Source organism: Nicotiana tabacum, chromosome 13 (assembly GCF_000715075.1).
Source record: "Nicotiana tabacum cultivar K326 chromosome 13, ASM71507v2, whole genome shotgun sequence".
In the NCBI taxonomy this organism is placed as follows: domain Eukaryota; kingdom Viridiplantae; phylum Streptophyta; class Magnoliopsida; order Solanales; family Solanaceae; genus Nicotiana; species Nicotiana tabacum.
This window is the reverse complement of record NC_134092.1, coordinates 28,912,496-28,984,584: the sequence shown is the minus strand read 5'-3', so window position 1 is coordinate 28,984,584 and position 72,089 is coordinate 28,912,496. Positions and strand designations below refer to the sequence as shown.

At 37.8% G+C, this 72,089-nt stretch overlaps 5 protein-coding genes across 5 annotated transcripts; 3 read left to right on the top strand and 2 right to left on the bottom strand.

The window, feature by feature from the left end:
* The first annotated feature begins 20,056 nt into the window (after positions 1–20,056).
* On the top strand, positions 20,057–30,243 carry LOC107765651 (uncharacterized). The gene is made up of 8 exons (XM_075227859.1): positions 20,057–20,536; positions 24,633–24,844; positions 26,293–26,574; positions 26,812–26,934; positions 27,848–27,998; positions 28,122–28,351; positions 29,494–29,530; positions 29,816–30,243. Exons 1-8 carry the CDS (start codon positions 20,173–20,175, stop codon positions 29,932–29,934), a joined length of 1,518 nt encoding a protein of 505 aa, XP_075083960.1. The 5' UTR covers positions 20,057–20,172; the 3' UTR covers positions 29,935–30,243.
* A 5,430-nt stretch (positions 30,244–35,673) lies between these two features.
* LOC107808497 (phenylalanine--tRNA ligase, chloroplastic/mitochondrial) lies at positions 35,674–44,267 on the top strand. The gene is made up of 10 exons (XM_016633028.2): positions 35,674–36,000; positions 38,503–38,693; positions 39,688–39,894; positions 39,982–40,099; positions 40,762–40,838; positions 41,996–42,175; positions 42,311–42,355; positions 42,556–42,660; positions 43,685–43,798; positions 43,901–44,267. Exons 1-10 carry the CDS (start codon positions 35,814–35,816, stop codon positions 43,949–43,951), a joined length of 1,275 nt encoding a protein of 424 aa, XP_016488514.1. The 5' UTR covers positions 35,674–35,813; the 3' UTR covers positions 43,952–44,267.
* Positions 44,268–45,786: 1,519 nt separating this feature from the next.
* LOC107808498 (uncharacterized) lies at positions 45,787–50,331 on the top strand. Its single transcript, XM_016633029.2, has 8 exons — positions 45,787–46,188; positions 46,273–46,366; positions 46,461–46,586; positions 46,686–46,844; positions 48,392–48,510; positions 48,611–48,802; positions 49,007–49,097; positions 50,130–50,331. The coding sequence occupies exons 1-8, from the start codon at positions 46,034–46,036 to the stop codon at positions 50,220–50,222; spliced, it is 1,029 nt and encodes a 342-aa protein (XP_016488515.1). The 5' UTR covers positions 45,787–46,033; the 3' UTR covers positions 50,223–50,331.
* Positions 50,332–59,797: 9,466 nt separating this feature from the next.
* LOC107769284 (uncharacterized) lies at positions 59,798–60,875 on the bottom strand. Its single transcript, XM_016588489.2, has 2 exons — positions 60,173–60,875; positions 59,798–60,069 (listed from the first exon to the last, which is right to left on the bottom strand). The coding sequence occupies exons 1-2, from the start codon at positions 60,873–60,875 to the stop codon at positions 59,798–59,800; spliced, it is 975 nt and encodes a 324-aa protein (XP_016443975.2).
* A 386-nt stretch (positions 60,876–61,261) lies between these two features.
* On the bottom strand, positions 61,262–61,699 carry LOC142168051 (uncharacterized). The gene has a single exon (XM_075228705.1). The coding sequence runs from the start codon at positions 61,697–61,699 to the stop codon at positions 61,262–61,264; it is 438 nt and encodes a 145-aa protein (XP_075084806.1).
* Between the last annotated feature and the right edge of the window lie 10,390 nt (positions 61,700–72,089).

The following is a 72,089-nucleotide window of genomic DNA, read 5'->3' as shown; positions in this document are numbered from 1 at the left end:
ATTGCATAATGAAAAGATGAAGATGATGCACGATAAGCACATTCTAGATATGAACTTCAAACCTGGAGATCTGGTATTGCTATACAACTCGATATTGAGATTATTTTCGGGTAAGCTAAAATCTAGATGGTCAGGACTATTTAGAGTTGTGCAAGTGTTCCCAAGTAAAATTGTAGAAATTGAGTCCGAAGATGGGACTAATAAGTTTAAAGGGAATGGACAAAGGTTGAAACACTACCTTGGAATGTTTCAAGAAAAAGGAGAGAAAATGTGATGTACTTGAAAGAGTCCCAATATGTGAGCAAAGCGTAATCCTGAAAGCATGTGTCGTGTCACGACGTTAAATAAGGTGTTACTTGGGAGGCAGCCCATGAATTTAAGTCATTTTTATTCATTTTTTTCCTTAAATTAATTTTAGTTGATTTATTTGTCTTACAGGATTAATACACAATTGCGAAGTTCGTGGAGCAAATAAGGTCACCCGAGAATGGATTAGCTTGAACTTTTCATGAATTGTTGTAACTGGTAAAAAATATTCTCTGCTTAATAGTGTGCTAAGAGAGTATAGCACAGGAATAACACAACAATGCAGAATATTTTTACCCTTAATAGTGTGCTAAATGACTATAGCACAGATATAGCACAATAAGGCGGATTGTTTTCTCTCCTTAACAGTGTGCTAAAGGATTATAGCAAAGGTATAGCACAATAAATAAGTGAATCGTTTTTTCTCTATGTCTAAAAATGCAGCCTTTCTCTCAAATAAACCCTTCTTCTTATTTTTCATCCTCACTAATTCGAAAACCCCACCCCTCTCTACATACTCTCTCCCCCTCTCTCCCTGATACTCTCCCCCACCGCCGTTGCTCCGATCAACGACCACCACCCTCCAACGACTGGTAAGTTTTCTCTCTTATCTTCTCTTCTCTTTTCTTTCTCTCTCCTCACTTTATTCCCCTTTCCCGCCCGCCGCACAATACCCCTAAACCCGTCGGCCCTAAAAATTCTAGGGTTCGCCGTTATTGGTCGTACCCTAGACTATTTTCTTCTATCCCCATTCCACCATCACATATTGATAGTTTGGTGTAATATTTTCTAGCCCCTGCTCGATGCATATGTATAGTCCAACTTGGGATTGAAGTTGAATTGTGTTGCATAATTATCGATGAGATCCTTGTTGCTTTGGGAGGGAAATACCCCCCATCAATTGCACAAGGTGCAAGTTCTGAGTTAAGCGCACCAACTTTTTGATAATTCCTCAATAATAAATGGTAGTTTTTGTTAAGTTTGAGTAGCGAGCCATCTTTTTGAGGTTGTTATACGTTAATTGGACTGGGTGGAACTCTTTTTAGATTTTGTTAGCATTAGACTAATGTGCGGTATTGTTAACTCGTTTGAGGTTGAGTGAAGTTTGAGTACTAAAATTACTTGATTGATTTTTAATGCTACGACGTTGCCTTGGCTTGTTCGTAGATTGTTCTTAATGATGAAACACCTTAGTGTGCTCACCTTGAGTTTGCTTCTTTTGGTAAGACAATATTGTCATAGACCCAAACACTAAGAGCGGAATGGGTAGGTCTGTTCAATTTTGTTTTAGGGGAAGTCTGAGTACCCATTTGATTGTCTCTGTTAATAGAAGATATGTGTGCAGGAGAAGCTACTAGTCACTATTCTATATTGAAAGCTTTGTTAAATTAAGGAAGTCTGAGTACTTAATTCTTAGCTTACGGTCGTCGCAACTATTAAATTGAATAAAGCAATGTGTGACTTTTGGAATATTCAGTTGAGACTCTAATTCTTATAATTTGCTTATGCAGCTAACAATAGATATTGCTCGCTTTGCATCATCTCGGGCTGCACCTAAGTCTGAGAAAAAGAATCAGATGTCTACGGAGAAAGAGGTAGTTGGACAGAGATAAGCAAAAAAATAGAAGGTTCCTGCGCCATCACGATTTGTCAATGACGAGGCAACAAAGATCTTTGAATGGTTAAAAGGAATAAGTACTTGGCAGAACGACCCGTAGATGAAGAAAAATTGAAGAAGAAGTACAAGGGGATTTGGAAGGATTTAATAGAAAAGCGCTAGTGGGGTCCATTATTTAATCCAATAGGTGATGCCAACGTTTTAATGGTTCAGGAACTTTATGTCAATTGGGTAGATTGGAAGAGCGGGCATTTTAGGTAAGAAGGGTGGACATTTACATAACTCCGACGAACTTTAATGAATTTTAGGATTCCCCAATCCAGATGATGATTTCAGATGGAAGATGCAATGTGACTACGCTAGAATCAGAGAAGTTCTATGTGATGTCAATAAGCAAGCTAAGTGGAAGAGAAAGGGTCGAAGTTGACACCATGTGCCGCTTTACAGGTAATTGAACTAGAAAGCTAGTGTTTATCTGAACTTTATCTGCTATATATGCTAGCTTGAAAGGTATGGCTACTTTCTTGTTTTCTACTGAACCTCCTTCCTAATACAAGCTTCGCAGCTATCCCTGCTTGTATTTTTGAAAATATTTTGGTAGGGGCTGCCAAGCTAACAAGATCTTTCCATGCAAGCATATCAGTTCTGTGAGGCGCACACGTGTGTTGTTGACCTATGCCCTTATGACGAGTGTCACGGTCAATGTGGGTGCCCTTATGTGCTTAGATATACAACAAACATTGAGGTGGCCAAGGTGTCATTTGTTTTATGCAAACACCCTCACCAAATACATGAAAGATAAATTTAAAACGTCCAACCAAGGAGGCGATGTGAAGTATCCAGTTGAGACTAAATTGGACAACTACTCTACGGACAGAGGCCCCAAAAAAATCTATGAAGCTGAGTACTGACTAGAAATTCGATGTGATCATTGATAACTTCAAACAACTGTGGTATGTTATTGTCTCTAAAGTTAAGAAGCCAATGGAAACTAATAGAGAATTCATGAAGTCTATACCATTTAGTGCTGAATCAAAGTTCATACTAAACATTGATGAGGGTAGTGATGTTCATCCATCTGAAGACGAGGTCACCCTACCCATGTTAGCAGAAGAGGATGATGAAAGCGATGATGAGTCTGAGGAGGAGTAGGCACCTCATGCTCGTACTTCTACTCTTGTTTTGCCCGCCCCAAACTCTGTTGCTGGACCTTCTCAGAGTGGTCCAGTCACTGCTATCTATGATAGTGAGGGTGATGCAGAAGTGGAGGACGCCAGTCAATCTGATGCTGGCGACTCCGACTATGATACTTAGAGGGAGTATTTCTTCTCCCATGTTCTTTATTTTGTTGCATTGGGGACATTGCAAATTCTTAAGTGTGGGGTGGGGGAATATCTTATTTGTAGTGTAATTTAATTTTTTTTTATAGTAATCTCATTGGGTTTTCTTGGACTTGGTTCTTTCCCTCTGAGTTTTTCTTTTGAACCAAGCATTTTTTTTTCTTTCTTTCTATTTATAAAAAAAATTAGAAAGATCTTGAAGCAAAGAGAATTCACTCATTTAAAAGTTGTGTTTTGTGAGAGTCGCCTAAGTTGTTCTTGAACCTCCTTTCTGAGCTCATGTTTATACATTGACGTTTGAAACTGACTGACTTGTAAATTCCATGTATATTGTGTGGGGAGTTTTTGTTGTACATGTCTGTGTATGCATGTCAGTCTAAAACTTGCCCTGTTTGTTGTTTGAGGCGAAATCCTAGGAAGTTTTGATCTTAGAGTGATAGTAGGTAATCTTTGATATAAACCACTTGTGCCTAAATTAGCCTACCAAATGAATGAATATCCCTAGCGTCCCAATTTGCGCCTATTAACCTTTTATTTGGAAACCCATGTTACAAGCCATGTTCATTTTGCATTAATCTCTCTTGTTGACCCATCTTCCCCTTAACTACTTTAGGTTGCGTGATTGGCAGAAGATGTGGTTATGAGAAAATATTATGTGCTTGAAAACTCAAAGTTGCACCAAAGAACGAAAGTAATGAAAGTTAAGTCCCTTGATACTCCCTTTTTGAAGCTCCATTATCATTAAAAAATATGTAGTTGGGAAAAATAAGAGGGAGATAAGAGAAAATAATAAGTTGGACTTCTGTGCTTAAGCTGTGAAAAAAAAATGTGGAAAGTGTTTACAAAGAAAAGAGTGGGAAACATAGAAGTTGGTGATACTTAAAGTGTTTAGGGGAAGATTTAGTCACTATATAACCAAAAGTGTCCATACCTTACCCCAAGCCAATATTTCACGCTTTGAAAAATACTACTTGACTGTGGATTGAGACTCCTACATAAGTGGATAGTGACATAATGGGCAAGTGTCATGCCCCGACCTCAGGGAGCGTGACAGGCGCTCAACCGAGATACCCCTGTTAAGCAAGCCTACTAGATACCTTCTACCCAACCTTGCCCATTAACAATATAAGGATCAGTACATGTGATAGATATGAGAAAAGTCAAGTGTTCCACATTCTTTTTCTATTACTCAAAGGATATTCATTTATGATTTCCAAAATATTATAAGTTTATAGATATAATGAAAAACATGTTTGCCAAATACCAACACTTCTAGTTCAATTCCCAATATCAAACACCACCCACAACCTGTCTACGGAACCTCTAAGTACAATAGAAGTGTCGGTGACAAGGCACCAGCTATACCTCAAAACACAAAATACAACGTCAAATGACATAAAGCCCAAAACAGAGTAAGGCTCACCAAAACCTGCTGAATATGGAGTAACTACTAACGAGGGTCAAAGTTGCCGACTGACGAACCACCTGCATCCATTAAAGATGCAGTGGCCCCGACAAAAGTGACATTAGTACTATTATGGGCGGCTTTCCATCCATGCCCCATGACCCATTGGACGCACCCCGTGGCATCATGGTAAGCCTCCCAACGCCCATTGCCACGGTCGGCCCCATGGTCTCGACAGCTCCAAGTGACAAGTGCGCATGTGCCTCTGTCGCCCCACCGATAGCCATCGCCAGCGTCCAGCCACAGGCAGATGCCAACAGCGCCGCGCGCGCAGACCCTCATGCTAAAGACAAAGTTGCTACCAACGGACTTGTTTCTGCTTTGTAGAAGACTAAGTCCTTTTCATTGTAAATATCGAGTAGTTTTACTGCATTTTTTTTAAGTGTGATTTTCCAGCTTTCATAGGTCTAGTCATGTAACTTTGGTTTATTTTTTTTAAGCATTATTAAGGGGGACCAAACAATCAAACTTTCAAGCAAGCAAATAATTCTCTGCACTGGTGTCTCTCCCCCCGACACCGTGTTATTTTTCTATAATAGCTTTCATTTAATGCAATCAAGTTTTCTTTCAGTCTCAATTCTCTTTTTTGCTCTCTCTCTCTCTCTCTCTCTCTCTCTCTCTCAATTGATCACGACATTAGTTTTCTCGAACGGAACTGACAATCTAGTCTAGCGTACGGAGGAGACCTCAGTTGGCGGACATCAATCGCACTGACATCGATTTCTTAGCCTTACGTCGCCCTTCCAAGGAACTTCAGGAAGGCGTCGCATAACAGTTGGTATCAGAGCCTAGGCTCGACATCGGACGAGGGATTACATTCTAATTACCACCATTTCTGACCATGGTGAATTATGGGGATCACATCGTGACCCTTGAGGGAACGGTTGACGCATTACGTCCCATTGTGGAAATGGTGCCTGACCTAAAGACCAACCTAGTGCAAAGGTTGGACGACCTGGACCACAGACTAATCCAGGTCGAAGTTGACATAGAAAACATCAATCGCGACTCTGAAGGAGACCGGAAAATGGCAGCCATAGAGGCAGCCGAATTATTTGGTAAATTCGAGGTCCTCCAATAGGAGCGCGCCAAGGATTAACCAACAGGGCACAAGAGGCAGACATGGTGACTGCCATGCAACAAACTATAGACAACTTGACAGGCCAGCTCAACATTGTCAATGCTGCTTTACAAGGCCTGCTTCGAGGAGGTGGAAACCAAATCGGGGGTATTGTGAACCTCGCCCCTATGGCCCAAAAACTGAAAATTCCTGAGCCAGAGCCATATAGTGGAGCTCGAAATGCAAAAGAAGTGGAAAACTTCATCTTCGACATCGAACAATACTTCGATGCCGTGAGGGGCCTAGAAGAAGCTAAGAAGGTAGAAACAGTTGCCATGTATCTTCAAGGTGATGCCAAACTCTGGTGGCGGGTGAAATACGAAGCCATCAAGGCTCGTGAAGATGCCCTCGAGACATGGGAGGAACTGAAGGCAACCATACGCCTACAGTTCTTCCCCGAAAATGTTGAGTACAATGCTAGGAGAAAGCTACAAGAGCTCCGCCAGGCCAAATCAGTGCAGGATTACGTGCGGGAATTCTATGCGCTCATGCTGAACATCCGCGACATGGGGGACAAATACAAACTCTTCACCTTCCTGGAAGGGTTGAAACCTTATGCCCGTATGGAGTTGCAAAGACAAAGGGTAGGCATGTTACCTAAGGCAATCCAAGCAGCAGAGTGCCTTGGGGATTATCAAGTGGAAGCCCGGAAGGACAAGCCTCAACAGCATGTCCGAGGAGGATACAAAGAAAGTCCAGCCGAACACTGGTGGCCCTAGCAAAAGTGGAGGAGATCGGAGTGCAACCAAATCTAAGGCTCCTTTCTCAGGCAGTACTAGCGCTACATCTAACAACAATGATCGGGGGAGGAAACCCCCCTCAGGATGCCGTCATTGCGGCGAACCACATTAGAATAATGAATGCCCACATACACAGATGAATGCCCATCAAGCTTTTGAGGATGGGACAGATGGCGATGCCGATGATGCGGACCAAACCGAACCAGTAGGTGCATTCAATGCCATTGTTGGCTCTATTTCTGAACCCCTAGCGGGAACCAGTGCTGGTATCCGTAAGAAGAAGGACCCCTGTCTAATCGCCAAGAAAGGGAAAAAGAAGGCGAACGAGAGGACTCTTCCTCATCAAGAGAGGACCTTAATATTCGTTGACATGAAGGTAAATGGCAAGCCCATTCGGGCGATGATAGACACGGGTGCTACCCATAACTACTTAGCCTCGACTCAGGTGGAGCGCCTTGGCCTAGTTGTAGGAAAGGGCAAAGGTCGTGTCAAGGCTATAAACTCACCACCTCAGCCAGTGGGTGGAATAGCCAAAGAAGTACCGGTGAAACTTGGCCCTTATGAAGGAAAGTTCAACCTACGCGTGGTGATCATAGATGACTTCGAGTTGATAGTGAGGTTGGAATTCCTGAGACAGGCCAATACCATGCACGCACCGTATGCAGACTTGCTACTGATGATGGGAGAAAATGGGGCCAAGCCCTGCATTATTCTGTGCATTCCCATGAAGATGGCCGCCGAGAACATCTCAGCCTTACAGTTGAAGAAGGGGGTAAAAGACATGAACCCACGTTCCTGGCTACCCTCTGCATGGAAGATATAGAACGCTCCTCGGGTCCCATTCCTACACCTATGAAGGAGTTGCTTCTGGAATTTGAAGACATCATGCCACAAGACATGCCAAAGTGTATTCTGCCTAGGCGAATTATGGACCATGAGATTGAGTTGGTGCCGGGTGTGAAGCCACCTGCCCGGGCGCCTTACAGAATATCACAACCCGAACTCACCGAGCTTCGGAGACAATTGACAGAAATGCTAGACACAGGGATCATCGTGTCCTCCAAATCCCCATACGGGTCCCTTGTGCTATTCCAAAAGAAACATGATGATAGTTTACAACTCTGCGTGGATTACCGGGCTCTAAAAAAATCACCGTGAAAAATAAGTACCCTATTCCACTAATGGCAGACTTGTTTGATAGACTGGGTGGTGCGCCGGTATTCACCAAAATAGACCTGAGGACAGGTTACTGGCAAGTTCGGATTGCAGAGGGTGATGAGCACAAGACGACCTGTGTGACAAGATATGGGTCGTACGACTTCCTGGTTATGCCATTTGGCTTGACTAATGTGCCAGCCACATTTTGCACCTTGATGAACCAAGTCTTCCAAGAATACATTGATGAATTTGTCATGGTTTATTTGGATGACATTGTGGTATATAGCCAGACACTGGAAGAACACCTGGAGCACTTACGGAAGGTGCTAGCCTGATTGCGGGAGCATGCATTATATGCGAAGCCATCCAAGTGCTCCTTTGCTCAGAAACAAATTGACTTCCTCGAACATGTCATCAAGGAAGGGCGGATCAAGATGGACCAGCAGAAGATTCAGGCCATCACAGAATGGATGCCTCCTAAGGATATCCACGCCTTGAGGTCGTTCCTTGGCCTATGCAACTTCTATTGGCGTTTTGTGAAAAGTTACTCCCTCATTGCGGTGCCGCTGACAGAACTTCTCAAGAAGGTCACGCCATGGGATTGGGGCCCCAAGCGAGCAGAGGCCTTCAACGCATTGAAAATGGCTATGTCTAGTAGCCCAGTCTTGGCCCTCCCTGACTTGGCCAAGCCATTCGAAATACAAACGGATGCCTCTGACTATGCACTTAGTGGAGTATTGCTACAAGAAGGGCATCTCGTAGCGTACGAGAGCCGGAAACTGAAGGATGCAGAGAGGCGCTATGCTACCCATGAGAAATAATTATTGGTTGTCGTTCATTGCTTACGCCTTTGGAGGCATTATCTACTGGGATCCCCATTCGTGGTCAAGACATACAACACAGTCGTTAGCCATTTCATGACCCAGCCAAAGCTGAATGGTCGACAGGCTAGGTGGTAGGAACTCATAGCGGAATTTCACTTCAACCTGGAGTACCGAAGTGGGAAGACCAATCATGTTGCTGATGCGCTCGGTCAGAGAGCTGATCTAGCATCGGTGTGTGTACTCACCGCCCTAAGGGGAAGCGAAGTAACTATCACCATAAAAGACCAGATACAGGATCTACTCATTAAGGATCCTGCTGCACAGTATTTGATTGATTTGGTAGGACAGGGCAAGACTCGCCAGTTCTACACCGAAGATGGTTTCCTGAAAGTGAAAGGGAACCGACTTTATGCTCCTAAAGGAGGAGATCTGCGAAGGGTTCTTCTGGCAGAATGCCACGATACTTTGTGGGTCGGTCATCCCGGTGAGGAACGCACCATGGCATTGCTTCGTAGTGCATATTAGTGGCCTTAAATGGTCGATGACGTCGCTCAGTATGTGAAGACTTGTCTAGTATGTCAGAAGGATAAGTCAGACCTCTTGACGCAGGCAGGGCTCTTGGAACCACTAGCTATCCCAAAAAGACCTTGGGAAAGCATTTCCCTGGACTTCATCACCGGATTGCCCAAGGTCGGAGATCTCACAACTATCTTGGTTGTGGTGGATCGGTTTTCCAAGTATGCTACCTTTATAGCAGCCCCACAATATATATCAGCAGAAGATACAGCTCGACTCTTCTTCTCTTATGTCATCAAATATTGGGGCCTACCTAAAGACATTGTTAGTGATCGCGACTCACGCTTCACTAGCAATTTTTGGACCCAACTCTTTAAGTGTCTCGGGTCAAAATTGAGTCATAGCTTAAGTTTTCATCCACAATCGGATGGTCAGACAGAGCAATTCAATGGCATGCTAGAGGAATATCTCCGGCACTTTGTGACCGGATCGCAGAAGAACTTTGTGACTGGATGCTGCTTAACTGTGTTTCAATTCACAAAAGAGCTCAAGTACCAACAAAAGTGCTTTTGAAATTATTACCGGACAGCAACCGCTACTCCACACACTGTGAATGCACCAAACATGTCAAAATCTCCTCGGGCTGCTAGCTTCTCAAAAGAATGGAAGCAAAATTTGGAGATAGTGCAGAGTTATCTTGTCAAAGCCCAAAAGCGGATGAAGAGGCATGCTGATCAGAATCACCGCTTTGTTGAATACCAAGTGGGAGACAAAGTGATGGTCAAAATCCCAAAGCGGTACTTGTTTGCAGGGGTCCATGACCCTCGCCTATTGCAAAAATATATTGGACCCTTGTCCATTGAAAGGCGCATTGGGAAAGTTGCATACCGGGTGGATACCCCAGCTTGGTGGAAAATCCATCATGTTTTCTATGTCAGTCTCCTGAAACCTTTTCAGAAAGATATGGAGGATCCTTCACGAAGCCAACTCACAATACCAAGTATTCGAGGTCCCAATTCAACAGGGAAAAGATGCGGTGAAGCTATTCTTGATGATCGAGTGATTCACGCCTCAAGGAAAGATCACCAAGAGTTATTGGTGAAATGGCAGGGATGTGATGCAGAGGAGAATACTTGGGAGAGGGGAACAAACCTCAAATCCTACAAGAGCCTGATTGATGATTACCTTGCAAGGAAGGCGCCGAGGACGTTGCCAACTCAGGTGGGGGAGAATGTCATGGGCGGCTTTCCAACCATGCCCCATGACCTCTTGGACACTCCCCGTGGCATCCTAGCAAGCCTCCCAATGCCCATTGCCACGGTCGGCCCCGTGGTCTCGGCAGCTCTAAGTGATAAGCGCGCATGTGCCTTTGTCGCCCCACCGATAGCCATCGCCAGCGCCCAGCCACAGGCATATGCCAACAGCACCACGCGCGCAGACCCTGATGCTAAAGACAAAGTTGCTGCCAACGGACTTGTTTCTGCTTTGTAGAAGACTAAGTCCCTTTCATTATAAATATAGAGTAGTTTTACTGCATTTTCTTTAAGTGTGATTTTCCAGCTTTCATAGGTCTAGTCATGTAACTTTGGTTTATTTTTTTAAGCATTATTAAGTGGGACCAAGCAATCAAACTTTCAAGCAAGCAAACAATTCTCTGCACTGGTGTCTCTCCCCCCCGATACCGTGTTATTTTTCTGTAATAGCTTTCATTAAATGCAATCAAGCTTTCTTTAATTCTCAATTCTCTTTTCTGCTCTCTCTCTCTCAATTGATCACGACATTGGTTTTCCCATACGGCACTGACAATCTAGTCTAGCGTACGGAGGGGATCTCAGTTGGCGGACAGCAATCGCACTGATATCGGTTGCTTAGCCTTACGTCGCCCTTCCAAGGAACTTCAGGAAGGTGCCACGTAATAGTACATATGGAATAGTACTAGTATGTAAAGTTAAATATCCTCTTTCGAAATAGAATGCCAATATAAGAAAGGAAAAAAACTATGGGAACAACAAGTAACAATCAACAATATCCAAATGCCAAGTTTAAAATATAACAATTTTCAAAATACGCATATAATATATATATTTTTGGTTAGGAGATCTTAGCACCAATATACCACCGTGATTTTAGCACGGAGTCCGATCACGGCCCGATCGGCTAGGCCGTCTCACCCAAAGACATCAACCACAATCACAATCCTTATCTCAATCTCAATGTGTGCGGGTGGAGGTGTAATCACAATCACAATCTCTACATAAAGCAGCCCCGCTGCCTCACCTCAATGTGTGCGGGTGGAGGTGTATCACAATCACAATCTCTACACAAAGTGGCCTCCCGCCTTACCCCAATGTGTGCGGGTGGAGGCGTATCACAATCACAATCTCAATCACAATTTCAATTATAATTTCCAGCACAATCACTACCATGTGTGCGGAATGGCGTCCGATCATGACCGGATCGGCTAGGCCGTCTCACCACAATGCCGTGTGGATCGACATCACCCTTTTCTAGTAATCATCTCATCCCAATAAAGGAGAATATTCTCATCACAACAATCTCATCCCAAATAAGGGGAATAATCACAATGCACCCTACACCGACACGTGTAGTTTCGGGATTAGGTTATTCCAACCTACCCTTCCTTGGTGACTAACGATACTCCCAAAATATTTTGTTTTGCACATAAGGGAAACAAAAGTACAAATATATTTTATATTCACCTCATTATCTTTCACACTATATATATCTCATTAGTACTTTCAACCATTCACAACATCGTTATTTCCTTGGTTCTCTTGGCCATACTTATGATTCTTCATCCGTGGCACGTTGGCCGTATTTCATATTCCACATTTTCATTTCTTTACTTTCATGGATCATCATCATAAATATCAACAAATAGAATATTCCGGAAATCACAACTTTAGGTTTATTAGTAACGAAGACTTTAAACACAATGGATTTCTTTCCAAGAAATGGAGTAAAATGATTGACAATCGAAGCACAAGTTAAAATCATAGGCAATACACCACTTATTCTTAAAATACTTTTCCCAAAAAAGGAAATGCACAATCCCAACTCATGAGTATGTAAGAACTTAAATCACATTGGAAATATTTATAAAGGGGAGCATGGTGATTTACGATTGAAACACATGTTCAAATCACATGCATTAGTTACAACAACCCTGGCCATATTTGATATCTCACCCTCACTTCTTTCACTTCCAAACATCGTCATAGTTTATCAACAGTAAGGGCAATTGGATATAGGGATTTGATATGTATATGAGCTACATGAGACTTAAGCACATTGGGTTATTTTTCCAAGTTAAACATAATAAACTTTCACTTGAAATATAAATTGAAGTTATAATATTTTAACACCTAAACCATACTCAAACACATGATCATAATGAGATAGGAATAATTGGAACACATTTTGAGTATATACATCTTCAATATAATGCTTATTTGGAAAATCGAATTCATTAGGAATGACTTGGAATATGAGAATTAGGAATCTGGGCCAATCATAATAGAAACTTACGGGAACATCATGGAATTCGATTCTAAGAGAGAAGTTTAGTCAACATACCTTGTTTGAGATTTTCTTAAGTTACTACAACACCCCCAACACTTCTAGCAATAACAATCTACCCCAACACTTTTAGCAATAACAATCTATACGAAGATAGCAAAAATCAGTTAATAATTAGAAGGATTCCCATGGTGTAACTCCCTTAGAAATTTTGTCAAACACCTAGTATGCAAAGTAGACTACATAGCTCTACAATGGTAATCCCTTCCTCCCTCAACCAATTTCAATAAGAAACTAACCAAAATGGTTCATTAACCCCACATACTACAACTTATTATCATATGTATGGCCTACTTCCAACCCCACAATATACTTGAACTTATAACCTCTTGTTTGAAAGCTTAGGAGTAGGACTTACCCGGATAGATGATAATCTAGTGATTGGCTTCCTTGATCCTTGAAGATTAGTGCAAGAATGTGTGATTAGAATGCTAGATTTCCTCATTCTCTCTCTAAAATACTCTTACATCTCTCTAAAATCATCAGGCATTCGGTTCACAATGAGCCCCTATGGCTACATATCAAAATGGGGCCGGGTTATAAAAATAAAAAAATGGACCCTCCGAACTCAGGTATGCGATCGCAGAATGGATCGCAGAACAGATATGCGGCCCGCAAAATGGACCGCAAAAGTGATACCAAAAACTGGAATGGTCTGGACCGGTCTGCGATAGGTCTGCGGTCCGCAGACCATTTATGCGGCCGCAGAGTGGACCGCATAATCACTCTCCAAAATTCTTCATGCTAAATATGCGATGGATGTGCGGATCGCGAAACAACTATGCGATTGCATAATGGACCGCAGAACAACCTTCAAAATTCAACAAATTCTCTGCTCAACTCCGCAATGATTATGCGGCCCGCGGAGTGGTTCTGCAACTGCGAACTTGACCACAGAATTGCCTTCTTTTGCCAAAAATTTTTTATCAACTCCTCAGTGCATTTTTTATCAACTCCTCAAACACATAAGTTTACCTCTGCACCACAAAACCTCAGATGTCTTGACAAAATTTTTACAGGGCCTTACAGCAAGCTTATGGTACTGTATATGTTGCATGCAAAATTCCTTGATGAGTGTGAGCGTTTTATTTTATATGCCCTAGTACTTGTGATTTGCTACTATAGATGTGTGTTTGTGAGGTACAATGGGATTTGTGAGGAGCAAAGTTTTGACTTTCATTATATAAATATGAGTAAAAGAAAGGAGTTCACTCTTGTTGTTGATGTCTCTAAATAATCAATAATCGCTTGACAAGGAGTTTGAATGATCTTGACTGCTTCTTTGTGATTTATTTGCGTTGTCTTATGTTTGCTCGAGGACAAGCAAAAGTCTAAGTGTTGATGGTGATAATATGCAAGATTTACATGTAAATGAATATGTTTTACCCCTATTTTGATGTGTTAGGTGTTTTGAAGGTTGAAAGATGTCCAAATGAGCTTAATTATTGAAGTTTGTTATGTAGGAAGTGAAGAGTGAATAATAGAGGTGATTTGAGCGAACCTAAAAGGCAATTTTTGAAGAAAAGAAAAATTGGACCCAGGGAGTGAAGTAACTTCGAAAAGCAGCGTTTTATCTTGAGGGACAACTTAGTCATTTGGCTTAGAAATGTGATATTCGTCTGAGCCTATCATTAGTGATACTGAAAAGTTGTAGCAAATAGGTCAGTTTTCTGTGGGATTCGACTTCGGACTCTTGAACCGGATTATTTTTGCAGCGACCGCTTAGCCCTTTTTATAAGGCATAGTTGGGCGTGATCACTCCAGATAAATGTTACTCTCGGTTATATATCTACTAAGAAATAAAAAATTTATTTGGATAATAAGTTTGTACAAGTTATTACCCCAAATAGAGGTTTGTGTTGTTGTAAGCATGTAGTTCAACTGGACATATGATGAAAAATGAAATAGACATATGTTTATTTGATATCAACTTAAAACTCTAAAGTGTTATAAGTTCTTGTTGGAGATAAAAGGCATCATAAGGTGATTCATATTTATTTGTCAACATCGTAAGAAAATAAGATATTAAAAAAATAGCTTAAAGAATATGAATAAAATGCATAATTTAAAAAAGACAACATACTCTTAAACTATGATAAGAACATGGTATCATGTTTTAACTGTTGCAATACCTGCTGTGGGGGACAAACATATGATTTTAGTCAAAATTAAATGTGTTCGATATTTATGTGGCCAGGTTAAAAGTGAAGGAACATAAAAGTAATTGAAAATTTTAAAAAGAAGCTCGAAAACTCTTTGTTCTTAAGTAAGGATTGCCCTCTCCAAAAAATCGGTTAATCACTAATTCATTATAAATATCACATTGGGTTACTTTTCCGTGTTCTAGAGGAGATCGGTATTAGTAAAGCCGTTAAACTTTTTTTCGTTGTTGCAATTAAGCGATAATCATATTAACCATAAAGCGGTTTATCACCTCAATTGGAGAAATTCTTTTGTTGTATTCTTTGGCCTATATATTTATTGAAAGAGTCAAAATTTAGATGATCCTCAAAAATACCATTAGAAGGGTTTTGAGTATTCGTCGATTGAAGGCTCAATGTCAATAATGGCGTGGATGTTGAAGGAGCATCCTTTTTATTATGTTAATTTTAAGGATGCACTTGTGAAGTTCAACTATCATAACTTATAAATCATCATATATTTTTTTTATAATTTCTTTATCTTTACTTAATATACCACTTGTTTATTATGGAATTTTTCAAAGACCTATAAAGCGTAAAAAAAAGGGCGCTGCAAAAAATTTACCTAAAATTAATTGTATATTTTTATTATTTCCAATTTAATTCATTTTTTAAAAGAAAAAAAGAACAAAGTACATCCACTATTCAGTCAAAGTTGTACTAAGAGCTTATTTGGCCAAGCTTTTAAGAAGCTAAAATACAAAAAAAAAAAAAATAAAAAAAAAAAAAATTTGAGATGTTTGGCCAAGATGAAAAAGTAGTTTTGAGCTAGGAGAAAAAGCTTTTCTGCTTTTTGGTAAAAATTACAAATTCTAGCTTCTTCCAAAAGTAGAAGCATAAGTAGAAAATTAATTTATCTAGATAGAAATAACCTTACAATAAATTTATATTTTCTAAATTATTTCTCATTAATTAAATATTTTTCTTTCATTCCTTTTCCTTTTTATTTCTACCATACCTTTCTTCTCTTTTTTATTTCAATCATATTTTTATTCTCTTTCTCCTATTCCTAAGAGTAGATTTTTAATTTATATTAAATCCTATTCCTAAGAGTAGGGTTTTAATTTATATTAAATAATATATTTTGATATATTTAAATTATCATATAAACAATAAACAATAAGTAATACCAAATACTCAATGTTATTGCTTTGGAATAACTATATTTTATATTGATTAAAAAATTTAATTTATATTATTATTTTTTTATTTTAATTAGTTATTTTATAATAAATATTTAAATTTGTATTTTCCTTTTTAAATAATATTAATTGCAAATTTAATCTTTACTGTTTTTTTGGTAATTTTATACTTTTTGAAAAAATTGGTCAAATATAATGAGTCTCACGACCCAAAATTCCACCGCAGGCGTCGTGATGACACCTAGTCTCTAAGACTAGGTAAGTCGATTTTAATTACATTTTTGAAGCCATTTTTTAATAGAAACTAGCAGCGGAAATAATTACAATATAACAACCTCCCCAAGACTGGTAGTACTGAGTCACGAACTCTAACTGAATACATGGAATGATCACGGGGACCGAATATACAATATTGTTTGATTACAAATTAACAGTACAATGAAATGAAAAGACTCCAAGGGACTGCGACGACCAAGCAGCTCTACCTTGAATCCTTACGATCCCGCTTTAACTCTGCTCAAGTCCGATATCTCCAATACCTGGCTCTGCACAAAAATATGCAGAAGTGTAGTATGAGTACACCACGGTCGGTACCCAGTAAGTATCAAGACTAACCTCAATGGAGTAGAGACGAGGTACAGTCAAGACACTCACTAGTCTAATAACCTGTGCAATATAATATACAAAATAATATGAAACAAATAATAATAAGGGCAGGATAAAACAACCAGTGATATGCACAACAAACAACAATAATACCACTAATATCATTCAACAATTAATAAATACGAATACACCCAATTAAATCAAGTCCTTTAAATAAATATCTTTCACATATAATTCTTTTAAATAACTCTCTTTCAAATATAATTTTCTCAAATAATAACCTTTCAAATATAATTCTTTTGAATAAATCTCTTCAAATATAATTTTTCTCAAATAAATATCTTTCAGAAATAATTCTTTCAATTAAAAAGTCACCATATGACACCTTATTTCAAAATCATAAAATTACGGGTCTCAGCCCATTTTTATATTTTTCGTAAACACGGGTCTCAGCCTATTTTTCATATTTTCATGGCACCTCGTGCCCATAATTAAATCATCATATTTTTCCGGCACCTCGTGCCCTCATTTCATATCACAACTGCACGGACAATTCACGTGCCAAATATCATTATCATTTAATCACAGCACCTCGTGCCCACATTTCATTTTATAATCTACCTAGCAATAGCCACAAGCTCTCAATTTCAACATAAATCAGATTGTTATCAATTTATCAACAACAAGACGAATTGCACAAGGTATAAAAATAAACACAAGAAAATCACAACGTCACATGAAAATCATCAACACCACAACCATACATCATCACATATTATCCCTGACAATAGCCACCCTTATCGCTCCTATTGCCACTCTTATCACTCCCATAGCCACTCTTATCGATCCGCCCAGACAATATCAATAGCCACCCTTATCGCTCTTATTGCCACCCTTATCGCTCATATAGCCACCCTTATCGCTCCGCCCAGACAATATTCCAACAAACACAACAACAGTAAAATGCCACCCTTATACCCACATAATATCAACGGTGAAATGCCACTCTTATATCCTCAAAATAATAATTAACACAACACAATAATTTACACGGAAAATTATCACGACAACATAACAAAAATCAATTCATATCACAATTTGCCCAATGGCCACAACCAAAATTCCAAAGATACAACCAAATCAATTAATTTCACAACAAATAGCCGAAGGCCTCACTCAATGTGTACAACACCCAAAAATAATCAATAGAGATAGAAATTACTCAACATAAAGCAAAGTCTTCATTAAATCCAAATTTAGATAATTATATTTAAACTTCCTTTTAAACTTGCTTAATTAATTATTTTCATGAGAAAATTCATATTGAAATTAAATTCCAAGAAATATCAAACTAACAATACTCACGAAATTACATAAATTTTCAAGTAACAACCACATTAAATTATTATTTAAAAATAAATTCCACAACAAGGATTTAGGCATGGCAAATAAATGATTTAATAAATACTAACAATTATCTAAATTACTACACAATTTGCCCAAGACTTTAACTCAATGAATTTTGCACATATAAGCCCGAGTACATACTCGTCACCTCGCGTACACGGCTTTTCACATTTCACAAATGGCACATTAGACTCAATGCCTAAGGGGTAATTCCCTCACTCGAGGTTAAGCAAGACACTTACCTTTTTGAAGTTATGTCGATATTCCAAAACCGCCTTCTTGCTTGAATTGACTTCCGGACCGCTCATATCTATTCAAATCAGTTGTATAACTTCATTAAAATTCATCGGAAACAATTCCGGATAATAAAATATCGACTTAAAAATTTATTCCAAAAAGTCAACAAAAGTCAACGCGGGGCCCGCTTCTCGGACCCCGATAAAATTTCCACGAAATTCGAACACCCATTCCGATACGAGTTCAACCGTACCAATTTTATCGAATTCCAATAACAATTCGACCTCCAAATCTTAAATTTGTGGTTTATGAAGTTTCTATAATTTTTCCCAAAAATTCATCTCAAAGTACTAATTAAATGATGAAATCAGTGATATATTCATATATGTTAACCAAATTCGAGTTAGAATCACTTACCCCGATGAATTTCTTGAAAAATCACGAAATATCATCTCAAACCGAGCTCCCAAAGTCCAAAAATAAAATAATAACCTAAACTTCGGATATATAGTACATCCTCTGAACTTCCAATGTGCGGTCCGCACAAAAATGGCGCGGCCGCACATCCCCAGCTCCTGCGGTCACACAAAAATGGTGCGGCCGCACTTCACAGCCTTCTCCTCTACCAGGCTTTAGTAAATTGGCCATAACGTTCTCTACAGATGTCCGAATTATGATTTCTTTACTTTTCTGGAAACTAGACACAAAGGGCTACAACTTTCGTTTTTGAATCATCTCAAACTTCTTTGTAGATCAAAAGATATGAGCTTCCGAAGTCGGACCAGCAAATTTAAGAGTTCTTGAACGTGGCCGCACACAATTGTGCGGTCCGCGAACTCCACTGCGGACTGGAGTGTGGTCCGCACTAAAATTGTTCGATCCGCACAATTCTCCTGAGTTATGCACTTCCTTTTTTTCCTCAGCACTCCCGAAACTCAACCGGAACCTCTCGAACACAAACCATATATGAATTTCAATCATAAAACACGCTACGGACCTGCTCGTGCACTCAAAACACTGAAAAAGGTCATTTTGACCCGATATTGACCATGGTCAAACTCTCAAATTTCTTAACTTTATTAATCTCTCAACCAATGACCCAAAATATACACTTAAGCCCCTCGGGACCTCAACCAAATATACCAACACGTCCCAAAATACAATACGAATTTAGTGGAGGCTTTAAATCTCGTCAAACAACGTCAAAATTACGAATCGTGCCTCGAATCGAATTATGAGTTTTCGAATCTCCCAACTTCTATGTTTTGCGCCGAAATGTATCAAATCAATCCGGAATGACTTCAAATTTTGCACACAAGTCATAAATGACATAATGTAGGTATTCCAAGTCCCTGGTCAACTCTTTTCTTTTAAACTTCTTAAATAAGAATTGTTCTTTTAATTAAATTCTGAATCTTCCGAAAAATCAAACTCGACCACACCCGCGGATCATAATACTTATTACGAAATTGCTCAAGACCTTAAGTCACTGAACGGGGCGTTAATTCTTAAAAAGATAAGTCGGGTCGTTACAACGAGCTTGCAAAAAGTATTGTCAAACTTGGATGAGTTTATTTTAAGTGACTTTTAAGCATAAGCCATAAGTTAGAAATTCTAACTTTTAGTCATTTTATCTTAAAAATAAGTGCTTAAAAGTACTTTTTTATTTTATTCAAATACTACAAAATAATTTTAAAATAATTTTGATTTAAAAGCACTTAAAATAAGTCAATCCAAACGGAAACTATTATTTAAAAAAAAAAAACCTTTTGAACAAAATGAATTTCAAAATGCAGCTTGGCCAAGCCAGGTTTTAACAACTGTTAAGTACACTCTTCATCTTCCATCAACAACCACAGCTAAAGTTTCAGAGAAAAAACTCAACAGCAGCAATGAAATCCGCAGCAATTTTCAGAAGTTTCTCGAATCTTCCATCAGGCCAAACTCCAAACTCAGCTCATCGGCGCGTAGCTGAGCGACTCCTTTTACTGCCGAAGCCAAGCGCTTCACTCCCGAAAAAAGTAGGTAGCAGTAGCAGTAGTAAAGCCAGAAGTAAAACATCTGCTTGCGACACAATCTCCGCTAGCTATGGGGATAAGGAATCGGATTCTGTTAGTTCTAATGAGTATACTTCTCCGGCGAAGGCACTCCGGAAACTTCTAGAATCGCCGGGAATTCATCAAGGTCCTGCTTGTTTTGATGCTCTCAGTGCTAAGCTTGTTGAGCGCGCCGGCTTTGATTTCTGCTTTACAACTGGTATGTCTTTTATTTTGTTTTTTAAATATGCCTTACTATGTTTAAATCATTTTTGTTTTTACTTATTTGGTTGTCTCGATTTAATTTCTCCTTTGAGGAGTATCAATTATTGGAATATACTCCAGTCTCAAACTATAAAATTCTCTGTTTAAATTCAGAGAATTCATGGTAATGTGACTATTTTTAAGCTAGCTGTTGCCGTATAGCTATGGTTCAACTTTAATTGGGCTTGGGACTGGCTATACTTGTGGAGCTCTCAATGAAAACAGTTGATCAATTTGTAAAAGAATGAGCATCATTGATTGTTGAGGGAGTTCTTCAAATAAGGTTTTCTGATTATTTTGACATGTTTGATTATTGGAAATGATGTTGAGAGTTTCATTTGCTTGGAAAATACTCGAGAATAGTGTGATCAGCTAAATTTTGAGTGTTGGGTATATTAAGGTGTAAAAGACAATTTGGATTTTCACCATCTCTGAACTTGACAAAAGCAGCATGAAGGTGCAGGCTTGTTTTGTGTGAACCTGAAGATTACAAAGGAGGAGACGTCATGTTGTGTCAGATGGGACACTTGACCTTGTTTGCGTGAAAATCGTAAAAGTAATGGATTTGATGTTATCAGCTATTGTATGTGCTGGAAATGTTGATGTTAAAATGACTCTCTTGTTCAGACCACTATGAAAATAGTATTATGGAGCCTTGACTAAGGGAAAGGCTCAGGAGTTGAGGGAGAAGCCGTTGGCTATGGGGGCCTGGAAGAGTAGTGGGGACGCGAGTAGTATGTGGACAACGACAGCGAACTGCATTAGGGAAGCTGCTAGGGAGGTGTTAGGGGTCTCGAAGGGTTACTCGGGTGGCCACAAACGGGACTGGTGGTGGAATTGGGAGGTCCAAGGAAAAGTGGAAGCTAAGAAAGCGGCGTATTTAAAGCTAGTGGGGAGCACGAACGAGGAAGAGCGGAGGTCGTATAGGGAGTGTTATAAGAAGGCAAGGAGAGAGGCGAATTCGGGGTCACGACGGCTAAGACTGCAGCTTTTGAAAGATTGTATGAGGATCTTGGGAGCAAAGGAGGGGATAAGAAGTTGTACAAGTTAGCCAAGATTAGGGAGAGAAAGGCTCGGGACCTGGATCAAGTGAGTTGCATCACATACGAAGATGGTAAGGTTTTGGTGGAAGAGGCGTGTATCAGGCATAGATGGCAGGAGTACTTCCATAGACTCTTAAACGAGGAAGGGGATAGAAACATCGTGATGGGCGAGTTGGAGAACTTAGAGAGTCGGAGAGATTTTGGGTTTTGTAGGCGTATTAAGTGCGAGGAGGTTGATGTGGCAATACAGAAGATGGGCAGGGGTAAGGCGACTGGGCCTGACGAGATCCGGTGGAATTTTGGAAAGTAGCGGGTAGGGTAGGCTTGGAGTGGCTAACTAGCCTGTTTAACGTCATTTTCAAGACGAAGAAGATGCCCGAAGATTGGAGGTGGAGTTTGATGATTCTGTTGTACAAAAACAAAGGTGATATCCAGAACTGCAACAACTATAGGGGTATCAAGCTGCTGAGTCACACTATGAAGGTTTGGGAGAGGGTGGTGGAGCAGAGAGTGAGGACAAGTGTATCTATCTCTGAGAACTAGTTCGGATTTATGCCGGGACGGTCAACTACATAAGCCATTCACCTTTGTGAGACGATTGGTGGAGCAGTATATAGAGAGGAAAAAGACTTGCACATGTGTTCATTGACCTTGAGAAGGCTTATGACAAAGTCCCGAGGGAGGTGCTATGGAGATGTTTGGAGGTTAGCGGAGTCTCGGTAGCGTATATTAGAGTGATTAAGGACATGTACGAAGGTGCTAAGACTCGGGTGAGGATTGCGGGAGGAGACTCGGAACATTTCCCTGTGGAGATGGGGTTGCATCAGGGATCAGGCCTTAGCCCGTTTTTGTTTGTCCTAGCGTTGGATGTGCTGACACGACACATACAAGGGAGGGTGCCATGGTGTATGTTATTTGCTGAAGACATAGTTCTGATTGACGAGACGCGAGGGGGTGTTAACGCTAGGTTGGAAGTTTGGAGATAGACGCTGGAGTCCAAAGATTTCAAGTTGAGTAGGTCGAAAACTGAATACTTGGAGTGCAAGTTCAGTGATGAGAGGCATGAAGAAGAAGTGGAAGTAAAGATTGATACCCAAATCATTCCCACGAGAGATAGTTTCAAGTATCTTGGGTCTATGATCCAAGGCAACGGGGAGATTGACGAGGATGTTACCCACCGCATTGGAGCGGGTTGGATGAGATGGAGGCTTAGTTTCGGGGTTTTATGCGATAAGAATGTGCCGCCTAGACTTAAGGGCAAATTTTACAGGGTAGTGGTTAGACCGGCTATATTGTATGGAGCTGAGTGTTGGCCCGTCAAGAAGTGTCATGTTCAGAAGATGAGCATAGCCTGAAATGAGGATATTGAGATGGATGTGTGGACATACCAAGAAAGACAAGATCAGGAATGAAGTTATTAGGGATAAGGTGGGAGTGGCATCCGTGGAAGCCAAGTTGCGGGAATCGAGGCTGTGATGGTTTGGGCATGTGAGAAGGAGAGACATAGATGCCCCAGTCAGGAGGTATGAGAGGTTGACCATGGCGGGCTTGAGAAAGGGCAGGGGTAGGCCAAAGAAGTATTAGGGAGAGGTGATTAGGCAGGACATGTCGGTGCTTCACCTAACCGAGGACATGACTAGCGATAGGAAGGTGTGGAGGTCAAGGATTAGGGTGGTGGGTTGACAAGTAGTTGTGAGTTTCTCTTAGGTTTACCAATAGTACTAGTAATATTCTTGTTGTTGGTTGAAAGTTACTTCCTTTTAGTTTGTTATTATATCTGGTACTTAGCAACCTCGTCCATTGTTTTTGAAAATTGCTACGAGAAATTGTTGCTCCCTGATTGTTACTATTTGATGCTACTCTTTCTCCCTTTTACTGGAAATTGTTGCTCCCTGATTGTTACTATCTGATGCTACTTTTTCTCCTCATTTTCCTTATCGTCTTTTGTCTCCCTCGTCTTTTTTTCTCCCACCTCTTTCTTCTTCTTCTTCTTCTTCCCTTTTCTTCCTTTCCACCTTATCTTAAGCCGAGGGTCTATCGGAAACAACCTCTCTACCTCTCCAGGTAGGGAAAAGGTCTGCGTACACACTACCCTCCCCATACCCCACTTGTGGGATTATACTGGGTATGTTGTTGTTGTTGTTGGATATTGAAGACAATAGATAGAGCCATTAACCTCTTGGCTGCAGAATGATTTTCTGATATCTTTCAGGAGTTGATATGAATTTCTCATGATAGTGATGAGCAAATACGAAGGGAAAGTCAGAACTTTGCTACAAAATTCGTCCTCCCTATTGAATTTCATGAAAATTTTTGTGGCATATTTTAATTTGTTTAGTTTGATGGAAGTTTCTCCAGTAAGGAAGAGCTCAAACTACTTGTCAATGCTCAAGCAACTTATGGCTAGTCCGAAAAAAATTTCCAAAAATGCTCAAGTAACTCATATAAAAAATCTCAAAATGGTAATGCAGGGTGTGAAAAGAGCAGCTTCCTCGCTAAACTGTCCATTCTTTCTTCTCTGTCTAAAAACTACCTCTCTCATGTGAAATAAAATGCCCAAGCCCATATAAGTGGATCTTGTCGTGTAACAAAAGTTTCTTTCTTTTAATTAGCTAGTAAAATATGAAGTCACGAGATAAGCCTAGGGTGAGACTTTTTTGCTCTTAAGTTAATTGTGGAATTAAAAGAATTTATAAGCATCTTTTGTAGTTCTTGCTAGGTTTATGCATACTACCTGGTTAATGGCTTCATAGTGTTGCTAGTTTATCCATCCAGTACCTCGGAATCTCAGCTCCAACCATTCTGCTGTTGGGGCAGCTCGTGGAGGCGTTGAGGTGTGTCTTGTCTCTACAGACTGTAGGTACTGGAAATTAACTAAAGTGCTGTATTGGAAGATTCACTGCATTAGTGTTTCAATCTTCTGCTTTAACTAAGAATGGATTTATAGTGTGTTGGCCAAATACTAATAATATGTTCTTTCTTAGCTAATATCTGTAAAACATCTGTCAGGTTTTGGAATATCTGCCACACGATTAGGAGTGCCAGATACAGGACTAATTTCTTATGGAGAGATGGTGGCTCAAGGTCAAGAGATCACACAAGCAGTGTCCATACCAGTAATTGGAGATGGAGATAATGGATATGGTAACGCCATGAATGTCAAGAGAACTGTGAAAGGATATATTAGAGCAGGTTTTGGAGGAATAATTCTCGAAGATCAGGTTTGTGTCGGTCTAGCTTTTTTATCCTCTACTGTTTGCCTGAGTATTCTTGTTTCATTTCACAACTCTTTATGATTTTTTCTACTTCCTCCTCTTGAAATGGTGTTAGCAGATGTTCATTTTCCTCCTCAATTAATCTGTAAATGCTGTCTCTTTTGAAGGCTGGACCCCATTTTTCCTCTCCTCTATAAAAGTTCTTATAGAAATTGACAAGGTCCTTGATTTCCACTGGGTTGTCAATAGAAGTGCCATTTAAATTTCAGCTTGTCTATTTGGTTGCATCTCTTATGTGCATTTTCCATTTAGTGAGAGACTTCGTGTTCATGTCTCCCTCCTTTTTCCTTAAAATCTGAACTTCTGTCTCCAAGAGATTTCTACTGCTTAGACAATTTTTTGGAATTCCACGAGCAGAGAGATCGACTCAGCATGCTTAGCTTCACGTAATGGTCTTGTTTCTTTACACTTTGATTTGAGAGGGGGTAGTAGAAAGGAACCTGGAGTTTCAGAATTTTCCTTTCTCGTGTATGATTTGCAAGGAACATTGTGTCAAAGAATGTAACTTCTATTGGACACACTTATTTAGTTGAATCAGAAAGCAAATGAGTTCAAACTTCCTCCTTCCCCATCTTTTATTCAATCCAAACAACAGAAAGAAATGTATATATTTCACACCCTCCACCATTGTCATTTCCTCTTTCTGCAGTACCTCTTGCTGAATCTTTTTGGTTATTGAGTTAGTATCATGAATAAGTTTTCATCCTCTTCCTTTCTTTTTTCTCTCTCTTACCATTCATGTAAATAACAGTTGTACATTCGTATTTAGAAATGTCCAGTAATCAAGTCACAAGTCAATCGACTTTAGATAACTTGGTTATAGATATTAAATATATTGATTTTCATGGGTTTAACTCCAAAGATTTCAAATGAGTCATCTCACAAACTGCAAAATTTCGGATTTTGATTATAAATCTAAGCTAGCGCTCCAGGATGTAAATATTTTAGGTTTCATAGTACAGATTATAATTTATAAGACCTATATAGACAAAAACTACTGTGCTAGAACGACATTCTTGCCAAACTTAACGTTTCTGTGGTTGACTTTTAGCTGTTGTACATGCTATTAGAGATGGCCGCTTTCCCTTGTTTAGGACTCAAATTAAGGTGAAGCATTTAGCAATGAGCAGAATTGCAATTTACTGAATTGTAATTAACATTCAAACGTCATGTATTATACTTCTCCCGGCTTTATCTAATACTTTTATTCATCCAAAAAATTGTACTTTCTCCCTGCTTTGTGTATTTTTGGCTTAATTAATACTTATGTCAAAAGTTAAATCCTTTACAGCATATAGCTGAAAGCCTGAAAATTCGTTTTTTTTTTTGTGAATCCCCTTTTCCCACCTCAACCATGTTTTTGGACTTAATCGTGTATGATGCTGTTTCTGTAGGTTTCTCCCAAAGCATGCGGTCATACACGTGGCAGGAAGGTCGTCTCTAGAGAGGAAGCAATAATGAGAATAAAAGCGGCTGTTGATGCTCGAAAGGAAAGTGGATCTGACATTGTGATTGTGGCACGTACTGATTCTCGTCAAGCAGTCTCTTTTGAGGAAGCACTTTGGCGGGCACGTGCTCTTGCTGCTGCTGGAGCTGATGTTCTGTTCATTGATGCTCTTGCTTCCATTGAAGAGATGAAAGCTTTCTGTGATGTCTATCCACTGGTTCCGAAGATGGTATGCCTTCTTTCCCAGATTTTGCATTGGGTAGCATGTTTATATTGTTCTAATATAGAAAGCTCCACTGTAATATATCTATTCTACTTGGTGGTGTCCGTATGCCTCTGTCTCAGAATGAAGTAGTTGTGATCAATCTTTCTCCTGGTCAGGGCTTTGAGTTTTGTTATACAGGAGAAACTTCCAGCATCCATTTGGTTCAAACATTTCTGATAAGGCTTATACAATTGCATCCAGGCAAATATGCTTGAAGGTGGTGGTAAAACGCCAATACTCACTCCTATTGAACTTGAGGAACTTGGATACAAAATTGTGGCATATCCACTTTCCTTGATGGGGGTATCAATATGTGCAATGCAGGTTAGATTTTGTACTTCGTATTATCTTTTCTTACAGCAATTTTGCTTATTCATTCAGGTTTTACAGTTAGGTGCATCCTGGAGTATACACATAGAAACAATACACTTGCGCTATAGATCAAACCAACCCAGAATTTCCTTTTCCACCCTTAAAGCAAGTATGACGGTGGCCCCATGAGAATAACTTCAGAATACGGAAATCACTTACAAACAAACTGCCCCTTCTGCTTCCCTACTTGAGGAATATATTTTCTTCTTTCTTTTTCTCTTTTTATTTTTTAGTTTTTAGATTTAGTCATCTCAACGTTTCTTATACTGTGAGAAGTTGCACTTTTTGGACAATGTGGAGCAAGCATTGAGAACAAGGTATATAAGCAGCAGAGTACTATGCAGTGAGAGGCTATAAAGCTATAGTAAATGTTTATGTAGTTTGTGGTTTAGAGTGTTGAGCAAACAATCAAAATACCCTTCCCCGATTGTTCTACCGTGGAAGAAGTATTTAGGCAACATGCGAAGAAATGGCTTTCTATAGAGGACTCTTTATGTAGACCAACAAGATGCATTTAGCTTGCTGTTCTTCCATTAAATCAAGCATATCTTTCTGAGGCGTGGAAGGGCTTCACTGAGTAAGTCATCATGTGTAAGAAGTCAGTCATTGGTTTTCTTTATATTGTTTCTAATTCTATTTTTTTTTCATCCTGCAATTTCTCCAGGATGTGGATAAAAGAAATCTTGAAACAAAAATAGCTGCATATCTCCCCACACAATTAGCTTTTAAGTGGAAAAAATTAATCCTTTGCCAACGACTGGCTTGAGTTATAGACCCCATGACAGCTGGCCTAGAAAAATTTCTTCTGCACGACATTTAAAAAAAAAAAAGAGTTGCTCTGTTAACCAGTTACTGACATCTTCAGGATGCACTATCTGCCATTAAAGGAGGTCGGATACCTTCACCTGGAAGCATGCCTTCATTTGAAGAGCTAAAAGAAATCCTAGGCTTCAATACCTACTATGAAGAAGAGAAGCGTTATGCAACAACAAGCAGCCAACTTCCTTCTCTGAAAGGTGAGCAAAGTTGTCAAATAGGCTAAGTATTTGAAAAGTCAATTTGGATTCAGGTCTTGTGCAGATCCTCTTAGTACAGATCCGAAGACATTTATTTACCCCATTTCCACATTTTAATTTCAGGCAATTTCTCATCAAGAAGCAACGAGTATGGTGTTCAACCTGGCATCCCAGCTGATACTGAACAGAGGGGTCAAATACCACAGAACCCTGTTGAGGTACTGATTCCTGAGGTGTATGACAAATTTCCTGGAGAGGGTGCAAAAGGAAATTTCTCAGGGATCTGGTCTCGGAAATTAAGAGTAAAAATTACTGGAAGAGATGGATCCGAAAAGCTAGATATCAGAATTCCTGTAAGTTATTCTCTTACGCTTATTGTTTTCGAGAATGAGAATGGAAATGAGAATGATATGCTATTTGTTTTATTTTCAGCTATTAAGTATATGAAATTAGTTAACTCAAAAGCTATTAATGTTTAAGAGAATATTTACAGTTTATGATGCATGCCTGAAGGGCACACACTAGCATTAGCATAATTGATATTGTCTCGAGGTACCAAAAAAGATAAAGAATAAGACAATTTAACAATGACTTTTCAAGAGAGATCAGTTAGGTAAATCACTTTGAAGATTTGTTGATTTAAACCTTGTAATGCTAACATGTGTACTCTGCCCACCGAAATTGTTCTGCTGCATGGATTCAAGCATTATACTCGAGCTTTGTGAACCAGCTACACTGTAAGATCTGCTTTTTTTCTTTCTGAAATAGTTTGAAACACCCGCCTGGGTGGCAGTGAACTCATTTAGGGGGGGTTAATCCCCAGAGTATCAGCAAATGTAATAATAAAATGGGTTATTAGTTTGGCTATAGAATCTTCACGAGCTTTACGACTGTAACAGGTTAGACGTGTTCTTTTTGGTAGGCCAATAATTAAAGAAAATGCTTTAAATATAGGGGATGCCATTTCATCTACATTATAAGCTATGTGAAAAGACTCCTCGCCTTTGATATCAAATATAGTGTCAAAATATTTTTTTGCAAGTAAATATGTTCAAGAAGTTCTGGATTCCAGGTTTTACTGCAAGTATTTCATTTTTAAGAGACAATAATTCCTTCGTTTTGAATAACTGATATTGGCGACAAACCGTGTTCCAACCATTTTGTTGGATCCATACTTGTTTTAGCAGTTATGAGCTCCTAAGGAGTGCACCAGAGCCATTTCTTAACTAGAGAAGATCGAACTCATGTGCTTTAACTTAGGAACCTTTTCTTTGTTTCACTAATATTGTCATTCTTGTGGGAGGCATCTACAAGATAACATATTAGGTACCTTTTTTATTTAGCTTTATGTTTGTGTTCTCCTCAGCATTATGTGGTTTCTTAAGGTTCATCTTTATACATGATCAATTATGGAGCATGGAAGCGTATAGTCATTATTTGTTGCATCAAGATCAATGGTTTTCTAAAATTTTGAACACTTGTCTCATTTCCTCAGGCTGGATTTTTGGAAGGAATCACAAACATAGTTCCAGGTATGTTTGTTCTCTTAGGGGTCGTTTGGTTGGAAAACAAGTTATCCCGTGATTAATTATCCCGGGATTAGTTATCCCACCCTCCCATGGGGAACCCGGGATTAGTTATACCACGATTTTATTCTAACCAAACGTGGAATAAACTTATCTGAAATTTAATCTCAGGATTAATGATCCCTTATCCCTCGTACCAAACGAGCCCTTAAGTGGTTGGCAATGCTTTTTGAAAGTCAATTATTTATGAACGTATTGCTGAAAAGTTTAGCATGTATTTTTTCTATACAGCATTGGTAGGTGTAAACATCAAAGCTCTGTTGGATGATGCAACTTTAGAAGAGGGAGGGAAACAGTTGTTGGATTTTCAGGATACAATGGGGGACAGAATTCAAGTTTTTTTGGAGTAAGAGATCTTTTGTTTTTCAACGAAAAGCATTTTGATAAATAAATCTTGAACAATCAAAAATAATTTGGTGATTATATGTATATCCCTACTTTAGCTTGTACGAGCTCCCATATATTTGTTTCACCTAAAAAAAGAGAAAGGAGGAAAGGTGATGTCTTATCAGTGACGAAGCTGATTCCTATATCTCAAGTGTCTTGATTTGTTGACTCAATGTGATTAAAGACTGATGTATGGTGACAAACAAATACGTTGGGTGTAGATACATAACAAATGTACGACTATTCTATTAAATTAAAATAGTTTGATCAAACTAGAGGTGAAGTATTAATTCACCTTGTCATATCCCATGATTGGAAGAGAAGTAAAAGAATTTTTCTTCATTATTCCATTTAAATTCAAAGTTATAGTGAAGGCAAGAAAAGTAGAAAAGACAAATATAAAAATAGAACTTTCTGTTTAGACATGTATACGCTCCCATTTCCTTTATAATCTAAACAAACCAATTAAACCAATTGTTATTATTTTTTTTACATATCCCTCTTTTTACCAAAAATGCACTAATTTCAGCGCATTTTACCTTCAAAAGAGCCTTCTCTCAACTTTAAAAAGTCCAAACTCTAGCTGGTAACGTTCCATAAAAGATTCATGATTTATTCAATGTTTAAATTTCAAATTTCCATCAGACCACCTAAGTATGATGGTTTTATAAGAAATTGGATATCAATTCACAGGAGTTAATTCAACATAAATTGCTCGTGGACAACCAAAGTTGAGGATACATGTAGTAGCAATGTGAGATTTAAACTATTTAAAGACAGAATTATTATTTTAAAGTTTTTATGTATAACAATCATATATCCCTCTATTATTAATCAATGCTTAACAATCTCTCGTTATAATACCCACATAATAAGTATGTGAAACAACCGATGCCCATATCATCATAATGTTATTCTACATTAATTTTGGGAATAGACCAATATGCCAATTGCAGCACAACTAATGTCAAGATTAATATACAATGATTAATTAGCAACAACCAAATTCCAGGATTTGACACTGGGTAACTTACAATAAATATTCCTATAATATGATTCAAGCAACCCGGTATTTTGATCGTTTTCTGCGAAATGTACTCTTTTTTCCTCAACAATTGTAGTGATATGTGAATATAAAAAATATATAAAATACATTTATAGGATGTGACCTAAGGATAAAACATATAGAAAAAAATAGACGGAAATTATTAATTATTACAAGCAATAAGTCGTAGTATTTTTTATTTTATTCTTGAACCACGTCTGTATTGGATCAAACAGATTTTCAGAACAAATTAGTGGACAGTGTGTAACCAACTCGTTATTCATTAAGTTATTAGTAATTAGATTATTAAGTTCCACAATAGGCCTTCACAGTAGCAAGGGTTTTTATACATGCTCCATTCTCAAGCAAATAAGAATTTGCAAGTGTCCTTAAATTTTATATTTTATACATGGGAAAAGGTCCAGATTTACCTCCGTACTATTAAAAGCTGTTTACATTTATCCTCCTTAAAACTTTTTGTCAAAAATCATCCATAGCATTTTAAAAAAATTGCAAATGCTATCTACAATGGCACCCAACCCCTCAATTAGTGTCCATGTCATTATCTTTTATAATATTTTATTATTCACTTATTTACTAAATGACTTGGCCATTAAATGACTTGAATGACACGACAAAGATAATGAAGCAGATACACCCACTCCCTGCAATGCTAAATGATGAGCTCGTCAATGCTTCAGCGGCCACAGTTCCCAAAATAAGTCGAGCTCCTCGTTTATTGCTCACTCGGTGTAACAATCCGGTCAGTCGTTTCGAGAGTTATAGCCTTATTTTTCTCATTCCTGCTTTTTTATGTGTTGTTCAACGGTGTTGAGTTGTATCGAGTTGATAGGTTTGGGTCCGGAGTAATTTTGGAGTGAAATGAGACACTTAGTCCGTTAGTTAGAAAGCTAAGTTAGAAAAATCAATCGGAAGTTGAATTATGAATAAACGAACTCATTGGGTGATTTTAGACATAGGAATGTATCCGGAATATAATTTCGAGGTCCGTGGTAGAATTAGGCTTGAATTGGCGAAAGTTAGAAATTTGACGATTTTGGTCGACGGTGGAAAATTAGGTATCGGGATCGGAATGGAATTCCGGAAGTTGGAGTAGGTTCGTAGTGTCATTTGTGACGTGTGTACAAAATTTGAGGTCATTTGAACGTGGTTTGATTAGGTTTCGACGTTGTTGGCAAATTTTGGAAGTTTAGAAGTTCTTAGCCTTGAATTCGAGGTTGATTTGGTGTTTTGGTGTTGTTTTGGGTGTTCCGGAGGTTCGACTAAGTTCAGATAGTGATATATGACTTGTTGGAATTATTGGTTGAGGTCCCGAAGGATGTGATTCAACTACACTAATATTAGTGTAGTATAATCCGGAGGAAAATGCGGGAAGCTTTTCAGGCACATACTTCTTTTCCGCTTTTATTGTAGTAATATAAAGGTATTCAACCTTTCCTTCATTGGTGGTCTCAATATGATAGCCATTTTGGCGAATATCTTTGAAACTAAACAAGTTTTTTTGAGACCTACTACAATATAATGCATCATTAACAAACAATATAGTTCTTCCTGGTAGTAATACAGTCGCTCTTCCAGAGCCCTCAATTAATTTTGTACTACCAGATATTGTTATGATATTGGCTTCTTTCATAATTAAATAAGAGAAATATCTCTTATCTTTTAATATGGTGTGCGTCGTAGCACTATCCAGAAGACATATTTCTTCTTTATTATTTATACGGCCAACTGAAGACTGGGAAGTTTTCATATTCTTCAAGAAGAAGAAAAAAATACATCATAAGTAATATTGAAAAATTTAAGAACAAAAGAAACTACATTTATGAAATTAAATACTGACAACATAAAAAGTTTTATTCAAAATATGAACTTCATAAAAAGAAATACATTTATTCTTATAATTTTTCCCAATAATAAGTCTTCAGTTATGATGCTCAAAGAAGTCTCCAGTTTCTAAATGAGTAATATCTGCAAGGCCTTCAAAAATATCATCTTTATAGGCAAGGTTTGCTTCAACTTTATCATGATTATTCATAGGGCCCGCCTCAACGTCATTTTGAAAAGTCAAGTGAGTCTCAACTTTATTTGTTTCCCTTTTATAGATGCTTGATAAAGTCATAAAGTTTGACAAAATGTTCAGGTGTACGATAAATTCATGCCCAATGATTTTTCATACCACATCGGTGGCAAACATTACCTTTTCCTTTTGAAGGATTATTCTGAGAACCCTTATTGTTCTCTTGTTTATAACGACCACTACCATGGCGATTATTATTTTGTCTTTTGCCACGCCCACGTATATTTATAAGGCCACGATAATTATTTTATTTTTTTTCAGACTTTGGATCTATCGTTCCCAGATTCGCTTCTGGAAATGGAGCTGATCTAGTGGGGCGGGTTTCATAATTTTTTATTAAAAGAGCATTATGTTGTTCAGCCATCAAAAGGCATGAAATTAACTCAGAATATTCCAGCATGTCCTCATCATTTATAGGTTCCCCACATAATTTTAGTTGGGAAATTATTCTATATACAGCAGAATTATATTCACTTATGGTCTTATAATCTTGTAGCCGTAAGTGCATCCACTCACGACGAGCTCTTGGCAATATCGTGGCCTTTAGGTGGTCATATCGTTCCTTCAAACTAGTTCATAATTGAAATGGATCTTTCAAGGTTAAATATTCACTTTTTAATCCTTCATCGAGATGATGGCGAAGGAAAATCATGGATTTCGCCTTATCCTGACTTGATGCTTCATTTCCTTCTTTAATAGTGTCACCAAGACCTTTAGAGTCAAGGTGAATTTCAGCATTAAAATCATTTTTGATTGGACAAAAAAAGGTTGACAAATAGTTATTCCCAGAGATGTCAAGTGCCATACAAGCTTTGACAAATTCGACATAGTGAAAACTATCATAGAAATAAGTGAATTAAAATGACAAGAATTATTATCAATTCAGTGCAGTACATAATCGTGTATTAATATTCTATATGTAAAATTATCAAACAAATAATTATGTGTAGTGCGATGATAAATTAGTGTTTAATATTACCCACAAAAAACTTTAGACATGTAAGTATATTTTTATAGAATAAATAAATTGAATTAATATGTACAAGTATAATTTTGTTCTACTTAGAATACGTTTCAATAAGCTAGGTAGGCATAAAACTAGATGATATCAATTCTGACAAGTTTCAACATTCAATACGATTCATCTAATAGTTCGGTCGTTAATTTTAAAGTCATTAATTAGTTTATACACTTAGGTGATAAATTTATTGAAGACACATTTAAACCTTTTGAATTTTTTTGTAAGAATTCCTTCTAAATGCATATTCTATTAGAATATTTGGATGTGGCCTTAATTAGTCTAATTATTGTAATTTAATTTTAATACTTATTTATTTATGTGTAGGATTAAACTTCTTCGTAGTTTATATAATGAAATAACAATTTAATCGGAACTTATTGTTTTCATACCAATGCAATTATTATAATCATATTCAAAACAAGTTATGCATATGGTAAATAAATTGTAGGTTAAAGAAGATCCTAATAGAAACGTTATAAACATAGGAATGTATACTTGAATCGAAAAAGAAACTGACTACCTCTTTTAGGAAGAAGATAAAATTCGGATGAAACAGATAACCTCAGTTGGTTAGAATCTCGTGCTGATAACGTATTATAAAATTATAGTAATATAAGCCAAGAAATATAGATAAAACTTTTCTTCTATCAAGTTGTATTCAAGTCTATCTATTGATGTTTTTTGTAGAATTAGAAATACCATATATATAGTGTACAATTTACTTGAGAGTTACAAGATATTAAATGAATGTAATAAACATATTCATGTATATCTAAAATGGTTCATGGATGAGTTGTTGGACATTCACAAATTCAATGTATTCATAACACTCCCCTTGAATGTCCATAGATAATGTGCCTCATTAAAACCTTACTAGGAAAACCCAGCCCAATAATCCCAATTGACTTAGTCTCATTCACCTCTTGGAGCACATAGGCCCTTGCAGAATTATCTTGATTCACAACAAAGATGTTTCTCATGAACTAGTTTGGTATGAAAATTCAATTATGAGATTTAAGAATTTATGGTATTTTGAAGTTTAAAAACTAAGTGGGAATCACTTTTTGAGCTTGAAACAAAATAGCTATGAGAATTCGGTGGTTATATATCAAGAAAATCATTATTGACATATTGAAGGTTTTGAATTGTGATTCCTCTTACGAACATTAGTGTTTCAGCAATGGTGATTTATTAATGGAGAAGAATAGATTCAAGCGGGTGATTCCTCAGCAATGATGATTTATTAATGGAGAAGAATAGATTCAAGTGGGGTGATTAGATTTAAGTGAGTTTAGTTATTTAATTTTAAAAGTATGTTTATGGTGACATGGACAATAATGTAGCATTTTAAAGAGGTCGGGTGCCACTTTGGACAATCGTTAAGGATGAGGGCAATTTATTTACTTTTTCAACGGTGCGAATAAATTTAGAAAAAAAATACAATGCAGGATAAATGTAGATTATTTTTAATAGTACAAGGATAAATATGGACATTTTTCTTTATACATGGCACCAAAATTTGTCACACTTGTTTTGTATGCTAGGCTAAGTAAATTGTAAGTCGCATTTTAAAAAGGCGAACTGTATATCTTTAATTATTTTTTTTATTTTTTTGAGGGAGGGGTCGTCGTGAAAGAGGATAACCGGCGCCACTGGGTGGAGGCTGAGAGCAAACGCAATGGCTCTTTCATTTGCTAAATCCACTTTCCTCTCCAACCCCACTTTATACTTTCCCAAGAATGGCATTAGAGGCTTTGGATTTCTCCTCCCCTTCTCTTCATTTTCTACTTCCTCTGCTCTTCCCAAGAGGAGGCAAACAGTAGTCTCTGCTCTTGAGCTTGGTGGAGTCAAGATTTCTAAAGATGGTCAGTATACTTACGGGGCATAACAAGTTTTATCTCTTTGTATATTCACTTCAATTTTCAGTTTCATGATTTTGGGATAGTAAAGTTTGAATCTTTTTTGTTTAGATAAGTAGTAAAGTTTGAATTTTTATGATTGTAAAATCTGAAATTTCTATCTGGGTCGGTCTAATTGGGGTCAAATGGAGCAGAATTGATATTGAGGATTTGTATAGCAAACCTTATACTAGTTTGTGATTAAGGCGTAGTAGTTGTAGCAAGTTTTATTTCTTAGTATATTCACTTCAATTTCCAATTTAAATGATTTCGGTTAGTAAAGTTTGAATTTCTTCATTGGATATGTAGAAAAGTTTGAAGTTTTATGATTGTAGAATTTAATAAGGTAGGGGTAAGGTGTGCGTACACACTACCCTCCCCAGACCGCACTTGTGGGATTTACACTAGATTTGTTGTCGTTGTCGTTGTTGTTGTTGTTGTTATTGTTATTCACTTCAATTTCCAATTTAGATGATTTTGGTTAGTAAAGTTTGAATTTCTTCGTTGGATATGTAGAAAAGTTTGAATTTTAATGATTGTAGAATCTTAATTTCTCATCTGGGTCAGTCTAATTGGGTCCAAATGGAGCACAATTTTTTCTTTTAAAGGAGCGCAATCGATATTGAGGATTTGTACCTTAATCTAGTTTGGGATTGAGACGTAGTAGTTATAGTAATAGCTTCTGGGTGGTTTATGAAATGGTATTTTGTAGTTAGCTCCCCAGTGGAGGCTATTAAAGTTTGCATTTTGATGAGCCCCTAGGGCTTTGGTCTAGTGGTAAGAGCGTTAGGAGCACGCCACGGGCCGAACATGCTGCGGAACACAAGTATGGTATTTAAGTGGAGAATAGTAGATGGGTGAGCTCAATATATATCGAGTTTCGAACCGTGCACCGTTCCTGGGGATTTCTCGGTTATCGAAAGAAAAAGAAAAAAGTTTCCATTTGATGCCTTGGGTGCATATTTGAAGGTTCAAGTTCTATACCTTGGTGTATTCACTTCAATTTTATTTACATGACTTGTGCTACTGAACTTCAAATGCTTTTGATATTAGAATGTAAATTTCTCATCTGGGTATTTAGTGATATTGGAATGTTGTAGTTTGCCCACCATTTGAGGCTATTCAAGTTTGAATTCTGATGACCCAGGTGTATTAAAATTTGCAGATTTACTTTATTATTTGGCTAGGTCATATTTTTGCAAATTCTAATTGTAATGAACTTCAGAATCACCCATTCACAAATACAAGAAGAAATAAACAAGTTCAGAAAGTGTATTCTGTGTAGCTTCAGTGTCTGTGCTGTTGCCATCGAACTATTTTGAGTTCTTGTTAAATTTGTTGTTTAGCTGCTGTGTGGTTACTTAAAAACCTGACTTATTTGATCACCAGACCGGTCCAACTTGGCTTTTAGAAAATTTTATTGACACATCAATGCTAATTCTTCCACTACCAGTAACAAGGTACTTGTTTGTGAAAAACTGAATAGATGGTTAACTATCTGTTTGCGCAATGCTGTTTCTTTTGGGAGATGAATTGCTGGTCACTTGTTTTGTCGGAGGCATACAGTGGACCATGCCAACTAACCAAGTTATATTAGAGAATTCTTGTTCAATTGGCGTTTGTACTGTTGTACAGCAAAAGTAACCGCAAAAAGGTGTGGGAAACCATCACTATATTTATTTGGAGGGTATGGATGGAGAGGAGTAGATAACACTTCCGAGGGGTTGAAGTGCAGATTCATACTTTCAAGGCTAGTTTTTTTTAATTGTTGAAGGTAATTTTAGCGATAAACCAGCAGCAAGGAGATGCTGAAAAAGGACTAACTAAAGCCTTTACAGTTTCAAGGCTAGTTTTGGTGGATCTTTTTCCCTTTCCTTCTTTTCGTGAGATGAGAATTCTACAAAATAGTAACACTTTTCTTCTTTTATTTTCCTTTTTTGGCCTTTTGAATAGGTCGCTTATATGTAGTCAGACTCTTGCTATAGGACCTTCTCTTGTAATTTCAAGTCCTTGTTCAGGGTGGTTTAGTAGACTATTTTGTATGGGAAGGTGCCCACTTAGTGCTTAACAAAATTAATATCTTTTCTTCAGATTTTCCTATGAACAAACAAGGTTTGAGTTTGTTTCCTTTTTCGTGTCCTCTGTATATCAAATAGAATTGGCCCTCTGGGGATACCAGAAAGCTCTTGTAGGCATGAAGAAAAGTAACCAAGCTCAGTCTTAATATGTCTTACCTTTTGTATTTCTCCTTTTCTCTTTTGTAGTTTGTTAAAATTGTAACTCTTCAAGTGTAGACAGTTTCTATCTTCACTTATAACCATGGCGTTATGCATATCCATTGTGTTTTTGTGAGTAAAGCTTGTTTTCATCTTTTGTACATCTTTTGTTGCCTTGATAGTGCTGTTAACAGAGAGAATATTTTATTCCATCACCTGGTAGTTGGTACTAACGTGATCACTTAATTTACAGAAATAGTAAGGGATGACCCCACAAACAATATTCCAGATACAATATTTGCAAAGCTCGGAATGCAGCTTCATAGGAGGAACCAGCATCCGCTTGGCATCCTTAAGAATGCGATCTATGATTATTTTGACACAAACTATCCGGACAAGTTTGACAAGTTTGATGATCTGTGCCCAATTGTTTCTGTTAGACAGGTTGGTGTGAAAAGGTTAAGGAAGCATTTTTGCACTCTTCAAAATTTTGTCTTCTCAATAATATTTGCTTTCTGGCCTTTCTGTGCTAGAATTATGGTCCTTTCTTATCTCATTGATCAAATTTTTTCTATATTCATAAAGCTGGCATTAGCATCTCTGTAATTTTCCACTAAAACTAGGGTCCCAACAAGTCATTCTTTTTTGCCTATTTATAGGGTACCTCATGTTGAGTCCAGTAATTAATTCTACCCTCCTACTCCTGAAGGCCTAATTCTATTAGCTCTAAAGGCCAAGAATACTATTCCCCATCAATTATGAGTCAGGCACATCGATCATTCAGCCACCGACCTATAGAGAGTGGTCATTATTTGTTGGTTCCATATTTAATCTTAACTGGAATGCAACTAGTGCAGGTAGGACTTGAAGTATATCTTATAATTTAGAAATGCAGCACCTAGACCTATTAGCATTGGAAATCTTAGATTTTTGAGAATCTTGTTTGATTGAGAAAATCTGGGAGAAGGGATGTTAGGTGTAGCTTATATAGCTGTAATTTTCATCCCTAGGGAATGAGTTAAATCTAGCCGTGAAACTTATAATGGATTATTATTGTATTGTTTGAATGTCCTGAGTTTCAACCCAAAGAAAAAGAAAAAGTATCTTTAGACACCATAATTGTTTTGTGCATCTTGTGTTTTCCAGAAGCACACAGACCCCGGCCAATAGACCAAAATATGGTCCTAATCATGAGCTCTTAACTACTTAAAAGCTTATCTAGATTCATAATGTAAACTTCACCTTCTGCTCAATATAGTTTTGAAAGCTGTACTGCTGTTTCTTATTACACTAATTCGTCTTCGGCGTTCATCCATGTTTAATGATAGGATATGCATATACTGCACTTGGATGTTTCCCTTTTGTTCGTTTATCTTGGCAAGAAGTTATTAACTTTGGTTTCTTTCTCTTACTGCGATTTGTGGTTTCCTACCTGCAGAACTTTGATGAAGTCTTGGTACCTGCTGATCATGTTAGCAGGAGTTACAATGACACATATTATGTGGATTCTCAAACTGTTCTAAGGTGCCACACAAGCGCACATCAAGCTGAGCTACTGAGGAATGGACACACCCATTTTCTCGTTACTGGAGATGTGTACCGTAGAGATTCGATTGACGCAACTCACTACCCTGTATTCCACCAGGTTCTCTACCTGCAAACATATTTTTCTCTGGACATGCAGATTGTTGTGTGGATTTATCCTTTAATGGTTTTTTGCCATACTATGTAGATGGAGGGTGTACGGGTCTTTGCTCCACATGATTGGGAGGGTTCAGGTGCTGATGCGACGTCACATGCCGCAGAAGATTTAAAGAAATGTCTTGAGGGTTTGGCACGACATCTATTTGGTACGATTCTTGATCTAAAATGTGTCATGATGATTTCACAATAATTTACCATATAAATATTGGGATTGCAACCAATAATGAGTCATGATGATTTGACTATTATTTACCATATAAATATCAGTATTGCAACCAATCTCTTACTCTATGACTTCCTTACATCATTAGCAGGTGGTCCTTGGATGCCAGCTATTTATGCTCATCTCATCTTAGAGGTGTGATGGGGGGTGATAGTTGCTTATTTTATTATTCTTTCTTGCTTTTTTCCATCTTCTTAATACTTTAGGTGTCTCAATTAGCACCTTTTTTTTAGGGCAGATAGTTATAGAGAGCTAAGTAGACTGCTAGATAATAGGTTGAAGTCACTGTAAGAATTAACAATACCTATGGAAGATCGTATCTGATATTATAATGTAGTTGGTTGCTTCCCTGTTAAATTTCCAGCAGATCAGTGGACTCAGGAGGGGTCCAATCCTCTGCTGCTTTTCCTTATTTTGTCGACCTTCACTTCATTGACGATGTTCCTGTATCTCATTTCTATCGTGTATAAATCTTATAGCTTGTCCTCTTTCTCAGAAATCTTCAGAAACCATCTTTCTACTGCAAAATTTCTTTTAAGTGACAAAGATTTATGAATCTTCAACCTAATCTTTCTAGTTCTTCAGGTGGTGTGGAAATGCGCTGGGTTGACACTTATTTCCCCTTTACTAATCCATCATTTGAACTGGAGATATATTTTCAGGTATACTTTTGCATTACTTTATGACAGACTTATACATGCTTTTGTTTCCCTTTATGCCCCTCCTCTCTAGATGTTAAAATTCGGAGAATATGCGAGTTATTTTTGTGGTCTCATCAGATCACTTGATAAGATGCTATAAAATGTATAGATGTGTGTGTGCGTGTTTGGGGGGGGGGGGCAGTTGTTACCAAGCTAGAGTAGCCTCATATGTAACCTCCTCACCTTCCCTTTCCTCTTATTTTACTATTTGGGTAAAGTCCCTTTGGTTTAACTTAACATAACTTATAGAAGTCTAATGGTATTTTACCTTCATTTATCAGTAAAAAAGAGTAAGATTGTATCGCCTAATTAAACAATCTCTTTTGCTGGGGCTCAAGAGTGTCAAGCATGCATTAGACAAACACATCATATGCCATTCACTAATTATGTGAGCTAGCTGTCCTTACTTTGAATTCAATTGAGAAAATAGAATTTTGTTGGAAAAATAAAGCAGGAAGATGAAGGGTGTGAGCCGCCAAACAATAGCCAAACATTCAGGAAGAAGATAATACAATAACAATGTGAGATCCACATTTTTATGTATCATTAAGGTTTTACATAGGACTAGAGACCTCGTTAGAGACTCTATTTTGACAAAGAGAAGTTCACACAGCAATTCATCGAATCACAAAATAAAAAGGATATACAAGCACACGTAAGCCTTCCGAATATTGAACTCATACGCATAGAGGAAATCGATATACAAATTGTTATTTCTTCTTCTCTAAAAAGAAAATGATTCTTTGTTAGTTTATGTACTGCAGAACACTACCATTTCATGCGAAGCACAAAAAGAGAAACTTTTTAGCTAAACTTTAGTGATATTTGATAGCATTATTGGTGTTTTATCTCTCTCCGTAATTCTTGAGCTAAGATATTATTATGCAAGAACGTCAATAATACTACCTTATTCTTTGACAAGTAATGTATGCATTTATTACCCAAAAAAGAATTGGAAAGCACTTACGTATTGCAGAAAGTACAATAAATAGAGATGAAACCTCGAGAGAAAAGCCAGAGCAAAGACCAATTTGAGCTATTGAAAATAGATAGGAGATGGACTCATCCTTCTGGTATAATTTTTATTATGATCTACTTACTGTTAAATCCTTTTCCAGAATGAGTGGATGGAAGTTTTGGGTTGTGGAGTGACAGAACAAGAAATATTGAAAAGAAGCGGTAGAACGGACAATGTTGCTTGGGCGTTTGGGCTTGGATTGGAGCGCTTGGCTATGGTTTTATTTGATATTCCAGATATTCGACTTTTCTGGTCAACTGATGAGCGATTCACTTCTCAAGTAATTTCTTCATCTGTCATGTTTTCATTTTTCTTCTTGTTCTGCTTTTTCAGCTAGTTCTTCCTACCTCTCCCCTTTTCTATCACCAGATTGGATTTTCGTAGCTATCAATAACTTTTCTTGATCATGATGTAGTTTTCTAGCGGCCTGCTGGGGTTGAAGTTTAAGCCATTTTCTAAGGTAGGACTTGTTTGCTACTGCTTTTATGGGGATTTTAAGCATTTGAAGAATCCAATTCTTATATGTTTTTTTGAGCATTTCATTTCTTTAAGTGCAGCTTTTTATTTGAAGAATGCACTTAAGGGATCCACTTTTGGCTGCATAATTTTGTTTGTGGATCTATTAGTGTTTAAGAGATTGAAGTTCCTTAATTTTTGCAGTATCCACCTTGTTATAAAGACATGAGCTTCTGGATCAGTGATTCGTTTACTGAGAACAATCTCTGTGAAGTTGTTAGAGGAATTGCTGGAGACCTTGCCGAGGAGGTATGTCCACATGATGATTCTACTTTCTGCCAATCCAACTTGTAGATATGAGGGTCCCTTCATTAATGTGTCTTTGACTCTTATTAGTAATTTAAAATACTAAATTATTATTTTTTCCAGGTCTTAAAATTTTTCTGTTTTGTTACTGTTAGTTATTCATTTTTATATTTTGTCGGGGACACGTCTACAGTTAGTAATTTTTTTTGAGGGACATTCACAGTAGAGCAATGGTCATTAAACATTCTGTTTAGATGAGTTTCATATAAAAGTTGGTTTCTTTGAAGGTAAAAATGTGGAAACCTAAATCCTATTTAGCTTAATAAATTCAAGCTCAAATTCTTCAGTACAATAGATGTTGGCAGCTAATGTTGGTTAAAACTTAAAAGATTTCACTGTGGATGCTTATCTACAAAAAAAGACAACAACAAACCAAGTGTAATCCTACAAGTGAGGTCTGGGAAGGGTAGTGTGTACGCATGCCTTACCCCTACCTTGTGAAGGTAGAGAGGCTGTTTCCAGTGGCGGACCGGGTTCCCGGGAACCTAGTAGCTTTTGCACAGTCCTTGTATGTATTTAAAAATTCATTAAATATCTATAAATATTTGATTGGGAACCCAGTCGCTAACTTGAGATCGTTATAGGAACCCATAAACTTCAAATTCTGGATCCGCCTCTGGCTGTTTCCTTGGATATACCCCAATATTCAAATTCATGAGTATCTATCCTGCTAGATTTCCTGAATATTTGAAATGTTTCTCTAACTCAACGTGTTTGAAAGCACCTATTCATTGATATCATTAGTTCATTTCTCCAAAGTAAAAAGTAAGCTATGCTGACTCAAGTACTTTTATCTGAAGCTTCAAGTTAAGTGATTTTCGCATCATACCCTGGGATGGGAGAGGGGTGATGGGTTTGTCTAGTGAAGCCAATCACCACAGCTTTGGCCAATTGTACAGTAGGTTTATAGGGTCGTGTTTGTAACCTGAGTTCGTCTAGTGACCGTTCCTGCCAATTCTAATGTCAGGTGAAATTGATCGACAACTTCACCAATAAGAAAGGAATGACGAGCCATTGCTACAGGATAGCTTATCGGTCCATGGAGCGTTCACTTACAGACGAGGAAATAAATGATTTGCAGGTAAACCTTCTTTCAGATGAATCTCTACTAGGCTATTAGCCTATTTACCATCTTTCTCCTGCCATTAACTAAAGGTGTTTTTTAAATATTATTTGGATGCAGTGGAAAGTGCGAGAACAGGTGGAGAGCAAGTTAAAAGTTGTTCTAAGATGAGCTATTTCAGGGGGCATTTGCACAAATGGCCTTTTCCGAGGCCTATTTAAATTCGGTCCGCGTTTGGGCTAAATTTGTCTGCCAGAAGAAATAAAAAAACAGAGGAGAAATTCTTTCAACTACTCTTAAAGGGAAAGTTTAGTCCACCGGGCTAACATGGGACAAAATTTAAAGAGTGGCCTAAAAAAGGTCATACCATGAAAATAATCCCTATTTCAAATGTTTGTTTTTGTAGCTTACGCCTTGTAATTATTTGCATTTAGTTATACGTTTATCATGATTTCTTGATTGTATAAGTCAAATTGCTTATTTGCTGTCATTTGGCATTTTGAGGCCAATTACCCCCTCCCCCCCCCCCGAACAAAATAGAACCTATTTATTTCAAGGTTTTCATCTTTGTAGAAAAAAAAGGCAGAATAGCTCCTTGTTTGAATTCATCAGAATCTTTATTATTGGAATTTCTAACCCATGCAAATTACCTTATCTGTAGTAGAGGCTTAGAGCACACCAAAATAGTAGAAATGACATACTCCCCGCCCGTGGGCAGTAGTATGTAGTCCCGAGCCGCTTTTAAGCATGTTATACATATTTACAGCTTATAATGCATTTAATGATTGGCCAATTGTTCGAAAATTATGTCTAGGAATTCTAATCGTATGTCCTGAATTCCGAATTAGCAGCTCAAAAATTCAGGATACAAAAATTCAAGATATTTAGTCCTGAAGTTTAGGCGAATTGGCTAATCTTTAAATACATCGTAAATTATGAATATATTTTAACAAGGAAGCTTAAAAGTGGTTATTGGTGCACTTTGCCCACCAAAATATGATGAGTTAACACCCTAAAATAACCCTAAACTATCATTTTTTTGTCAGTTTCCTGCTTAAACTATCTGGTGTCACCCAAAATCGCCCTAAACTTTATTCTCCTTAATATTGAAACACCCTCATTGTATTTCTGGCAAACCGTGTGTAATAACTCGCTATTGAGCACGTAATGGTTGAAAAAGCCATCAAAAGGGCCCCACTTGACAACATGTAAAGGCTAATTAGCCTACACTCTTTCAAATCTTTTTTTCTTAAAAAAAATTCTCCTAATACATTTCTTTCTCATTTTTTTTTACCATTCTTCCTTATTTTTTCACCTTTCTTCTTCATTTTTCCATCTGGTTCCATATGAAATTATCCATCTATGTTATTACTCAATCTATTTTGTATCTTTCTCGTTTTATTCTTTTTTATTTATTACCCGAATTTGTTTGAAAGAAGAAATATTCATTCAATAACTCATACTCCAAAACGATCTAATTTTTATGGTAAAATTGAATTGATGTTTCCTAGCAAATTTATACAATAATTTTGCAACAAAGAAGTTAGTTTTTAAAGAAATAGTATTAGTGCATAACTATCTTCTTCAAAGTAACTCAAATTTTTACCAATAATCTTCACTCAGCCAGAACCCCAATGAACCCTAGATTTTTTAACAAATCCTAATTTTTAATCCCCGATCTCGAACAAAAATAAATTAAGATCGAGCAATCGAAGGTTATTGGGGAAAAATCAAGATTACAATGAAGCTTAATGAAGCAAATCGCTACTGAGAGGTGTAGTATCCATTATTGGAAGAGAGGAGGTAAAAGGAGAATTGACAGAATTGATTTTATCCAACCTCTATTTTTTTTGTTTTTAACCGGGTGAATATTTACCCTCTAATAATACTTGTTTATTATTTAAAATAACTAATTAAGTCAATTTTTAGATTAAGCTAATTAATTTAATAAGTGAATTGCCACACAGCAAATTGTTTTGATAATTTAGAGCATACACACTATCAGAAATATAAGGATGGTGTTTCAACTTTCAATATGGAGAATATGATATATGGGTGAACCTCACAAATTTATGCAGCAGCCTCCGCCAAATGGCAAAACCTGAACCATGTGTTCCCAGGGGAGTTTATGTTGAAATTTGGAGAGCATTTGGATTGGTTTGAGAATCATATATATCCACAACGAATTAGCGGGAACAAATACCAAATTAGGTCCATTATCAGTAACATCAGCTCAATTGTACTTGAGCATCCATGGCTATTCAATGCAATTTTGTTCCATACTTCACCTGCAGGCCTAGTAAAGAGATACCCTCATCATCGTTCTCTTCATTTGCCCCTTTCCCTGCAACCCAAAAGGCTCTCTTTTATGTTGATTCTACCAAATTAAAGTTCTCATCAGCTCCCAGGTCTATTTATCTTTTCCTCATTTCTTTTTTGTATACAATAAATATACACTGCAATTCTGAAAAAGTTAGAAACTTGCTTTATAGGTTGCCCACAGTCATCTCTGCCTTGGTTTCTGACAAGAAAGCTGTAGAGTCTAATTATTCTGGTACCGATATGTTCAGATTGACTTACTTGGAGGTGCATTTTCTATCTTGATTATATTGCTGTATTATTCTTTGCTGCTCTCTCAGAATCATTATTGTGCTCAAGTTAATTCTATTTGTGTGTTTAGGGGAATAGCTGGTTGTGGGAAGTGGGAGGACTCAAACTTCTGGTTGATCCAATCTTGGTGGGTAACTTGGATTTTGGAATTCCTTGGCTCTATGATGCTGCCAAGAAAGTTCTCAAGAATTTCCAGGTCAGTGGAATGGGCCATTTTCCCATTAAATAGCTCTATATTGACTATTTATCTACATATACTGAAATAGTCTGGGATCTTATGGTGTTTGTAGAGCAGCTTGATGACCTTCCAGTGATAGACTGCTTGCTCATTACACAAAGCCTCGATGATCATTGTCATCTCAAGACATTAAAGCCTCTCTCAAAGAAGTTCCCAAACCTGAGAGTTATAGCAACTCCCAATGCCAAAACACTGCTGGATCCTCTCTTCAACAATGTATGTGATATATTTTTAAGCTTTTCCTAAGGAGAAAAAGTAACATATATTGTACATTGGTCTGCTTCCAGAACACTGAGAATGAGAAATCGGGCGCTGATATGATAAAACAATTTGGACCATGAAGTTGAGCCTAAGAGCATATAACAAGTCAAACATATCAGCTATTGACTAAAACTGGTATTTTCACTTGGACTTAAAGATAGCTGTTGGAAGAAGACTGAGAGTGCCGTAGAATGTTTTCTATATAAAACAACTTGACAGTAAAAGTTATGGCACCTAGTGGTCATTTAAGCTTTATTTAAGATAGCAAAACGATTGAGCAAGCTTGCTAGATAAGAGAATGAATACCTACCGAGGTATCGGGAGGAACTGTATGTATAAATGTTTCAGTGCAGCATCTATTAAGGTTGGAAACAAAATGCACTGTAACAGCAATAGTTCCTTTTATGATCTCTAAAATCAATTCCTTGACCCGATAAATTCATGATATGATGGTTAATCAGTTGCTCAAAAAGAGAATCTGAACATTCCATAAATTTTATGATTTTAACAAAAGAATATGGATAGAAGACGCTCTACTCTTAAGTTACTTATTATCTGATGGGTGTTCAGCGTTCTTTTCCTTTAGTTACTTCTCGTTCTACTGGAACCTAGAAGAGGGAAACGGGTAGTTGATGATTTTGCAAAATCTTGAGTAACAGATATATGATGTGGGTTGTTTTGCTTGTTTGAGATGGTTTTACTTGACACAAATATTTTAGGTTAAAGAAAACCTAAAATCCATTTCTTTGACTTGTGTATTCAAAGAAATCTAGTACGTTTTCCTTGCTGATAGGAAAAAAATACGAAATTAATAGGGTGAAGAGATGTAAAGAGCAGTTACTTGTGCTTAAGAGCAGTCAAATGTCCCTCTTAAGTTAATCCTTAGTTTGTAAGAATATGAATTATGGTTTTTACATTTTTGTTCATTTATGTTCCAAATATTGGCTCAATTGCTAGCTAATCCTATCAGAGGTGTTGGACACAGTTAGCACTATTAAGTGCAACAGAAAATATTATGCTTCTCTGTGGACAGTATTTATCAACAGTAAGCTAAAGTTAGCGTAATATTGTTCTTCCATTGATCAGGAATTTCGATTTCTGGGAAGTATCATGATCATAAATTGGATAATGAGATAGTGAGAGGATATTTCCAGTAGTGGTCAGTGAAGAAGGTCTGCGCAGGCTGACAACTGTGATGTTAGAAAACTTATGTAACAAGACATCAAAGAACTATATATTGACACTTCAATTTGAAGACTTCAACATTCATCTTGGCAATCTGCAACCCTCATTTTAGATGGGAAGAAAAACTACTGCTCTTTTCGGCCCACACAGAAGCTGTAATGAATTTCTTATAATCAATTTATTGATCGAGAAACTAAAAATCATCGTGCACTTGTGTAAATTTTTCGTCGCTCCATATGATAAATGTCATGTAATCTGTTTTCTGAACAATGAACAAGATGTTTCCTGAAAAGTTACTTTTGCTTCTAAATCTTTAGGTCATCTACTTGGAACCCGGCCAGGATTCTGAGATTGAAGTGAGCAACGGCTTCCAGGTTAATATTAAGGCTACTGCAGGGCCGGTTCTTGGACCTCCTTGGCAGCGACCCGAGAATGGGTAGACTTGATTATGCCATTATCTTTCTTCTCCTTTCCACTCCATGACAATGATAACTTTTACTTAGTTTGCAGTTAACTCTTTTAATAATGTGCTCCAGGTATCTTGTCACTTCTCCAAAAGGTGCTCTTACTCTCTACTATGAGCCCCACTGTGTCTATAACAAGACCTTCTTAGAAAAATACAAGGCAGACATTGTTATTACTCCTGTCATAAAGCAACTTCTACCAAACTTTACATTGGTTTCCGGACAAGAAGATGCAGTTCAACTTGCAAATCTTCTTTCTGCAAAGTATGTAATATTGAAATCTAAAGCCAGCTTGTGCTAACACAATTTTTTTTATTAGAGTTGAAGTTGAAAAATTCTCATGTTAAGAGAGGGAAAATTGAAAAATAACGTGTGCTTGAATTCATTTTCTCAGTTTCTCCAATCAACAAAGAAATGCATGCAATAATGTTTCTAAGTAAACATCTGACATTCTGCTTTTCTTTATAGGTTTGTCGTGCCGATGAAGAATGGTGACCTCGACAGCAAAGGGTTTCTTGCTAGTATTGTTCAAGCTGAAGGAACAATGGAATCATTCAAGGTACTCTACTATAACTTCATCATATGCACATTTAGCAGTCTCTTAGCTGCCTTATCCTTTACACATCATTAGAACAATCAAGGGTGGTTTAGTTACAGGACAGTTGGTAATTTAACTTAGACTGCAGGACTAATATGATAAAGAAATTACGAAAATGATTTTCTTTACTTATTCAACCTTACTTTTTTGTTTGTTTAGTCCTTTCTGCGTTTCTTTATACATAACAAAGAATTGTTTTGTAAATATCAGTGAAAAGAAGTCAAAAGTGCGCAGCAAGACCTCCAAAACCAACAAACAGACTGAAAAATAAAATCTCCTGCTGGTGCAGAATTATTGGTTTGCAACTTGCGTAAAAATCATAATAAGAGTCTGGAGGCAAAATAAATACTTCACTTTGAAGGCTGTAATAATCTTCTGCTAAACAATGCCTATTCCATCTTGTCCATTTGCCGGGAACAGATGGTAAGCTGCATTCTGTACAATTTGCCTTGTCAGTTAACCAACATTAAGATCAAAGAAAACTTGAATAAAGTCCCTGAGATGGCATTAGATGATAAAATCAAGGATTTTTATTGCTAGAATGTGTTCATTCTGCAATACTGCTGACAAGGTTGAATTTAGAGCAGTCTATATTTTACTGCTGTCTGTTAAATTCAGTTTACTATTCAGTAAAGTCCACTAAGTGCCTACCATGAAGTTATCCCCTATCTGAATGAATAGTGATAACGGCAATACGCTGTCATGAAATAAGATGTTCATATAGATGTTAGAGCTTTATCACTACACAAAGTTAGTTATAACCTCCCTTGTAGATCCAGATCTTTACACGGATAGTTATATGATTTTGGTTTCAATGGGGTTTACTAATAACTAGCCGCAGTTGGATTAACAGGTCTCCCTTATTTGTGTCCACATAAAGAAAACTATGCTTTATTGATTCGTTGAACTTTAAAGAATTGTTGTCCATGCTACTTATTGATTAGTTTTCTGAATTTTTTCTTCTGGCTTGCGACTTGTTTCTTTGTAATGCAGGAACTTTTGTCAAAGGAACTACCAGATGCAAAGGTACTTGAACCTGCTCCCGGAGAACCACTGGATATTTCAATAGCTGTACAGGGACAATAAAACGAGAAATGTTTATTTGAATATATACAATGCAATACTTACATACCCAACAATACATGAGATTTTAATTAAGCAAGGCAATCTTGGAGTCATGTTTTGGGCCTAAAAATGAGAATAGAACAAGAAGCTTTGATAGTTTGACACCCTAGAAGGGGATAGATCTAGAGAAATTTTCAGAAACCACTATAATTAAGTGACTATTAACGTGCTATAGCTACAATATCCACATTCACTGGCCGTAGTTACAATTTCGTTACTACTGTGATGTACTCCATGTATTCAAGCGACTGTATTTATAAATACAGTGAGGTAATCCGCCTAAAAAATAGGAATTACTGTTCTTTAATTTTGTATTCCATGTATTCGCGCGACTGTAGGGATTACAGGTGTTTAATAACGGAAAGCGCAATATTGAATTTTATTCAATTTTACTATATTGAATTCAGTTGTATTCAAACAATAAAAAATCAAGAAATAGAGTGTATACCACTATTCAATTCGGCTGTATACACTAATTCAATTCACTTATATTCATTCTTAACTATTATACATTGTGTTTAATTCACCGTATTCAATTCGATTGTATTCAAACAACAAAACATCACAAAAATAGTGATATTCGATTGTATTCAATTCACTATAGTCATTCGTAGATGCTTTTACACTGTATTCAATTTATTGTATTTATTTTGGCTGTATTCAAACAACAAAAATTAAAAAAATATAGGGATCTGCAACAAAAAATAACCTTCGAAATACATAAATACATGCAAAAATACAATTTATGGGTGTATTTATACACAATACAATATATTTGTATCATTGTATATGACTCAATAGCAAAGAAGAGAAGAAAGTTCGTCGGAGATGGCGTCTTCCTGCCAAGCAAAATATTGTATACATTGTATTAAAACTAAAAATGAATACGAACAAAAGTTCGGCCCTCAAATCTTCCATCGCGCCTCTGACTTTTCAAATGATACATAGATCTGAAACTTGTAGTTTTGAGTAAATTGAGTACAGTGTATCAAATCTAACATCGTGCCATGGGTAGATCTGAACGAAGAGGGAGTAGGAGAACAAATCTGGCCATGGCTACAGATTGAGCTTTTGGAAATCTGAAGCATAGTAGCCGGAGAAAAGAAAATCTAAACAAAGTCGCCGGAAATATGAACAGATCTGGCCATGGCGGTGAGTCGCCGGAGAAGACGACGACCTTGCCGAAGAGAGATGGGAAAGGGAGAGAGATTTGAGGGAGAAAAGATAGGGTTGAGGGATTAGTTGTATATATTTGTACTTTGCTATAAAATATTAAAAAATAGCTTAAAATAATTGTAACGGCCTGACCAGTCGTTTTGAGTATTTGCACTTCGCTCACTAGTTTGAGGACATGAGTAGCTCCGTATGATGTATTATGACTTGTGTGAATTGTGGTTTTGATTTTCATGTTATTCGGAAGTGATTTTGTCACGACCCAATTTCCCCTCCGTGTGACGTCGTGACGGCACCTAGTCTCCGTGACTAGGTAAGCGTAACATTTGCGGAATAATGAGATGGAAACATAAATTCAACAACTAACTGTAGCAATAACACCATAACTGAATACCATGCCGCTTGGCATGTACAATAACCAACTCCTTAGTATACTACATAGCATTCCCAAAATCCGGAACATCATAAGTCACAAGCTACAAAAGGAAACTAGTATCTCTATACACCAGAGTCTAATAACAGAAGTAAGGAAGGTAAATGACATAGGAGGGAATAGAGGGGGACTCCGAGGTCTGCGGACGCGGCATATATACCTTGAAGTCTCCGTACAGCAGCAATCACTCTCAGCTAGTAGCGGGGCTGATAAGAAGTACTTGGATCTGCACACAAAACATGTGCAGAAGAGTAGTATGAGTACACTATAATTGGTACCCAGTAAGTGCCAAGCCTAACCTCGGTATAGTAGTGACGAGGTCAGGTCCGGGCCTTACTGTAATATGATAATAAAGCAAGGCAAGAATGAAATATCGCAGTAAAATAAAAACTGAAATTTAACAAGAAAAAAATTCATAGAAGGTAACAACTCAATACACAGAAATATAACATGGGATCTCCCAAGATACCGTCTCGTAGTCACAAACGTAAATGTGCAGGGGGATCTCCCGGAATACCGTTCCGTAGTCCCAAAGTAAATATGCAAGACAGGGGAGATCTCCCAGAATACCGTTCCGTAGTCCCAAAGTAAATATACAAGACAGGTGGATCTCCCGAAATACCGTTACGTAGTCCCAAAGTAAATATGCAAGACATGGAGGGATCTCTCGGAATACCGTTCTGTAGTCCCAAAGTAAATACATAGATCAAACGACAAATACAACAGTTAACAATAAGATTTCTACGGCTATACTGATAAAGAACAAGAAAAAAGCAGGAAATCATCTAGGCATGCTTCACAGAGTTCAAGTAAGCAGTTAAAGCACGTAGACATGCGATATTAGACTAAACAGGATATCTACACATATTGGAATAACTCAATTAAGAATGAAAATAGATTAATACTCATTAAAATGGTATAACTCAAAATAAAAGGAAAACATGTTGCTGCTCAGTAAGAAAAATCGGGTTTTACCAAAACTAGCCCGTGTACGTACTCGTCACCTCACGTACACGGCACTCACATATCACAATAGTTCCAAATCCTAAGGGGATTTCCCCCACACAAAGTTAGGTAAGCCACTTACCTCGAGTCAAGCTCAATCAATCCGTAAGAATGTCCTTTCCTCGATCATCCGACTCCGAATGGCCCAAATCTTGCCAAACACAATTGCATATCATGAATACAACCATAATAGACTCATCTAATTAATGAAATCAATATTTTAACAAAAAATCCGAAATTCATCCTAAAAAGTCAACCCGGGCCACGTCTCGGAATCGGGTAAAAGTAACAAAATACGAACACCCATTCACTCACGAGTTCACTCGTACCAAAATTATCCAAATCCGATGTCTAAATCCCAATCAAAAATCAGAAATTCGGTTAGGGATCTTTTTCCCCATTTTTCCAACTTTTCAATCCAAATCCGAAATTAAATGGAGAAAACAACTATAAATTAATGAAATACAACAAAAAACGAGTTAAAAATCGTTACCCCAAAGCTCTCCCTGAAAATCCCTCGAAAAATTGCCAATTCTCGTGCTCCCAAGTCCAAAAATGAAGAAATGAATCAAACCCTCGATTTTTTCTCTAATTTGCCTAGAAATATCGCTTCTGCGATCCTTCAACTGCACCTGCGGTACCGCACCTGCAGAAATCCCATCGCAGGTGCGAAAATCACTTAAGGGGGTTAAGTCCGTATCTGCGAACAATGGCCGCTTCTGCGCGTCCGCTTCTGCAGATCTATGGCCGCACCTGCGGTCCCAGCTGAACAGGGTCAAAACCGCTTCTGCGGCGCCGCACTTGCGGCCCAAAGTGAGCAGTTGCGATTACACCAGGTGCAGCAGCTCCAGCAATTGCATAAGTCCCAAACTCAATCCGTTAAGCACCCAAAACTCACCTGAGGCCCCGGGACCTCGACCAAACATACCAACCAATCCTAAAACACCATACGAACTTAGTCGAGCCCTCAAACCACATCAAACAACGCTAAAATCACAAATCATTCTTCGATTCAAACCTAAAGAACTTGAAACTTTCAAATTCGACAATCGATGCTGAAGCAAACCAAACCAAGTCCGATTGACCCCAATATTTGCACACAAGTTATATTCAACATTATGGACCTACTACAACTTCCTAAATCGGAATCCGACCCCGATATCAAAATTTCCACTATCGGTCGAAATCTCCAAAAATTTGACTTTCGTCATTTCAAGCCTAAATGGGCTACGGACCTCCAAAATACAATCCGGACACGCCCCTAAGTCCAAAATCACCCAACGGAGCTAACAGAACTGATGAAACTCCATTCCAGAGTCGTCTTCACACAGTTCCGACTACGGTCAAAATACTAAGACTTAAGCTCCCATTTTAGGGACTAAGTGTCCCAAAACACTCCGAATCCAAAAACAAAACCTCCCGGCAAGTCACATAAGCAGAAACGGTATGGGGGAAATAGTAAATAGGGGATCAGGGCTATTACTCTCAAAACGATCGGCCGGGTCATTACCGATTTGGAAGAATGAATTTCATATTTGAAACTTTAAATTGGAAGAGTTGACCAAGTTTGACTTTTGTGTGTTTGATCCCGGAATGGAGTTTTGATGGTCCCGTTAGGTCCGGATGGTGATTTTGGACTTGGACGTATGCCAGGAATTGCATTTGAATATTTCTAGAAGGATTCTATGCTAATTGGCGAGAGTTTGAAATTTGAAGGTTTGGAAAGTTCATAAGTTTGACCGGGAGTTGAATTTGATGATATCGGGTTCAGATTGTAGTTTCGAGAATTGGAATAGCTTCGTTATGTCATTTGGGACCTGTGTACAAAATTTGATTTCATTCCGAGTTGATTTGATATGTTTCGGCGCGAGTTTTGGAAGTTGAAAGTTCAAAGTTCATCAATTTCGATTTGAGGTGCGATTCGTCGTTTCAATGTTGTTATGCGTGATTTTGGGCCTTGAGTAGGTCCGTGTTATATTATAGGACTTGTTAGAATATTCGGATATGGTTCCGAGGGGCTCGGGTAAGTTTCGGAGTGGAATCAGAACATTTTTCCTTCATGTTTGATTGCTTGTGTGTTTTGGGCTGCTGGTGCTGATTTTCCTTCTATGCGATCGCGAGAGAAGAAACACGATCGCAATGTACAATGTTGGAGCTGGTGCACTTTCTTCTACGCGTTCTCCATTATAGGACCACAATCACGGAGGTTGAGCGGCATGTGTAATACGGTCATGTGCTTGGGAAGGCTATCACGTATCAGCGTGGGTGCTGGGCAGAGATGTCTTTGCATTCGCGTGTATCAGGTCACATTCGCGTAGCTTTATTTCAGTGGTCTGCGCGTTCGCATGGTTTGTCTCGCTAACGCGTTGGGTATTTTGAGCAGTGCCATTTTCTCTTCTTCGCGATCGCATGGATTGTTCCGTTATCGCGATGCATATGACTGTCTAGTGAATTATAAAGTACTATATTTCGGGGGTTTTAGCCATTTTATCATATTTGGAGCTATGGAGCTCATATTGAAGCAATTTTTGAAGAGATTTTCACCATACAGACTAGGGTAAGTGTCCTCTACTCGGTTTTGGTTTTATTTCATGAATCTATCTTTGTTTTTGGCATTTGGTTGATGATTTCAAAAGAGAAATTGACGGTTTTTGCCTACAGTTTCATAGAGTGAATTTTTGAGTTTTGAACATCGATTCGGAGTCAGATTTGAGTAAAACTAGTATAGTTGGACTCGTAATTGAATGGGTTATCAGAATTTGTGAGTTTTATCGAGTTCCTAGGTTCGAGCCCGGGTTTGACTTTTTGGTTGACTTTGGGCTTTTGATTAAAGATTCGACCTTTATCATTTGGAATAGTTTCCTTGAGATTCATTTGATGCATTTGAGTTGCTTTTGTGTAGTTTTGATTCGTTCGGAGGTTGGTACGCGCGAGATGGCATTTTTGGAGCAATGTTTGGCTTGCTCGATATTAAATTTGGCTTGTTCGAGGTAAGTAACATTTCTAAACTTGGTGTTGAGGGTATGAAACCCCGAATTATATGTTGTGTGATTGATGTTGAGGTGACACGCATGCTAGGTGACGGGCGTGTTGGTGTGCACCGTGTGAATTATGATTTAGTCGATTCCATGGAACTATGTAGCCATCTTATCTGAACAATTTTACTATACACTATGTGTTAGAGCACTTGAGCTATAATTTATGCTAGAAATTATGTTTAGGCTATATGCTGGTACTATTGGGACCCACAATGGTCGTTCTTCGCTGTTAAGTTATTTGCAGTTATGTACTCAGTCGCATTCATCATTTCATATCATATCTCAGTCTCTGTTATTGTATATTTTCACATCTCGCATCATTGATTATGGCTACTTAGTATGAGCGTTGTGAGCCCGTTAGACTGGAGAGATTAGTGACTGAGTTGGGGCCTGAATATATATATATATATATATATATATATATATATATATATATATATATATATATATATATATATGTGTGTGTGTGTGTGTGTGTGTGTGTGTGTGTGAGGTATATGTGGATCGGGTTGCACGCTGCAACAAGCCTTATGGCTATATATATGTGGATCGGGTTGCACGCCGCAACAAGCCTTATGGCTATATATATGTGGATTGGATTGCACACCGCAACAAGCCTTATGGCTATATATATGTGGATTGGGTTGCACGCCGCAACAAGCCTTATGGCTATATATATGTGGATCGGGTTGCACGCCGCAACAAGCCTTATGGCTATATATATGTGGATCGGGTTGCACGTCGTAACATGCCTTATGGCTATATATGGATCGGGCTGCATGCAGCATCAGGTATTGTACATTGCTAAGTGACCGAGTGTGCTGAGTATTGAGTATGGTGAGAGAGAATACGAGACACTGAGATTGAGTACTCTGAGAGTGTGAGTACATGAGTTCATCACTTAGATACATTTTATTCGACATGCGTACTTGAAATACATGCATAGAGATGCATTCCCTTCTGCTACCCGATTTTGGTGACGTTCATGATTCCACCTGTATATTGACATGTAGGCATAGAGATATATTTTTCTCATGCTATCTGAAAATGAAACATCTTATTTATTGTTGAAAGGTTTTTGGATAAATCACAGTTTTCAAACTTATATGCTTTTGGGGTTTTAGGTGAAATATTTGGAATTATTGTTATACTTGAAAATCATGTCTATTTTTTCGTAACTATAAACGAGTTAAGCATCTTACCTCTGAGTTATTTTCATGTACCCTTTTTATTATATTATTATGAACTATTTCTGGTTATTGAAGTTGGACTCTGACCCTTGTCCCAGCTCGTCACTACTTTCAACCTAAGGTTAGGTTTGTTACTTATTGAGTACATGGGGTCGGTTGTACTCATACTACACTTCTACACTTTGCGTGTAGATGTTGGATGCTGATATTGTTGGGTACGACGGGAGCTGGATTTGAAGATGTACTTGCGTTCCAGTTATGGCTATCACTTCTCCTTGGTAGCATTAGATTCGAAATTCTGTTCATTTACATTTCAAACAGATGTTGTACTTATTTTGATTCAGTTTTGTTGTAAAAATCTAACTCTTAGAAGCTCATGATTTGTACTACCAGTCCTTGGAAAATTCTTGTATAAAAGCAGTTGTATTATCATTTCTTTTCTTAATAAATCTCATTAAATTGGATAGTTATTAATTGGCTTACTTGACGGGTTGGGTTAGGTGCCATCACGACTAGTTGGATTTTTTGTTGTAACAAGTTGGTATCAGAGCTCTAGGTTCATAGGTTCTACAAGTCATGAGCAAGTGTCTAGTAGCGTCTTGCGGATCGGTATGATGACGTCCATACCTATCTTCGAGAGGCTATAGGGCATTTAGTATAAACTTCTCATCTTTCTTTCCTTATCGTGTGACATTGATTCAGCTTGAAGCGTAACTCTTTGAATTCTTTCCACGCATTCGTATGCGCATGTGAGCGCTCGGTATCAACTGTACATCGATGGCTTGTGATCCCATGGATGAGGTGCGAGATATGATTTTGGTATGCTGATGATGGGCTAGTCTGGAGGACTTGAGACCGGGTTTTGACTGTAGCTTTAGCACAGGGATTTCGGTTGTGTGAGCACGTGCTTTGGACTTATAAGTCCGGTAGTGTCCCTATTAGTAGAATTTATGGATCGATGAGTGGTTGGATGGCTATATGAGGAGTATGATGTGACTGCGGGATGTGTTCAGATGGATTGAATGTGACGAGAGGAGTTTGCTTGAGATGTGGAAAGGACTATTGGGTGCTTGATTTCTGCCTTGATGTGACATATAGTCTTGAGTTATGAGCATGTTGAGGAAAGTTTCACGTTGTTCATTATGAGGTGAAGTAGATTCTTATGTTTTTTTGACGAGTTTAGATTCAGAAAGATTTAAGTGATGGCATAGTAGTTGCTGCGAAAGGGTATAAAGATATGCCAGTTTGAGACTAAGCAAGTGGGTTATAACCTGCGAGGTAATCTATGGATATGTGATCCTTATGATGTTGTGTGTAGGCTTCCTTTTCTACTAGTGGGTTATATTTGTGGGATCTGAGTTTGGATCGGTTGTAATAGTTGACATGACCGTCACAAGGATGAATTCGAGGTTTATAGATGATTTGAGGTATTAAAGGGTTTGTGTTACATGACCTTATGAAGGATTGAGTTGAATTTCGATGCGGGATCATGTCAGTAATAGAGTAGGGGCATTATGAGTTATCGAGTGTTTTGTTCTATGGCTTCGAGCCAAGTGGGGGAGTCTGATATCGATGATTTGATTGCATGGTTATGTGTTGTATTGGTTTTGGCCTGAGGAGTACTTGTGGATCGGTTACGACTTGCAGTGTCTGGTTTTGAGGATGACTTAAGCAAGGAAACTTCTGGATTTATGATGTATTACCCTTTATGGGTATATGAAAATCGTAAAATGATTCGAGTTTGTTATTCGTGACGGATGTAATGTACGTGGAGTAGGGGTTCACTCGGTTGTTTAGAGGTGGGGGTTATTTCTTTAAGCATTGCCGTGATAATGGGGCACATGTCGTTCGGCTCGTTTGGGCGGTGCAATTGAGATTTAAGCAGATTGGATGACTCTCGAGAAGGTTCTAATGGGTTCAAGATTTATATGTAGCAATTGAGAATTTTTTTAGAATTTGTATATGGCTAGAATCTGAGATTTACATTGGATGGCGCTGAGGTTCGTGTTATTTCTATATAATTATGAATTTTACATTTCGGTATCGAAAAGGTGAAGGAAACAACTTTAGATTCACACAAGGTCTCTTCAGAGTGGGTATCTCGATTGTGGTACTTTTGGGGTACTTAAGAAGGAATACAATGGCTTATGGGCTTTAGGGCGTGTGGTTTATGCTAAGACCTCTTGTGGTGAGTTTGGGTAAGGATCGTGGTATTTTAGCAAGGAGAAGTATCAAATTGAAGGCAATTCAGAAGAAACTCGGAGAAGTAGGACAACTTAGCAGTAAGTTCGATCAGTATGGTACAAAGGCGTATCCAGAATTTCAAGAGCATGGGTACACCGTATTTTATTTTATAGATATTGGTCTGATTATAGGAACAACAAGTTCAAGAACAACAAGTATAATTTTACGATGACAACAAGTTCATGAGCAAACTATAATTAATACTATATTCACAAAAAAGGCATTATTCACTTTACAATTGTCCTCAACGAGATTTCATACATTGAAAATGGTCAATAATACCATCAATACTTACAATCTTAAATATCCCACGCTCTATATAGCAAACTAAACAATTATTTAAGAAATCTCCATCCATCCTAATGCGTAGATCATTTTTGATGTACTTAATCGATGAGAATGCTCTTTCCACACTTGCGGTAGCAACATGTATAATCAAAGTCAACTTCACAATTAAATATACATGTGTCCAAGTCTGATCTTTAATTTTGTCTCAACCATCACTCTAGCAAGATCTTTAATTCCTTTTAAGTTAAGAAACTTGCTATCACACTTTTGAGCGTAGACAATGAAGCTATCGAGTTGAAAACCAAGTTCCCGAAGCTTGTTATCATCAAATTCACTTGGATAATACTTGGCCAATTTCATTATCTTGTTCTTGTCAAAATTTGCAAATGAATCAACCGGACTCAAACTAGCCATACCAAGGAGTAAGTCACTAGTCACTACATCAAAAACGACTATTAAGCTCTTGAAGTTCCAAATCAATAACATCATAAAATACTTCCATACAAAAGTGATGTAAATATGAAACTTCAGATCTCTTACATTTTGACTTTCCAATAACATAGTCTTCATCCATGTTAGGAATTACAATGTCATGTTTACCACAAAATGAGCAAACCTCCTCCATCAAAGAGTCCCATTCCTCTTCTCTCATTGTTTGTAGTCTTTTCTTTGCAAGGTAAAGCATTCCCATAGAACTAACGATATCTTGATCTTTCTTTTGTAGAACTTTGTTCAATTCATTTGTCAATAGCAACACCTTAAACATCAAGTGCAACATAAACACAAATGCAAATTCTTGAATCACGCTCAAAAGATATTGTGCGGCAAATCTATCAAGATGATATAGACACTCACGCTTCATATCTTTAAGCACATTGACAATTGAAGAAAATAAAAATATGAAATTGTCCAAGGTCTTATAATGAGACCCCCAACGAGTATCACCCGGTCGTTGAAGGCCCCGTTCTTGATTCAAACCTTCCCCGGTAGGAACTTTTCCATATTTAATCAACTCTTCTAATTTATCCAATTGATGTTGCCGAAGTGAATCCCTGCGCTTAAAAGAAACTCCAATAGTATTCAAAATATTAGTGACAACACAAAAAAATTTATCCCAATCCGGATGCTTTTTAGAAAGAGCTACAAGTGCTAGTTGAAATTGATGAGCAAAACAATGAATAGAATATGCATACAGAGTGTCTTGCAAAATCAAATACTTGAGGCCATTTATTTCCCCTTGCATATTACTAGCACCATTATAACCTTGTCCACGTATCTTGGATGGACTTAATGAATGTTTGAAAAGCAAAGAATAAATCTCTTTTTGTAATGGTTGAGAAGATGTATCACTCACATGGACAATACCCAAGAATCACTCTATAACCATTCCACTTTTGTTGACATATCTCAAAATTATAGCCATTTTCTCCTTATGTGAGACGTCTTTTGATTCATCAACTAATATTCCAAAAAAATCACCACCCAAGTCTTCAATGATAGCTTTAGTTGTTTCTTTAGCACAAGCTTCCACAATCCTTTTTGAATTGTCGGACAAATCATCATATCATTTAGTAGAGCATGACGTAATATTACTTTTCCCATATCGGGATGCCTATCACCATGCCATTCCTAAAGTTCAAGAAAAGGGCCTTTATATTCAGAATCTTCACTTTCATCATGTCCACGAAATGGAAATATCGATCTTAAGAGAAACATTGCCACATCTATTGAGACTTTTAAGCGCATACGATAATCACTTTTTACTTTTTCGCTTTGCTTGTCAAAAGAAGAAAGAATCGATTGACGTTGATTTATCAAATCTTGCATCCTATTAAAACACTTATGATGGATACTATTCACTTCACCAACATGTGCATTGAGTCTTTCCACACCTTTGTTCCAACCCCTAAAACCATCTTTTGTAAATGCATCTTCCCCATTACCACGACTTTGGAGTTCGTTCATGAATAAATAACAACACAAACAAAATGAAGCATCTGCTTTTATGCTATACTCCAGCCATTGAGAATATGGTCCGTTGAACCAAGTAGGACTAAATTGACGCATTTTGTTCCCAAACTTAGTTTTAGGGAAGACATGACCTATCGGTTTACAAGGCCCCATTTGAATATAATATCTTCTCACTTTATCTCAAATATTAGGACCATAATTTGAAATAGGCAATCTTTCTTTGTGACCCACTTCAAGAGATTCCAAATCAAGCACATTATCCACTATTAATAGTGGAGAAGGATGTGTCTGTCTTTGAACTTTCAGATTTATTTGTGAACTCGCAGATGGCCGACAAAAACTAGAACTTGGTTGGCCATCATTTAGCTTGATGAGAAATTTATTCATTTCAATGTTAGGATTACCTTTCCTACAAAATCAAATTTTCACAATTCTATTCAATCTGAATCCAAATAAAATTATTAAAGTACAAATCAATCATAATCACAATCACAAAAATCACAAGTTCATAATTAAAAAAATTACAAGTTACAAGTATTAGACAATTATTTGGGAATTAGGAAGTTACTGTCATTTTTTAAGAAGTGCAGCAACAAGCCATCAATAGTTTCAGTACTTCTAAAATAAAAAATTCAAGCAAATATGGACAGAGTAACATTGACAAGAAAATGTCACCCTTAATTAAAGCTCCTAAGTCTATGAGATTAAATAGCTTTCCTTTGTTTTCATATAATAACTTAATGCTTTGACCAAAATTGGAAGTTACTAGAAAATCTGTTGTACATGATTCTCAATTTTCAATAGTCTGATGTATGTAAAAAATAAATGGCAAAATATTTGACATTACTCTAAGAAGCTAGAAGAAGTGAAGAGCAATACCAATTTTAAAGATGTGAAGACAACAACCGATTTAAAGCTTCTCAATGCTGATTATAACACTTTCTCCATTCTTGACTCTCAAAATAAATTTTAAATATTCAAATAATCAATAATATTCCGACCCAACTTCACAAATCAAAGAAAAAAGATAAAGAAACAAAAGAAGAAGTGAGATTGATAAAGAAACTGGAAAATTATGTGACCTTTGTTTGCAAACAAGTTGGTATTTTGCTGATTTGCAGAAGACTTGAGAGCGCTAGAGAGTTTTGTGTGGAGAGGTATTTTTAATTTAGGGATTTTGAAAATCAACTAAAAAACTAAAGAATGAGTTGTGTACTAATAAAGAGAGGGAAAGAAAAAAAGAAGAACAAAGAACGTGTGTACTAAGGAGCAGGGAAACTTTAAACTGCGGGGCCCAGGAGCATGGGGATTGTACCCAATTTATTAACTAAAAGTGAAATAATGGATAATTTCAAAAGAAAAAGTGTGGAGAATCGAACAACTGACCTAGTAGAGGGAAGGTGCACTCCTCTACCGGCGCACTATAGTGCTCACTTGAGGTTGGGTTCACCCATACAAATTTAAGTATTTGTGCTGAAATTTACTTGTGCTATACCGGGTTTAGGGAGAGCAGGATAGGTTCACGTGAACCCACCCCCTCCCATATGAATCTGCCCTAGGTAGAGTAATGGTATTCTCGGTCCTTTTGGGTTCTTATGATGTGGTGAGTCCCTGCTGGTGATTTTTGGCAATACTCTTGAGTTTTTGGTGATCTGCGTGGCTTGATTGAGTTAGAGAGATTCATTTCCGATGGGTTGGTTATGTGCAAATGAACTTCAAAGTATTCTCGATAGTTTCTACCATGGTTTGAGATGGATGTTTCCTACCGGCGTGAGGATCATGTTGAGTATTGTGATTTTCTACTGGATAGAATCAAATGGAAGGTTTATGAATGATCGGATATGTATTCTACTTGTGACTCAGGATTGATTATGGGATTCCCATACTTTTCATATGTGGCATGATAGCTGCGGTGTGGTGTGTGGGATTGAGATTTGCATGTACAAGGCCACAGATCAGTTTTGAAGGGAAGATCATAAATTCTTACTCAACATGGATGGTTTTCGATGTTAAGATGAATGATATAACTACTTGGTATTTCTCGAGAAAGGTGCACATCTCAGAAGGGCGCATTGAGTTTTGACTTACGGATGCTTTATTGGTATTGCGATACTCGCCTGGTTGATCGACTGCTGATATTCAGATTTTGCTATGTGGCATGGAAGAATTATGGAAGTATTCCTCATGGGATGATCGTGTGTAAAAGATGTGTTAGATATTCGGGCGGTGGAGTTGGGATCAGATATAGGGATTCATGTGTTTTGTGGATTTGGAGACTGGGAGTTCTCAGAAGCAGATTGTTTCGTGGTTGTGGATTGTGAAGATGTGGCCAGAGCTAGGCAGACAATAGTATGTGTTATGGTTAAGTCATTGTGGACTTTCGGAGAGTTATTTATCTATTTGTGGATAACCAGGGTTGATCTGGGGGCCCATTGGTAGGCCTAATGAGGGTGTGTATCCTACACCGGGTCGGATTTATTGCTCAGAACTGTTAGTGTTGAGGGGTGTGTCATTTGGTTAGAGTTGAAATTATGCATGTTCTGATATGTTCTATGCGTTACTCTTCTATGCCGCGAAGGGTTATGATTTATTGGTTACATGCACACATGGTGCAGTTCTGTTTGGGCCTTGTACCGAAATTTGAGCGAGATGGTTATTAGGGTGTTGAATGGTTGATTGTGCCTTGGTTATGTTCTCTCCAGGATGTGGTATATTATGTTATTTGCTTATCTATGATTATGGTCATGCACTTCGTGCACATGATGTTGAATTGCGTGTGATTGTTGATTTTGAGCATTATGTCTTGAGGTATTTCATATGGACCAGTGTTTGGATGGGGTCACTTAATTGCAGTTGGGTTATGATAAGACATGATCCTTTGTGTAGACTCGGGTGTTTTGGTTCTACTGTGTGTGATGGATACTTATCATTACGTTGTGGTGGTACTTGTTGAGCTTGGAGAACGATTCTCTCATTTGAGTCATTTTCCATTTTTGAGTGCATTTGAATTGTTTCTTATTGGTGCACGGATTGCACAGGTTGTGATTCTAAAATGTATTGGTGTGGCATGTCAGTAGGGCGGCTGAATTTGATAAGATGAGGTCGTCAGAGCTAGAATGGGTGCTATTGGATCTGATTGCGATATATTTGGAAGGATAATATCAGAAGTCGTCTTAGAAATTGGCTATAGTTCTGGTCGAAGGAGGGGGAGTTCCATGACTTGTTGATTTGATAAGTGAATACGAGTTTCTGCGTGTTTCTTTCATCATTGGCAGTGTACGAAGGTCTTAGAATAAGATTTTAGTTGATATGAGGTTTGTTACCGGTGTCGAGTTGGTTGTCGAGTAACTCTTGCAGTCGGAAGTTATTGCTATGAATATTTGAGTTATGTGGTATATCATGTGATTGTGTCTTGGGTTATGGTTATGGCTTGATGCAGCTTGCTTATACCGTGCGTGGATGCGAAATTCGGGTCTTATAGGTAATTCTGGATGTTAGAAATTAGATCCCAAGGTTTATGGGCTAAGATTGAATTAAAGATCTTTTGTTAGGTTGTGTCGTCCAACTTATATGGATTAGGGTAACAAGGGATCACCCCCGGGTATGTACATGGTAAGATTACACAATGATTGACGGCTTTGGAGCAACTCTTGGCACGTTCGAGGATGAACGTATGTTTAAGTGGGGGAGAATGTAACGACCCGTCCGGTCGTTTTGAGAATTTGCACTTCGCTCAGTAGTTTGAGGGAATGAGTAGCTCTGTATAATGTATTATGACTTGTATGAATCGTCGGTTTTGGTTTTCAGGTTATTCGGAAGTGATTTGGAAGAATGAATTTCATATTTGAAACTTTAAATTGGAAGAGTGACCAAGTTTGACTTTTATGTGTTTGACCCCGGAACGGAGTTTTGATGGTTCCGTTAGGTCCGAATGGTGATTTTGGACTTGGGCGTATGCCCAGATTTGTATTTAAATATTTCTAGAAAGATTCAGCGTTAATTGGCGAAAGTTAAAAAATTTGAAGGTTTGAAAATTTCATAAGTTTGACCGGGAGTTGACTTTGATGATATCGGGTTCAGATTATGGTTTTGAGAATTGGAATAGCTTCGTTATGTCATTTGGGACTTGTGTGTAAAATTTGAGTTTATTCCGGGTTGATTTGATATGTTTAGGCGCGAGTTTTGGAAGTTGAAAGTTCAAAGTGCATCAATTTTAATTTGGGGTGCAATTCATCATTTCGATGTTGTTATTCGTGAGTTGGGGCCTCGAGTAGGTCCGTCTTATATTATGGGACTTGTTGGAATATTCGGACATGGTTTCGAGGGGCTCGGGTAAGTTTCAGAGTGGAATCAGAGCATTTTTCCTTCATGTTTAATTGCTGGTGTGTTCTGGGCTGCTGGTGCTGATTTTCCTTCTATGCAATCGCGAGGAAAGAAACGCAATCGCAATGTACAATGTTGGAGCTGGTGCACTTTCTTCTACGCGTTCGCCATTGTAGGACCGCGTTCGCGGAGGTCAAGCAGCTTGTCTAACGCGATCGCGTATCAACATGTATGTTGGGCAGAGATGTCTTTGCGTTCGCGTATATCAGGTCGCGTTCGCGTGTATCAGGTCGCGTTCACGTGTATCAGGTCGCGTTCGCGTAGCTTTATTCCAGTGGTTTGCGCGTTCGCATGGTATGTCTCGCAAACACATTGGGTATTTTGAGTAGTGCCATTTTCTCTTCTTCGCGATTGCGTGGATTGTTCCGCGATCGCGATGCATATGACTGTCCAGTGAATTATAAAGTACTCTATTTCGGGGGTTTCAGCCATTTTATCATATTTGGAGCTATGGAGCTCGGATTGAAGCGATTTTTAAATAGATTTTCACCATATGGACTGGGATAAGTGTCCTCTGCTCGGTTTTGATTTTATTTCATGAATCTATTTTCGTTTTTGGCATTTAGTTGATGATTTCAAAAGAGAAATTGGCAGTTTTTGCCTAAAGTTTCATATAGTGAATTTTCGAGTTTTGAACATCGATTCGAAGTCGGATTTGAGTGAAACTAGTATTGTTGGACTCATAATTGAATGGGTTGTCAGATTTTATGAGTTTAATCGGGTTCCATGGTGCGGGCCCGGGTTTGACATTTTGGTTAACTTTGGGCTTTTGACTAAAGATTCGACCTTTATCATTTGGAATTGTTTCCTTGGGCTTCATTTGATGCATTTGAGTTTCTTTTGGCTAGTTTCGAGTCATCCGAAGGTCGGTACGCGCGAGATGACAATTTTGGAGCATTGTTTGGCTTGCTCGGTATTGGATTTGGCTTGTTCAAGATAAGTAACACTTCTAAACTTGGTGCTGAGGTTATGAAATCCCGAATTACGTGTTATGTAATAGCTATAATACACCCCAATCAATAAAACAAGCATTAAAGTTTTTATCTCATCAGGCAAATACCTAGATAATGGTCACAACCTTAGGCTTTTTATCAATTTGGAAAAACCTCAAAAACAATTATCTCTAGTCTTCTTTCTTTATTTTGAAATCTTTAGAGTAAAATTAGAAATAGAAAACAAATCTTCGTGTGGAAGTGAATTCTAGATAATTCAATCCCTCACATTGAAATAGATACCCATAACTCCCATCTTAGCTCCCTATAGATTCGACCCCGGCTCTTAGTTGGGTTTCTATTATTGCAAATGACCATTTTATACCTCTTTTGAAGTGTGCATTTGGACGCGATCAAGTGGCTCACTAGGTTATTTAATGTCATTTTTAAAACAAAGAAGATGCCCGAGGAGTTTATGTGGAGCACGATGGTTCCTTTATACAAGAACAAGGGTGATATCCAAAATTGCAATAACTATCGGGGTATCAAGTTGCTTAGCCATACTATGAAAGTTTGGGAGAAGGTGGTGGAGCTAAGGGTGAGGAGGAGTGTGTCTATTTTTGAGAATCAATTTAGGTTTATGTCGGGGCGCTCGACTAAAGAGGCCATTCACCTTGTTAGGAGATTGATAGAGCAGTATAGGGAGAGGAAAAGGGAATTGCATATGGTGTTCATTGACTTAGAAAAGGTGTACGATAAAGTCTCGAGGGAGGTTTTGTGGAGGTGTTTGGAGGATAGAGGTGTACCCGTTGCCCACATTAGGATGATTAAAGACATGTATGATGGAGCAAATACCCGAGTGAGGATGATGGGAGAGGACTCGGACCATTTTCCGGTCATGATGGGTTTGCACCAGGGGTCGGCACTCAGCCCTTTTTTGTTTACCCTGACGATAGACGTTCTGATGCGCCACATCCAAGGGGAGGTGTCGTGGTGCATGTTATTTGCAGATAATATTGTATTGATTGACGAGATATGAGGCGGTGTGAATACAAGGTTAGAGGTATGGAGGCAGACCCCGGAGTCTATGAGTAGCACCAAAACAGAATACTTGGAGTGTAAGTTCAGTGGTGAGACTCAGGGAGGGGAAGGGGAGGTGAGGTTGGACTCGCAAGTCATCCTTAGGAGAGGTAGTTTTAAGTACCTTGGGTCTATTATTCAGGGGGATGGGGAGATTGATAAAGACGTTACACATCGTATTGGGGCAGGATGGATGAAATGGAGACTCGCTTCTGGTGTTTAGTATGACAAGAAGGTGCCACCAAAACTTAAAGGTAAGTTCTACAGAGTGGTGGTAAGACCGACTATGTTATATGGGGCTGAGTGTTGGCTTGTCAAGATTGCCCATATCCAGAAGATGAAGGTATCATAGATGAGGATGTTGAGATGGATGTGCGGGCACACCAGGTTAGATAGGATCAGGAATGAGGTTATTCGCAATAAGGTGGGTGTGGCCCCCATTGAGGACAAGATGCGGGAAGCGAGGCTTAGGTGGTTTGGACATGTGGGGAGGAGGAGCGCAGATACCCCGGTTAGAAGGTGTGAGAGGTTGACATTGGAGGGCCTACAGAGAGGTAGAGGTAGGCCAAATAAGAAGTGGGGAGAGGTGATTAGGCAAGACATGATGCAGCTTTAGCTGATCGAGGACATGGCCCTTAATAGGAAGGTGTCGAAGTCGAGGATTAGGGTAGTAGGGTAGGTGGTAGATTGTTCATACCAATAGGATTAGTATGTACTCTCGTATTCAGTTGGTAGTAGGTTTCTATGAATACCCGTCAGTTTCTTTCATTTTTATCATCTTATTATCGTGTTGTTTGTATGCTACTTTTACATGGCTTTTTGGTGTTGCCCCTAATTGACTATCTTTTTAATTAATGTGGTGCTTATATTTTTCTGAGCCGAGGGTCTATTGGAAAAAATCTCTCTACCTTCACAAGATAGGGGTAAGGTCTGCGTATATACTACCCTCTTCAGACCCTACAATGTGGGATAATACTCGGTACGTTGTTGTTAAAATAATTACGAAATTTGCATTTTTGTTCGTTAAATTTTTAGACTTCCTTTAAAACTTCAAAACATCATATCTCCCTCATTTTAAGGCCAAACTGGGTGATTCAAAATGCTATCTTGGGTGTAATCTCTAAAGGATTATGTTGATCTTATCAAATATGTATTTCGGTATCATCTAGGATCTGATTTGAGCTATATCATCTGCTGCATTATTTTACTTGTTCCGAAATTTAGTAACTTTTTCTCACATAGTTTTGGAGCTCATATTTGGGCGATTTCGGAAGGGAGTTTTCCAATTTGGATTGGGGTAAGTATTTTTTTATTCGATTTTTATTATATTCATGAATCTATCTCCGATTTTGGCATTTGGATTATGAATTTTAAAGAGCAATAATGAGTTTTTATCTAAACTTTTCTAAAGTAAAATTTTGAGTTTTGAACATAGATTCAGAGTCAGATATGAGTGAAATTAGTATGGTTGGACTCGTAATTAAATGGGTTATTTGATTTTGCGTTTTGTCAGGTTCCGAGGTGCGGGCTTGTGTTTGACTTTTTAGTTGACTTAGAGTTTTTGATTAAATTCGAGCTTTATCGATTGGGTTTGTGTCCTATGGTATTATTTGATGTTTGTGAGTTGCTTTTGGCTAGTTTTGGCCGTTCGGAGATTATTACACGCGGGATCAGTGGCGGACCCATAATTTTTATCAAACGGGTTCAAAATACAAAGAAGAAAATATACAAAGAGGTCAACAAAAACTATATATTAATAAAATATATTATTACAATTGTCCTCTACGAGTTTTCATTTCCTGAAACGTATTCATAATAGTCTCATCAAAAATGGTGTTAAATATTTTTCTTTCTACATAAGGTACCAAACAACCGCTCATGAATTCGTCATTCATTCGGTTTCGCAATTCACTCTTGATCAACTTCATCGCCGAAAAAGTTGTTTCAACTATAGCAGTGGCAACTGGTAGAAGCAAAGCAAATTTTACAAGGTGAAACACAAATGGATAATTTAAATGCTTCTTTGTCTTAACTAATGTTTCAGAAAGATCAACAAGTCCTTGTAGATTTGAGAACCTTTCATCAACATCACGAACATCAACAATATAAGTTTCAAGTTGATTCTTGAGCGTAACCATTATATTCTCATCAAAATCGTCAGGATACAATTCAACCATCATCAATATCTTGTTTATGTCAACACTGGAAAATGAATCAACTGGATTTAAGCAAGCTACTCCACCAAGCAAGTTCATTGTCACCTCATTAAAACAAGCATTGAGTTCTTGAACTTGCCAATCAATAATCTTAAAAAATATATCAACACGATAGTGATGTAAAATAGTATAATCAGCAACTTTACGTCGAGATCAACACGAATCTCTTCTTTTTTTGCCAACTCTTAAATCCTAAACTTGAAAATACATTGCCTCCACCTTGATGAATGTTTTCATCTTGAAACAAGTAACAACACAAACAATAAGATGCATCTTCTATCACACTGTACTCCAACCAATTACGATATTTATCAAACCATTTAGGATTAAAACGACGCTTTAAGCTCGAAAAATCTCTTTGAGAAAACTTATGATATCGGGGTTGGTAAGGACCTCTTCGGAGATTCTCTCTTCTAATCTCGTCACGCTTATTTGGATGATAATCTCTAATGGGTATTCTCTCTTTTGGATCAGTTGGTAAAGAATCAAGATCTAATCCTTGTCTTTGTCTTTTAAAGGATTGAGGTTGCTCTTCTAATTGGTTCAAATTTTGTTCCACGGGAGTAGCAATTGGAGAGGATGAACTTGGTTGTGGCAACTTGGAAGATACTGGAGGGTAAAATTTCTTCATTGTAGCACAAACTGGATTACCAAATTAGAATTAGAAGAATAATTTTGTATATGTTTAACCTTAAATTTAAACTAGCATGGCAAATAAGAATTAAAAGTAAAAGAATACGCTAAGATTTTGGAACTTCAGTCCTATTCTGAGATTTTGATTTGACTTACTTTATAGTTTATAACTTTTTAATGTGGCCGAAGACAACCCAAGTAAAGATAAGTAATCAAATTACAGAACTATTGCAATGAAAGTTTCATTCATGGATAACAGCAAAGGTGATCTTCCTAGATAGTTGGACAGATGTCCATAAGCAAGCCAGCAGCCATAACATCAAAATTCTCTCGGCTATTCATTAATTCCATACTACTTTCAGTTTCATTGCATCAAATTTAACTAACAATAATGCAAGACCAACTATGTCCATTCCATAGCATCAATTTCTCTCAAATATACAGAAACCTTATATGGGGCTACGACTACAACTGATTTAGCCATAAGATTAACCAATAGAGTGAGCGACACACATCACTGTTGTAGTTAAACTACCTGGAGATGCACAAGCACGTAGATAAGAAAGCATATACATTTAGAAAATTGAAAAACCTGCCCTTCTTAAGCTTTGTAACTGAAAGGAAAAAAAAGGATTAAAAATCAAAGAGAAACCTAATAGTGACAATTGATAGGCTGACGGCGAGAGACGGAGAGAGGCGACCCAACGAGAAGCGGCAGAGGCTTATGGCTAATGGAGGAGACGACCATGAAGCAATGTTCTTTGAAATTGAACTACAACAAAGAGAAGAAAGTACATAGAGGTGAAGGAAATTTATTGGGATTAAATAATTATGCAAAAGAGGAATAAATACTGAAAATTGGAAAACTAGAATTGGTTCTTATTGATCACCTGAAGTTTTAGTTAGATACCAAGATGAAGCCCTTTGTCTTTGAGAGAGACGACCTTCTGGGCAGGGGCTAACGGAGGAGATACTATGGAAGCGATTCTTTTTTAAATTGAACGAGAGAGAGAGAGAGAGAGAGAGAGAGAGAGAGAGAGAGAGAGAGAGAGAGAGGCATCGAAGGGCTTGGGATTAGAACCGATCATTTTCTAATTTGGGGAATATGGGGATATTTTTCTGATTTGGAGAATTGGGGGATATTTTAAAAAATTAAACGGCGTCGTTTTTGGAGTAGAAAAGAAACGTATATTAAAAAAACCAAAATAGAGGGTATTGTGACTAACTGGTTCGAACTCACGA

Bases quoted from the DNA above. Each gene is read 5' to 3' on its own strand.
- LOC107808497 (XM_016633028.2), top strand. From the start codon at position 35,814: ATGGCTCTTTCATTTGCTAAATCCACTTTCCTCTCCAACCCCACTTTA. The intron at 36,001-38,502 runs GTCAGTATACTT...CTTAATTTACAG, and splicing joins AGTCAAGATTTCTAAAGATG to AAATAGTAAGGGATGACCCC. The intron at 40,839-41,995 runs GTATACTTTTGC...ATCCTTTTCCAG, and splicing joins AACTGGAGATATATTTTCAG to AATGAGTGGATGGAAGTTTT.
- LOC107808498 (XM_016633029.2), top strand. From the start codon at position 46,034: ATGGCTATTCAATGCAATTTTGTTCCATACTTCACCTGCAGGCCTAGT. The intron at 46,367-46,460 runs GTGCATTTTCTA...TTGTGTGTTTAG, and splicing joins TCAGATTGACTTACTTGGAG to GGGAATAGCTGGTTGTGGGA. The intron at 46,845-48,391 runs GTATGTGATATA...CTAAATCTTTAG, and splicing joins TGGATCCTCTCTTCAACAAT to GTCATCTACTTGGAACCCGG.
- LOC142168051 (XM_075228705.1), bottom strand. From the start codon at position 61,699: ATGCGTCAATTTAGTCCTACTTGGTTCAACGGACCATATTCTCAATGG.
- LOC107769284 (XM_016588489.2), bottom strand. From the start codon at position 60,875: ATGCAAGGGGAAATAAATGGCCTCAAGTATTTGATTTTGCAAGACACT. The intron at 60,070-60,172 runs GTAAGAGATCTG...TTTTTGATGTAG, and splicing joins TGTTATTGGAAAGTCAAAAT to TGACTAGTGACTTACTCCTT.
- LOC107765651 (XM_075227859.1), top strand. From the start codon at position 20,173: ATGAAATCCGCAGCAATTTTCAGAAGTTTCTCGAATCTTCCATCAGGC. The intron at 20,537-24,632 runs GTATGTCTTTTA...AACATCTGTCAG, and splicing joins TGATTTCTGCTTTACAACTG to GTTTTGGAATATCTGCCACA. The intron at 28,352-29,493 runs GTAAGTTATTCT...TCATTTCCTCAG, and splicing joins AGCTAGATATCAGAATTCCT to GCTGGATTTTTGGAAGGAAT.